At 48.6% G+C, this 72089-nt stretch overlaps 1 long non-coding RNA gene across 1 annotated transcript; it reads left to right on the plus strand.

Moving 5' to 3' along the window:
* Window positions 1–13667: 13667 nt before the first annotated feature.
* Window positions 13668–16831, plus strand: LOC309657771. Its single transcript, XR_014261888.1, has 2 exons — window positions 13668–13719; window positions 13769–16831. It is a non-coding gene; the product is annotated as an uncharacterized lncRNA (long non-coding RNA).
* Window positions 16832–72089: the final 55258 nt, after the last annotated feature.

Here is a 72089-nt window from a genome sequence, read left to right on the forward strand (position 1 = left end):
CCCCACCGCCATCTCCTGCAGCTACACATTTTACAGCACTCACAGAACCCAGCACGACACTGAGCAACCCCATCCAGAGGAAAGTTTGGTTAAGAACTCAACAACAGGGGCTTCCCTGGTGGCGCAGTGGTTGAGAATCTGCCTGCTAATGCAGGGGACACGGGTTCGAGCCCTGGTCTGGGAGGATCCCACATGCCGCGGAGCAACTGGGCCCGTGAGCCACAATTACTGAGCCTGCGCGTCTGGAGCCTGTGCTCCGCAACAAGAGAGGCCGCGATGGTGAGAGGCCCGCGCACCGCGATGAAGAGTGGTCCCCACTTGCCGCAACTAGAGAAAGCCCTCGCACAGAAACGAAAACTCAACACAGTCATAAATAAATAAATAATAAATAAAAGAACATGAATTTCTTTAAAAAAAAAAAAAAAAAAGAACTCAACAACAGAATAGAATTTGTTTTCAACATGAAAAAAAGTTTTTTTGAAAAATAATTTATGGTTAAATATTATTTGATTAAAAACAGAGGGCACCATGCAACTATGGCAACAGAGTTTGACACTTGTGCACATTGGTACTTAAGATGGTGTTCTTTGAGGACTTGGCACCTGAGGCCTCCATCCAAGAGCCACTGATATCTGAGTCCCATCAACAACCAGGAGAGGGACCTCAGAAGGGCATCTGGCCCCAGCTGACAGTGAGGGTGAGATGACCCAGCCCCAGGTGACACTGTAATCACAGCCTGTGACAAACCTCAAGCTGGGGCCCAGATAAGCTGCATGTGGACGGCTGCCTTACAGAAACTTTGAGAAAATAGATGTTCATTGTTTTCAGTTACTAAACTTGGGGGTCACCTATTAACAGTCATCTAATGATGACTAAGACAAAAACTTTCCCAGAATGGAGTTCAAAAATAAAATGTAAGTATATATTTTTAAATCTTTATTTTCCCTTTCACTAAATAAACTTCCAACTTTCCCTGACCATAATAATTTGAGAGACATTATCCAGTTCTGCATAAAATCTGGTCCCTCTACAACATCATCCCTAAACGGGATTATTAATGCAACTCTAGTCTTTGAATGAAAAAAAAAAAACGCTCAAATTGATTATAAAGTAGCAAAAGCACCTGAAGAAGTATGTTCCTAGGTGGCTTTGTCAAAAATCACTGGGGTGGATTTGATTTGTTGGGCAGATTCCAGTTTGGCTAATAGTGGATATGTGATGTTTAAGTATTTTATGTACACCCAGAGGCCGTTTTCTGATTTACAGAGCTTTTGCAAACACTGAAATAAATACACAGAAATGCTGAAAAAAATTAAAGAAAACATTTCCACCCCCTGCAGTTCACTTGCAACTTGCTGCTGGGCTGAGCTTGACAAGTATGCAAATATCCATCCAATTGCCACCACACCGCCAATTTCACAGGGTTTAGAGTTTCTTATCAAAAAGTGTGCAAAGGATTCTGTGCAGCAGATGAAGTGATGGGCGCTGACAATCTGACTTTGCTCGTTTGATCTATCATGAATTAGATGGAAATAAACAGGCCTATGGGAGAGAAAGTGGCTTGGTTTTTATGGCTGAGCCTCTGGGGAGCAGTGACCACTTTCTACACCCCCAGGCAATACATGGACTCACCAGGAAAGAGAGAGCATGGTGGTACTCGGGTATGGCCTGGGGCATCAGCTGGGAGCCAGCAAGTGTGTCTTCAGGATTTAAAGCAAGAGGGAACCTTATTCACACTGCTGCTGGGAAACATGTGCCTGGTTCCCCCTTGCTGGTGAAGGGGCCACGGTGGGGAGAAAGCATATTATATGGTAGAAAAGCAGTAAGGAAACCACATCACCACGGAGGAGGGGGATCCAGGAATGCAAACCTGTGAGCATGGTGGGATCCCAGTGTGAGCTCCCCAGAAGCAGAGCTGGAGACAAAGGTTTGAGTACAAGCAGGTGCTTTGGGGAGAAGAAAAGAGGAGTGAGGAAGTGATACAGGGAGGGGCGGACACCAGTAGAGGATGCACCAACAGACAGGTGAGCCCTGCAGACCCCGAGGGCCTGGGATACCATGTGTATCATTCCAGGAAGTGGGGTTGTTTTCCATCAACTCCCATCCATCTCCAAGGGCTGCCCTAGGGAGTTCATTCTCGGGCACCTCTAGCCCCCTTCACACGTGGACCAAGCATGCCCCCAGCCAGAGAAAGACCTCAGGCAGAGTCACTTTTGCAGTACAAAGCCCTCAACGCTTATAGAAATGGTGAGCGCGGAGGTGAAATCCATGGGGCTCTAATGACATCAGTGGCCATTGCTCATGGCAAAGTTTAACCAAGGTTCTTTCTTCATTCTGCTCTACAGTGCAATCCTGAAGAGGCAGAGGGCAGCTAAAGTATTCCTATTGCTCAGGGCAGCCCAAGGATGGAAGCTTCCAAATAGAAGGGATGTTTGGGATTGGTGGAGCAAAACAGAAGCCACGTGAGCAGACTCCAGAAGGCCCAGGGTTGGCCTGTTTGTTTACCCACCCCATGTCTCCCCCACCAGCATGATACCTACCATATGGTAGGGGCTCACTGCATATTTAGTGGATAAAAATGCATTACTAAATAAATGGAAGAGCGGAGACGATATCCCATGGGTGGTGATGTATAGGAGCCCAGTGAGGACTGTGAACATCGTGCGTGGGGACACAGTCAGTGATTCCGCTGGAAGAATGGATGGGGGCTTGGGAGCAAGAGTTCCAGTCACGGGGGCCGTCCTGAGGCTCCGAATCATTACTATGAAGCATCTTCTTCCACTTGACCCCACCGCGGGAAAACCCGTGTGAAGCGGGGCTCGTATGTGGTGGTCAGGAAAGCTCTGATATAAGCAATACTTCTATTTGTTGAATGAGTTTTGAAAGTGACAGTTGTTTATATTCAAACTGAAAAATTAGAGCATTAGGCTAGATGATCTTTACTGCCCTCTTTTTAGAGCTAAAAATAACCTGTGGTTTTGTTTAGAATGGATAAGCATAATGAAAAGCAATTTCAAAAACATCCAAAATCTTTTACACTGGAAAATTTAAGTTACTCACATCATTATTTTTCACTTGCCTGTTTGGTTGCCATTCTTCATGCTCTTTATTTTTCTCCTTTACAAGGAAGTTACCATATGGAACTTTCCTTCAACCTAAGGAATATCTTTTAGCATGTCTTGTAATGCAGGTGTTCTGGCAACTCAGCTTTCACTCTGCTTTCTCTCAGTTTTTGCTTATCTGACAATGGCTTCATTTTATTCTAATTTTTGAAGAATATTTTGCTTATAGAATTCTTCATTAGCAGATTTTTTTTTTTCTTTATCAGTTTAAAGATGTCATTTAGTCTCCTGGCCTACAGTGTTTCTGATGAGAATATAGGCATCCTTTGTATCATTGTTTTCCTATATATAATGTTTCTTTTTCTTTGGCTGCTTTCAAAATTCCTTTCTATATATTTCGTTTCAGTCATTTGACCTTGATGTTCCTAGATGTGGCTTATTCTGTGTTTATTCTACTTGAGTTTAGTTGATGTTCTTGGGTCTGTATATTGATGTGCTTTCAACAAATTTGGAGAGTTTGTGGTCATTATATTTAAAATACATTTTCTGCCCCATCCTTGAAGTTCTTTTGGGGATACCAGCTTCACGTATTTAAGCACATTTACTGTTGCCTGAGAAATCAGTAAGACTCTATCCAATAATTTCTTTATTTCTGTTCTTCACACTGGATAAATATTTATTGCTCTATCTCAGGGGCACTGACCATTATTCTGTCATATTTAATCTGTTAAGGTAATCTAGTGACTGTTTTCATTTCAGATATTGTAATTTTCAGTTCTAGGTTTTTTATTTATTTAACAATTGCTGTTTCTCAGCTGAGATTCCCTCTCTGTTCACTCATTAAGACCATATTTTCTTTCACATCCTTGAACATATTTATATCTGCTTTAAATATCTGTGACTGCTAAATCCAACATTCGGACCATCTCAAGGTGTGTTTCTGTAGTTTGATATTTTTCTTGACTATGGGTCACATTTTTGTGTTTCTTTCCATGACAAGTCAATTTTGATTGAAGATGATATACTATAAAATCTCTGAATTTTGTTATATTCCTCTGGAGAGTGTTGAATGGTAAAGACTTCATTTATATAACATAAAGTTCAATTGTTGACTGATTATTGTGGACATTTTAGACTTGGTCTGATGCTTTTTTTGATTAGAAATGTGGAAAGGCTGAGTGTTTGCCAAATCTATCTAACTTGACATGACTAAATCTCCAAATTCTGTCTTTTCTGTGGATTGTGTTTTGCTTGACTTTCTACCTTGTTAATCTGGGCCTAGAGAATGCCTTAATCTACGTTATAGTCCTTACACCTATGCTTCAGTCTTTCTCATGTCTCAGATAGAGGCTGGAATGTCCTTGAGTTCTCTTCACTCTGACTGGTCTGGAAACCAATGTCTCTCAGCATTGCTTAATGTCATACTTTCAACCCTGTAATTGACTCTTGAACATAAACTTCACCTTGTGTGTAACCAGACCAATCCTCAGCTAAGGGTTCCCACACAGAGATTTTTAGACTGTGGCCTTGCTCTGCCTGCTGTTCAATGCCTCAGAACTGTTCAGTTTTATAATTTTATAGCAGGAGGGCTCATCTGATACCAGTTATTCTGTCATGGCTAGGAGAAAAAAAAATATTGTCATTATTTTGTAAAAATAATAAACTTGTGAATTTGTAGTCAACATTTAGATTTCTATATCTAAAAAGTTTTTAAAAAGTGAATATATTTGTTAGTTTTTTTCAGTTAAGTATCCTTTTGTTCATTAGTAACACTCAGGGAGTGAAAAGATTTGGGGACAGTAGAATGTGTTAGGAAATTTGGGGAGAAGAACAGAAGTGTGAACCCTTTCTTCAGGGTGTCATCTTGCTAAACATAGTTCAGCCTGAGTTAATGAGAAATTTGAGTCAGAAAGAAGGTTAAAGTTTATCTCAATATAGACAAAGGAACAAAGGCCTGACGAGGTTAAATATTCTCATCTCATCAGAATCACACAACTACTTGATGGCCTGACATGGAAAACAGAACAAAAGAATACACATGTCTTTATTCAACAAATATGTGTGTCTTCTAAATGTGATGTTCCGGGTGGTATTTGAGTTACAAGGGTAGGTGAGATACCAAGGATTTCTTACCTCATGGTGTTCCCTGCTTGCCCTTCTCACCTCACTGCTCCCTCTCAGAGCTGCCCTTCTTTGTGGTCAACTGCCCTCTGTCTTGGAAGAATTTTTTAACACCAAAATTCTACTCTCTGGTCCATTTTTCAGCCGCTAAACACTGCCATCTGCCCCCAACCGTCTGGCTCACCCTTTCACTGTTCTGGAGACATGTAATTTTGGGACACAGGTTCTCAAACTAACCACACATCGGGACTGCCCTGGACGGCTTGTTACAACGGACCACTTATCCTCACCCCAGACCTTCTCCTCCACCAGGTCTGCATGGACCCTGGGGATTTGCATTTCTAGCAAGTTCCCAGGTAACTGATGCAGCTTGTCGGGGGCTCTGCTCAGAGAACCACTGTTCTAAAAGTCTCATTAAGGACAGGATGCAGAGATCTTTCTGCAGGCTTCAAGGCTAGTGGTCAGTCTCCCCGAAACACGCCCCAAAGGGCATTTTCTGAGACCTCACTCTGCCTGCCACCTCCTCCCCCCACACCGGCCCTCACTTCACCCCACCCTCTAAGCCTGGATATGGTCTCACAATTTCTATGGTCACCCTTGGATCTCTCTCGCCCCTTCCCTTTGGAGAAAGAAATTCTCTCCTATGATTGTTCATTTAGCAAATATTTTCAGCCTTGTCTCAGTCCTCTCTAACTCCAGCTTGAAAATATTGGTAGTTTTCATTAATTCTAATGGAGGTATTATAACAATATCTGTCTTTTTTTGGCCTACCTCCCATTCTCCGGTATTAGTTGCTCTATGTGTAAAAAAGCATATTTATTCTGTGCTTATCCATAGATTCTTTCCATGGAGAGAATATTCTAGGAGCTCTCCATATCCACACCCCCCGCCGCAATAATTGTGTCTGAGCAGCCGAGTGTGCTGGGTGCGATGGCAAGGCTAAGTGTTTGACAAATTTCCCCCCATCTTCCAATAAGGCCCTAGCCCATTTTCCAATAAAGCTGATGAAACCTGATAAAAAATGTCAGAGGAATCAAAAGGCCCCCAGGCTAAGTGGAATCATATCTCGTGAAATCCCACATTCAGCATCATCTATATTGGAAATATTAAAAAAAATCATATATAGTGAAATGATAGATACTTTTGTCACTATTTTAAAAAGTTATGCTGATAGAGCTGTCCCTGGGTCCTCACGAAGGACACGTCTTCTTGAATATATGAAGATGGCATTACTGACCCGCAGACCCTCTAAGGCAGGCTCTGCTCTGAGTGCTCATGAGTCTGCACTGAACCATCACACCCCTCATCTGCCCACCGGCCATGGCTGGGTTCGCAGGGAATGTGATCGAGCACCACTAGGGCAGCGAGGGACCCCGGAGGTGATGGGGTGAGGGCACAGAAGTGTCACTGTGAAAGGACATGTCCTGGAGTCTGGGTGGCAGATGCTGGAGCAGGATTCCCTGCCTTGTGTCATTGACACACTTGTTAGTCGGTTCAGCCTGCCTCTTGCCACCCGTGGACAGGGCAGGTGGCAGAGCTTGGGTCTGGACACCGCAAACATCGGTCTGAGTCCCTCCTCGACCCCACCAGGGACAGAAGATCTCCACTGGCCAGGGAGACCCGGTTGGGCCATTCCCCAAGCGCTGGCCGTGGTTCTCTGTTCTCTGCTCACCTGTGAGTACAGAGACATGGTGATGCCCTCATATACTCCAGTGAGCTGGGCTGCATGTGTGTGTGTGTGGTGGGGACCCCTGGAAGAGAAGAAAGGGTCCCGCTGGATCACCCCTTTTACTTCCCTGCAGTGGGAAGTGAGCTGCAAAGTCGGCCAATGACGATGGGGGCGGGGGCTCCTCCCTCCCCCTCGATGTCCCCCAACCCCTGCACAGGCTGCTGTGAGGGTTACAGCCTGGCTGAAGGGCTGGGATATTAGGGTACTGTCACGACAAGGAGGCCACATCTAGATGAGCATCCATCACCCCTGTTGGGAGAGTTCCTTGGCCACCTTGTCGGTTACTATAAGGGCCCCTATCCCCTCCACCCCTCCAGACCACCCACTACACACTCCTCTGTCCACCTCCACTGCTGGTACCTTAGTGCCATCCACCAGTGTCCCTCTCCTGGAGCCCCCAACCCGGAGCAGTGGACGCCCGGGCTCACCTCGGCCCTGCAGCTTCTCCTCCTCCCAGCAGCCAGGACCGTCTCTGAAGGTGCCCACCTCATGGCCTCCTCTGGTCCTGGCTCTCCGACTGGTGGCACCTTCCAGTTAAGCTGGCCTTGCTGAGCTTCCTGCCAAGAGCGCCCAGAACACCCTCCTGCCCAGCCCAGTGTGCTCGCCATCCTCTCATTCTTCAGGCCTCTGCTTAAGCATCACCTCCTCCGAGAGGGTCTCCCTGACAACCTCCCTCTCTCTAATGATAAATTCTTTGTGTAGTTTATTTACTAGCAGTGTTGTCTCTTAGCTCGCATGCTTAAGGAGAACAGGGGCTGACTCTGAACCTAGCGTAAGAGTATATATGCCTCACTCTTGAGGGGGCATGAAGCATTGTCTTAGCACGTGATAGGAGATGTTAAATGTTTGGTGACAGAGTGAGTGAAGACAATTGAGCACAAGACTCAGAACTGCACACGGATGCATCCAGGGATGAGATGGGGGTAGGGTCTTGCCTGGAAAGAGGTCTTGGAGGACCCCCAGCTGTTTTCTCCTTCGGCCGTGGGCTCCGAATCGTTCTTGGTATTACAAGACGGTAGACACAAGCCCTGCAAGTAGGTACCATAAGAAGGCCAAGCTCAGTGGAAAATGATGAACATTTCTCCAAAAATCACAGCAACTGTCAATGGAATGGAACTTTCGGGAAAGGAAGAGGTTTCTGTTCCCCCAGGCCCCACCTGCTCCTTAGCACTGGTCATAGGGTGTTTGCACAAGTGGTAATGGGGGGGAGGGAAGAGGTTCTGCCCCCAACTCTCACACGCCCTGAGAGTTAGCCTGACAGCACTGATTTTCGTTCTTTTGCTCAAATTTAGCCGTTATCAATTAATACAAGATGTTTTCAATCTCATTTGCATTTGAAAATATTAATCAGAAGAATAATGTGCATCTCCTACAATAGACTTTTTTCTGGGGAAGCTGTGAAGCCCCAAATAAGTTAAATTTATTCAAAATTTCCCAGGTCATTTGGGGGAGTTTGTATGTAACAACTTAACTGATCAAAAACATAGCTGGATCCTGTGAAGGAGCAAGGCACAGCGCCCTTCCAGGAGCCTCCAGAAAAGTTCACATGGTGTCAGATTCAAACAGAAAAGGAGACATTTCAAAATTTAAAGCTGAAAACTGATTTAAGTAAAGATCTCCAGCGTGTTTTTGGTTCGTTTGCTTGTTTGTTGGATGAGGTGACTGGGGCGTTCATCGTGGATTCTGGCCCAGAAGGGGGATTGTGAGGGAGACCTGAGTGATGGAGCCTGGGCTTCTGCCTCTGTCCGTGTGTGGGACAGATGGGGTTCTCATGAGAGCTTCCTGATAATCAGAACCCAAAGCCCAGGATGCTCCGGCTTCCCAGCAAATGTGGAGAGATTTCTAGATGACAAAAGACATGTCTTTGATAAGAGCCTACAGCTAAAACCTCACCCAGAAGTCACCAGCTTCAAATCAAAAGCCATGGAGGATGAAAAAAGAGAATAAGAGTCAGGAGATGCAGTGCAGCCTTGCAACTGGGGTTCCACTTATGGGAACTCTGCCATTTGCCTGGGGGGTAAAAGCTTTCCCTAAAGATGTGGAGAGAGCAGCCCTCACAGGGTGGGCGCCCTGCAGGCAGACCCTCCGCGTTCTGTATCCAAGCCCACTTGAGAATGCTAAGAGGTAGAAGAGGGATTGGCCATGAAATCACACAAGTGTGACAGATCTGAATCCTCATCACACGGGACAGCTGAAGCCAGAGCCCCTGACGAGTAAATGATTCAGCCAAAGATTCCATTATGGGGACCAGAAAAAAACACTTCACTCTGAAGGTCACCTGGCAATATAGCCCAGAATGTGAGGTACAACCAAGAGGATGAACAAAATAATAATAATAAAAATAAAGAGTATATACCATAAAATGCAGGGAAAAAAGTATGGAAGGGTGTGCCTGACAATTAATAAAAATGTTACTTATAAATTTTGCATTATTTGTAATATTTTTCAACATTTAAAAATGTCTAATATTGTGATTTCTTCATCTAAATACTCACTTTTGTATTTAAAAAAAAAAAAAAAGGATAATCTATTCATCTCATTCTCCAAACACTTTTCTTTACAAATGCAGTGGTTGAATGGTGGCCGCCTCCAAAATACGTTCCCCAGAAGCTGTGAAAGTGACCTTGTTTGGAAAGAGTCTTTGCAGATCTCATTCAGAACCTGGGGATGAGATCATCCTGGTTTAGGGTGGGACCTAAAGCCAATGACAAGTGTTGATGTCTTAACTCGGGTGGCCAAAATAAATACCACAGACTGGGCAGCTTAAACACGAGAAGTGTATTTCTCATAGTTCTCGAGGCCACAGGTCCAGTGTCAAGGTGCTGGCCAGTTTGGTTCCTGGCTTACAGACGGCTGCCTTCTCGCTCTGTACTCAAGTGGGCTTTCCTTGGTACATCCAAGCAGAGAGAGAGCTCTCATCCTCTTCTTATCAGGACACAAGTCCTATTGGATTAAGGCCCCACCGTTATGACCTCATAAAGCCTTAATAACCTACTAAAGGACCCTCTCCAAATACAGTCACCTTGGGAGTGAGAGTGTCAACATATGACTTTGGTGAGGGCACAGTTCAGCCCGTGACAGTCCACAAAAGAATCAGAGAGGAGGGCAGGATACACGCGGGGCTGGGGCACGAGGAGACCGCGGCAGAGGCTGGAATCACGTTGCCCCTGGACGAGGAGCTCCGGGGTCCCCAGAAGCTGCCAGAGCTGAGGCAGAACCTTTCTCTGGAGACTCGGCGGGAGCGAGGCCCTCCCAACACCTTGATGTCAGACTTCCGGCTCAGAAGGACAAGAGGTACATTTCTATGGCTTCAGCTACCAAGTTTAAGGTCATTTGTTACGGAAGTCACAGGAAACGAACATAACAGCTAAATGGCAAATACTTCAGACGGACTATTTTTAACAGAACAAATGTGTTCATGATTTAAACCGAGTAAATCCACAGATTATACAACATCATTGGGAGTCACTGTCATGAATCTGCTCCAAACAATTAGAGTCAGTGCAAGAGGGTCACATTGACATAAATGCCTGGAAATGGAAGCCAGAACATGTCCACAGCAGAGAGAGCCTCGGGCTGGGATCTGGAAAAAGAACCCACCCTCAGTTGCTCTGCAGATGGGTGTCCACTTCATTCAATCAGGGAGGAGGGTGGATCTCAAAAAGCTGCAACCGACTGAAGTTTTCCATCCGAAGTGTCTGAAATGCCTGTTTCCAGGTCAAAAGCGGGAGCTGGGCTAGTGGATTTGGACCAGAGACGCCCTGATGAACAGAGTTTGTGCTGATCCAAACCACCCCACCCCGGTCTCCTGCAGGATGTCCTTCGGCTCTGTGCTGACCACCACTCACTCGAGCATCCCTCCTCCTTCTCTGGCTGTTCTCCCCGTGCTATCTCCTTGGAAACATTCCCACAGGGAGAACACGTGCTGATGAGTGGCCGTGGTCAGTGGCCACTGATCATTTCAGTGTGGATAGTGGAGGGGAAAACGGAAATTACTGTCATTGCCATGTTGAGGGAGACCCCACCTCAGAGCCAGATTGTCTTTTTGGTGGCTTCTGGGCTGTAATCCTAAAGAAAATTAGACAAACAACAGACAAATAACAATAACAGCAAAACCTCTCAGCTCATTATTTTTACAAGGCATTTATTAAGTCCCTAATTGTACCTGGCATTATGCTACAGATCTACAACAATAATTCTTATCCTTTGGCCATAGACTTTTTTTTTTTTTTTTTTTTTAAGATTTGATGTGAGTTCTGGACCCTCTCCAAAGAGAAATGCACTTGCACGCAGAAATTGGCCTAAAATATCAGGGAGTTTATGAAACCTCTGAAGCTGATCTGTGATAAGAATCAAGATTTGGGTTTCTGATATGACCACAACATATCAGTAGAGAGATCGTGACATCAGAGTCTACATATTCCAGCCTGGCCCGGGGTCTGCTGAAATACTTTACATTTAAGTGAAATTCGAGAAGCCTTCAGGTCACCTCCGAAGGGAGGGAGAATGCCACAGCTAAGCCAGAGTGAGACAGAGCAAATGGATTCAAGGCTTCCAGGCTGAAGCTGATAGGTGGAGAGTGAGCTCTCAGTAAGGAAACGTGGGGGGGGGGCCGGGGGGGGTGGCAGAGGGGGTGACAGGTGACACCGGGCATCTTTGGAGAAGCCCTTGACTCTCAGTGTGAAGTGATAGATGTTGTCCCTGGGGAAAGAGGAGACCCCAAAAGCCACTGAGATGGGTGTGGGGCTGCCAGCCTACGGCCTGCAGTGCATGCAAGAGAGGATGGTGGGACGGGGGTGGATTGAAATGTGCACCGTTTAGAAAGGTGTGGAGAAGCCTCTCTAGGAGAACGTTATGGCCACTTCACAGGCAAGCAGAGGGGGAGGAAATAATAAAGTCAAAGGGCAACAGCGTTTATGCACCAGCTCAGTTGACAGCTTGGAGATTTAGTGCAGCAGGTACACGCCAGCCCCAAGAATGCTCTGATGGGTGATGCCCGTCTACAGGAGGGGAAGGCCCACCCGTTCAGAGAGGCGGCCAACAGGCACAGGACCTACAGGAAAGGGCAGCAGTGGGGCTGGAAGCCCATCCTTCCACCACAGGCAAGATCACAGCAGAAGGATGCCTGTCAACACCACCAAGCCTGCAGCAGCGCTGGTGCCTCCACTGCATAGACGGGTCAGGGTCCATGTGAAGGCCCTCGAGCTTACGTAACCAGCAAGAACGAGACTATTCCTAGAAAATGAGCTTTTAAAATTCCCTTTTGAGGTGCCTCGAGGCTTGGCATCAGGACAGGATGGACCTGATTGATTCAGCACCCCGAGTTCTGCATCCTTCTCTCTGCACCCCCAAAACCGTTTCAAGGCGAGAGAGCAGACACAAAGGAAAGACGAAGGGCCTCCGGGGATTCTCTGTGGTATCCTGCAACTTTTCCGTAAATCTAAAATCATTCCAAAATAAATTTTTGTTTAAAAGAATGAGGTAGAAGATGGAGAAAAGTGAAAGACAACCTGACTGCCCCTGATGGTTGGGTGCTGTGCCTAGGTCCCCTTACTGGTTAGTCCCCCTCTCCTCAAGACCTCCTTTTGCTGATACCAAGGTTGATCTCTCCTGGGGGTGACGCCTCTGTCTCGGGCAGACCTCAGCCCGAGACTGCCTGGCATGGGGTACAAAAGGCCAACTCCCTTTCCTTCAAGGGCTCCCTTGGGCTGTGATGTGGGCCTCGGAGCTTCCCTAGGACCAGGCAGAAGCGAGTGTCCAGCTGAAAGCACGTCCCCTGCCTATACTGCCTCCCTCTTGCCTCTTCCTCCTGAGAGCCCTCTCGGAATAAATCTCTCAAACAAGAATCCCCATTGCAGGCTTGGCTTGGAGGGATCCCTGGTAAGGCCCATCTTTTTATCATTTCCACCCTTTAAGCACCAAAGTTTGAGACTGTGTGCAGACTCTGCTTTAGGCTGGAAGCGGCGTCTCAGGCTGGTTTCCCTCTGCGCTTGGTGTGTGTTTCAGGTGGGCACTCACATTTGCTTTCAGGTCTCCACGTGAAGGATGCACAATCAGGTTGGAGCCAAGAAGCCTCCGTGGGCAGAGTGACTGCCCTGTGCTCTCAGATCTCACACTTTTTCAGCATGGGTGGACTTCAAGTTTCCCAGCCTTGATGTGTTGAGTTATTTTGACACTTTCTCACTAATATAATCCGTGGGTATCTCCAAATTAAAGCCAGAGCTCTGAACTCTGCAGATAATGTGTTTTGAAATCATAAAAACACATACATTAGTTTTTTGGTCATCTGGTCTATTTTCTGCCAATACAAGATTGCTTTCAACTGCATCGTCTCCTGGGTTGTGTCAAACTCATTTTTGAAAGATTCAGGAACTGGGTCCTGCTTCCTTGGGAGATTCTTCTTTGGATAAATAAGCCTCACATTAGGCCAGTTCTTCTTCCCACAAAACCTTTCTGTCCAGAGGTCACTGATCACCCTCAGCTTGTACCTCAGTGGTGCTGTGAGCTCTGAGTTAGTGCAAAGGAAGGAGAGAAGGATTCAAACAGGATGTGTGAGAGGTGAGGTAGAGATGTCCTCACCCAGGTGAGATAGAGGTGCCCTCACCCAGGTGAGATGGGGTGCCCTCACCCAGGTGAGATAGAGGTGCCCTCACCCAGGTGAGATAGAGGCGCCCTCAGTCAGCTGAGATAGTGATGCACTCACCCAGGTGAGGTAGAGGTGCCCTCACCCAGGTGAGATAGAGGTGCCCTCATCCAGGTGAGATAGTGATGCACTCACCCAGGTGAGGTAGAGGTGCCCTCACCCAGGTGAGATAGAGGTGCCCTCACCCAGGTGAGATGGGGTGCCCTCATCCAGGTGAGATAGAGGTGCCCTCACCAGGGTGGGCTGCAGGCTACAGGTCACATCCACAGCATGTCTATTCCTCAGGTCCGGGAGAATGAGTCTCAGTTATTTGAATGCATTTCTCCTGATTCTCCCATGTCTAAAATCCCACTGTTTTTTGTTGGCCAGGCTCTCTAGAGATGTGGGGTTCACACTCCCTGTGTTGCATGGCACGCCCACTGCTCCTGGGCTTCTGAATTTCCCAGTGTCATCATCACAGAGGTTGCTCTTGAAGCCTTTGTTGCTTCTGTGATGGGTGGTACCTTCCTGGCGGTGCCATTCTGGAACAAGCAGACCCATCAAGAGGCATCTGAGGAGCTCTATGCCCCCTCACGTCTGGTCATTTCAGTGCACTCCGCCACGTTAGGGTTGTGAAGGTGAGTTTCAGAGAGGGCCTCCTGTCCCCAAAGAGCCGTTCAGCTCATCTAAAATTTCACTCCTTTAAAGCTACCTCTACTCTGAAGACATTTATGTCAGAGTCTCAGCGAGAAAGCGAATCTGCTCCCTGGAGTAGCAAGGCTTTACCCTACATGGTCCTGCTGAGCTGGGACCCAGGGATCTGGGGAAGGTGTATTTGTTTCCTATGGCTGCTGTAACAAATGACCACAGGCTTAGTGGCTTAAACCACACAGATATATAGATATTACTTATAGTTCTGGAGTTCAGATGTCAGCAATGGGTCTCACTGGGCTACAGTCAAGGTGTCAAACAGGCTGCTATTTACAGTTGCAAATGGGCGTGACAGTCGTGTCAGACCCATCAAACCCCCTCTCAGCAACACTCTCCACTGTGCCTCTGGTCTCCTCCAGCTCCTCCATCCAGCCTAGCGCGGGGAGAGGTGGGGGTCCACGGAGGAGCTGGTCCCCTAGGAAATCAGCCTGGTGGCACTGTTCCCAAATAACCCAGTGGGTCCAAGTTCTGCGATGACACCCAAGTGCGTTATCTCACCAGAGAACTGGAGGTGAAGATCGAGTTCGGCCTGTATCAGGCATCAGGCCCCCATATCTGGCTACTTTAAAGGCTGAGTCCCCGAAGCCCCATGGGTTGGTGACTGTCTATTTCCAAGACGCAGCTGCTGCTTCCCCACAAGGATGGGCGGCATTTCCATTCAGGGTAAACTGAATCCAAGAGTTGTGAGCCTCATAATTACCAGCAAAAGCAATTTCATGGGAGACTTTATGAGATACTTTAGATAAATATGATCTATCCTCTGCTCATTGGCTTTGAATCTGGGAAAGTACATTTCTTACAGATGCTTGAACAATGGACTCTGAACATGGACTTTCTAAAAGTCGGAATCATCTCAGACGTTTTTGTGCTTGTTCTATAGTTTGACATAATGCACAAATAAATTATTATTAAAGTGGTGCCAGGTATTTATCTTTCAACCAGTAAATGTGAAAGAAAGACATAAGCCCCTGGTTACAAATATATCTGAAAACACTAGCAATAGAAAATGAGATACAGTGAATGCTTTGGAAAAGTATTTTCATTTTTTTTCAAAGTTGCAAAATAATTCCTGGGTTAATTTTTAACAAGTTTATATTTAATTAAACTCAACAAATTATTATTTATAGTACATTTTAATATCTTAAATTATATTATATATTACTATATGTAATGTATGTTATTTAATTATATTAATATTATACAGGCAGACCTTGGAGATACTGTGGATTTGGTTCCAGGCTACCACAACAAAGCAAATATCACAATAAAGTGAATCACACGAAAGTTTGGTTTCCCAGTGCCCATGAAAGTTAAGTCTATGTAGGCTTTGTTATATTGTAGTCTATTAAGTGTGCAAAAGCATTCTGTCTAAAAAAACAATATACGTACCTTAATTTTAAAAATACTTTATTGGTAAAAAATGCTAACCATCACTTGAGTCTTCAGCAAGTCACAGTAACATCAAAGATCACTGATCACATATCACCATGACAAACATAATACTAATGAAAATGTTTGAAATGTTATGAGAATTACCAAAACGTGACACAAAGACATGAAGTGAGCAAACACTGTTGAAAAATGGCGCTGATAGACTTGCTCGAAGTAGGGCTGCCCACAAACCTTCCATTTGTGAAAAACGCAGTATTTTTGAAGTGCAATACAATTAGGTATGCCTGTACAATTATATTTAAAATTATACTAGATTAAGTTTTTAAATTATGAAGTGCCTGTATATCTGTGTATCTGACCTGAGGGTCTGCCTATAAGGAGCTGTGCTACACGGTAGAGGTCACTCTACAGACACAATACATAGACAGACGCCCGCAGCTGTGCATCACATCTGTGTATAGAGAGAGGTTGTAGGAAGCATGTGGATGGGAGCCACTTGGTTGGGTAGAAACGACACAGCCACTTGTCCTGGGAGTGTGGGGTCCCGTAGGGGAGCCGAAGCAGGACAAAAGCGAAGGTAGCGCCAGGGAGAATGGGGTCTCCTGATCCTGGGGGTGCAAACCACGTGGGGAGCAGGTTGTCTGCCGGAGGTGGAATTTGAGCTGGGCCCTCAGGCTGACATGGCCTCAGGGAGCAACGATGGGTAGGGAGGATGTTTCCAGGTGGGAGAAACACGAGGCAGAAAGACTTGCACAAAAGCCCATGGATGTGCAGGAGCGCAGCAAGGAAGCTGCCTCATCCTTCAGAAGTCATGGCTGGTTTAAAGAACCCTTTTCCATCTGGGGTTGAAATGCTTACTGTGGCTAGTACAGCAATTTAACTCTTTATCCCTGTTAGCTGTCACATTGACGATGATGCCTATTTATTTAGGGTTGACCTGTGCCAGCAAACGTATCCTGCCACAACGTAAAGCAAACATATCCTGCTTTCTGCACCCACGAAGTATTCTTTCTGGCTTTTGTAAAGTCCGATTGACCTCTGGCCTCCTATTTTCCCAGTATGTACTTCTGTGTGCCTGATGCTGGTGTCAGTGAGCTTGTACTTCGCTGAAGTTGAACGAAGCTGTGTTGGTCACCTCCCCAGATGGCATCATTCAGGTCATGTGAGCATCTGAGGGGAGGACCTCAGTGATAAGATCATAGCCTCAACCACAGATGGCAGGGATGCCTCCGAAAAGGCCTACCATTTTATCTCTGCAGATCTACCCTTGAGCTACTTAAGGCTACCAAGACATGTCCTGGCAAACCTTTGTCGTTTTCTCCTATAAACTAAGCATAAATTCCGTGGGAGATGACAGATGACTTCATATACCATGCAAGCAAGCCCAGACAATAGCTTTAGCCATGACTGATCGCCTCGCTGTAACCCACTTTATGTTAAATGCATTCTTGCTGTTCAATTCCACCCCTGTAATTCTGTTCTTCTGCATTCCCCGGCCCTCTGCAGACTAACCAGGTTCCTTCAGTAATGATTTCTTTTCTATTGTATTGTTTTCTGCATAATCAAGTCGGTAGGTGGGGGTCTGGGTGACACGGCCATCTGTCAAGTTCATTTGCTCTGAAAATGCAAGAAATAATGGTCTCTACAACTTGGGGCTATCCGTTATCGGGGAAGAATATCAGCTTCTACCCCGTACTATCTCCTCATCTCTCCAAATTGTGTTTCTCCTTTCAATAAGATGCACGTACACTTCCTCCTACATGACGGGCTGTTGACGTGTTTTGGTTCCTTTTGTGGGAGGAGACGTAGTGTTTTGCCGACCACTTGTCCACCCTATCTTGCAATTTATTCAGGAATCCAATTAAGAGAAACACCACTGTCCAGCCTAATGGGCCTGTCGTTAAAGACTCTGCCACTGCCTGGACCCTCTGAGTTCCTTCCTCTTGGCTTCCCTGATGGGACACCCGCTCCCTCAAATGTGCCGATGCACAAGCGTTAGGGAGATGGTGCCACTGAGGGAGGGAAGCCAGTATTCACGTCCCTTCTCAAAACATTAGAAGCTGGTAAACTCACTTTATCAAATTTACTGAAGTCGAACACTGGTACCTACCCAGACTGAGAAGGGTGAGCCATGTGAAGCAGAAGGGGGCTTTGGGGGAAATCTAGTGCTATTTTTTCCCCTTTAAAGGAACAAGAGTCATTCATGAAAAAAATTATAAATTTCTTCTCTAAAAAGGCATGGAGACGTGGAGAAGGTTAAAAGCTGATAATGGGAGAGAAAACTTAGAGCCAATGAATGCTCCTCAATTAAAATATCATGCTCAAAGGTTATTGTCAATAATGGGGACACACTTAATATGTTTTGTAACATTTTTGATGTCTCTGAATTCTGTCCAGAGAGAAGTAGGACAAACTGTATTCAGAAGCTCCTTCCAAATGGCTCCCTTGCCTTGAATTGAGGTACAAAGTCTATGTTCCCACCCCAATGATGTGGTATGTGGTCTCTTCCTCAGTGTTGATGGGGGACGGCTAGCATGCCCTCCACAGCTGGAGGACCTGGATCAGCACCTCCCCTGTGCTGCAGGGCAGGGGTCCGTGCTCAAGGAGGGGTCTTGTGAGGGAGCTCAGGGTGGCACTTGAGTCCAGGTTCTCCAGAGAAAGAACCAGTAGGAGAATGTCTGTCTGTCTGTCTGCCTGTCTATCTATCATCTATCTATTGAGAGAAAGACACTATAAGGAATTGGCTCACATGCTTCTGGAGGCTGGGAGGTCCCCAGATCTGCCATCTGCAAGCTGAAGACCTAGGAGAGTTGGTGGTGTGACTCCAGTCCGAGGTCAAAGGCAGGAAAAGACCATGACTCAGCTCCAAGACAGTCGAGCAGAGAGAGAATTCTTTCTTGCTCTTCCTTTTGTTCTATTCAAGCTTCCAACAGATTGGCTGAGGCCCACCCACTTTGGGGGAGGACTATTTGTTTTACTCAGTCCAGCAAATCAAACGTTAATCTCACTGGAAGCAGCCTCACGGACACACGTGGAATAGTGCGTAAATTGAATATCTGGGTGCTCTGGGCCCCGGCGAGTTGACAGAGAAGAGTGACCATCACGGATGACACTGCCCTGGTTTATCTCCATACAGAATTCCCAGGAGAACTCTCAGAATAGGAGCACTTTAGGGACCCCCACCGTGATGCAGGGAGTTTGTTTTAGCCCCTTCTTAGCTGAATAACTGCTATGGAGAGCAGGGAAGTGGTGGAGAGCTTGTGCACATCAGGGCTGCAGGCACCTTCTTGGGGAGGAGGATTGGTGGTCTGGAGAAAGGCCGTCCCTCCCTCTGAGTTGAACCCGTGGTAACTCGGCCCTTTGTGGGGAGGCCAGGCTGTCCTGCTCTCTTCAGGGCTTAAACAAGGCACCCTGGCCAAGGCGTCCCTTTATACAGACAAGTGACAAGCCGGTCTTGCTATAAGAATCCATCCTCCTTAAAAATCCAAGCTTCAGCTCAAAGCAATGTAACTCAGAAGACATCTTTGGCTAGTAGTCAATCCTTCAAGGGAACATGAAATAGTTTTTCCATGAAGTGCCTTTTGTGAAGTGTTTTATACACACTTGAAGTCATTCTTTCTGAATTTTAATAGTCCTAATCCAATAACAATTGAGTTAACTAATTTCAATTATTTTTTCCAAAATTGAAAGTCACTCAGAAAGACTGGCTACTTTCAGCATTGACTTTAGGAAGAGCAGTGGGGAAAACAGCTCACAGGAGAGGGGCAACTCCTGACAACAGACCCACGTTGGAAGCTTTGCATTGAAGTCACAGTGCGTGTTACACATTAGCTGCATTAACTTGATATATGTGTTATTCTGGGGTTCTTATAATTTGGCCTTAAATGAGCTGCTCAGCTCATTTATTAGCCAGGCTCTTTTAGATGTTTTATTGCCCTTAATTTGTACTAATGATAAATATTATCCCAGGAATTTTAAACTATTTAAAGATGAGGTCAAGGTCATGAATAGACATGAATCTCTTGCTCAGTTGAGTTGGGACCTGAAGAGAGATATAGCTGTAAAATCCTCTAAAGTAACAGCTGCGTGTCAGATGGGTCTTGCCAAAACATCTCCCCCTGTGAGCGGAGGAGCCCTTTGGAAAGACATGTGTTGTTCATCTAGAATATTCCTCTGCTCTCTCATGGCTTCCAAAAGACCCTCCTTTGGATTTCAACATATTCCTTTAGTTCGGAAAGTGCACTTGTTAATGGGAAAATATTTACATAAAAAGTACAAAAGGGAACACAAACACTGATGATTTCCAAATGCATTTCAAGCTGAAGACACACCTCATGTCTTGCAAAAGAAAATACAAGATCCGAAATTGTATGCCTCCAGAACTCTGGGGGAAAAAGTGGCTGGCACCAAAAAAGTTGTGACGTTTAAGATTCCTCAAACCTTCCCTCCAAGCCTGACAGAAGGAATCAACCAGATCATTTATCAGCGTGGATGATTAACCCGCCCCCGTTTTCCTCAGCGCTGTGTGATCTTGCCTTTTGGTCTCCTTGCGTCTGCACATGATTGACAGATACGGACATATGTTTAGGCAACTTACCTTGATGGACTTCACTTCCTCTTTATCATTCGGGAAATGCTCAACTCAGACGGCAATAAATTGTGGAAAAATAACATCAGTTAAATATCTTGTTAGTAAACCTCTCTCCCTTCTCAGCCCCTGCTTGTCCTCTCTCACCTACTTCTCCTTTTCCTCCTTTGTGTCCTTCTCTTTGGTGTGGTGGACCCTGTGCAGACCCCCTGTGGACTCGAGGTATTTGTTAATTACCCAGTACCACTCTCTGCCAACTCCAATCACTAATTGCTCCAAGTTTCCTCCAGCCTCTGTTGGTCTCCTGCTCCCAGGAGCTTTCCAGCTCTCCTTTCATCCTTTCTCTTTTCTTATTCTTTCCCAAAGGACTTGGAATTGCCTTTGCAAAGAGATGTGGGCCCAGCCCCTGTGTCCTTCCCCGAGGGTAGGCAGGAGATACGGCGTGTCTATAACTCAATACTCTGCAGTCCACGCAGCCAGACCACAGACCCTCGGACGCACAGCACATCTGCTTATCCTCTGCAAGGGTCCAGAGACTTCCGCTGAGACCCCCTGAATCCTCACCATGGGTGGTTCTGGGGCTTCCTGTAGAAAGAGCCGAGGATGGGAAATGCCTGGAGGGGTAGCGTGTTGCTTGGTGCCAGCCTAACACCAATGCAAAGTCGAGAGACGGGCTCAACGGGCAGTGTGAGGATAATCGCCCCAGAGTCACCAGAACCCACCTCGTAAATCTACTTTCCATCTATAAGAATATCCATCCTCCCTGTCACACCCCAGGTCCTCTTTCTGTTCTAGCCATTCTCTGTTTATCTGACACTTAGGGGTAGATATTCATCGGCTGACTACAGGAATTTTTAACCTGAACTTTATAAATAGTTGAAAATAGGAGAAAACCTCAGTGGACATTTCTTTCAGGGTTCCCAATAGGCCTGAGTGCCGCCTCTGCCTTTCTCCACTCCCCCCACAGAGGACACCGCCTCTCCAGAGCGAACATTGAAAAGATAATAGAAACATGGCCCCTCTTCCCGGCATGCACTGTACACATTGTATGGGTGGACTTTTCATGTAGGGAGGTTAGTGGACTGAATAGTGACCCTCCCCCAAAGATATGCCCAACAGGAACCTCGAAGGTGACCTTATTTGGAAAAAGAGTCTTTCCAGCTATAATTAAGGATCCTGAGCTGAGATCATTGAAAAGGAAGCTGGGTTTAGATCCCCAGTCTGTAGTATTCACACTTGGGCTTTGAAGGTCACGGTGGAGAAGGTTCCATGGAACACCATTCCTGGAGATGGGCATGGGTGGACACCATTCCCAAGGGACAGGCAATGGCCTCTGTTGACATCAGTTCATCAAAAGGGAGATTTGAGACACAGACACACAGAGAAGAAAACCACGTGGAAGACAGAGGCAAACATGGAGTGATGCAGCCACCAATGCAGGAGCACCTGGAGAGCCCAGAGACTGGGAGAGGCAAAGAAGGATCTTCCTCTAGAAACTTCGGAGGGAGGGCAGCCCTGCTGATACCTTGGTTTCAGACCTCTGGCCCCAAGATCTGTGAAAGAATAAATTCCCGCTGATTTAAATCACTTGGTATGGGGTGATGTGTTATGGCAGCCACAGGAGGCTAGTACAGCATAGCTATCCACAGTCAGCTGGCAGTCAACGGTTATCTCTTAGACTCATCTTTGTCATTATAAATATGGAAAATCTGTAAAGACTAAAGTCTCACATACTAGGAACAGCGCAGCCTTACTGATAGGATTACAATTTGCAGAACAGTGTCTAGGTCTCCCCTGTAAACCTGATTCGGTAGATGCCCAGGTGGTGGCTCAGCGTCCTGCTCCTGAGGGTCTCCTGACTTCTGCATCTGAGTCTTTCAAGAGTGGCTGGTGGGGATCACCATGAGACAGCAGCTGTCCTCATGAGTTACTGGGTCCTTGTTCTGTGCCGCAGCCCTTGTGACTCCCCCACATACACAGACACACCCTCCCACTGCCCGTACCTGCTTAACCCCCTCATGCTATGTTTCTGAGTCTGTCCACGTTGGGAGTCTGGGCCAGGTGACCATCCTAGCTGCATGGAGACCTCTGCACCGGGTCGGGGAACTCTCTAGAAGAATGGAATTGTACCCTAACAAGAAAAGTAGGCTCTGGAGACACACCAACTGAAAGACACAAACCCTGGACACCTGCACTTTGTGAGGGATGCCCCCCACCCCTGCCCTAGCCAGCAGCGCTGTTTCCTGAATCCAGGCCAGCACCAGCCCGGGCTGTGCACCCCCAGCCTGGCCCGTAGAAACTCCAGTTTCTCCTGCTTTCTGGAAACCTTTACCTCTGAAGGAAACAAAGATAATTGTGCATCTGTTTCCTGCCGCACAAAGCTATCATTTATTTATGATGCTCGACCAGGTTGGCAGAGATGCAGTCTCCATGGCCAAGTCAGAGCGGAGGCCTTCGTCTGACACATTAACAGGCTGATGCCCTTCGGTGCAAGTGACACGTGGCCACCCTGCTTTTCACACTTCGACCTCATTCCGGGAAGGGGAACCTGCAGCAAGAAGACGGCAAAGGGTGCAAAAATCAAAGTTACTGGGAGGACTTTCCGAATCCCATGGGTGGCAGGTTGTACTTAGATCTGAAGGAAAGTAACTGAAACAGAGACTTTCCCTTTCACAGCAAAGGCACGGATTTTCCCTGAGCTGCTCTTAATCGGGAAGGCCAGAGCAATAGTTTTGAGCAGGAGGCTTTCAAGCTGGGTCAACTTGATCTGTAAACCCGAGATCCACATCGTTGACCTTGAACTTTATGTGGTGTATTTCATGGACCCTCACTGCACCAGCTTCCTTTCACCTGCTTCTGGAGCTAAAACTGACCAAGACCAGATTCACTGACCAAACGGAGCTGAAGCCTGAATGTAGACACCCCTGGGAGGGCCCCTAGACAAGGGGACCCTGAATGCAAAGAGTCCCTCCAGATTTCCTTGGAAGGGATGAGGAGCCCAGGCTGGGAGGGGTAACAGTGGTTAGAATCAGGGAAGACTAGACAGAAAGTAGATGCTGTGGGTTTCGGGGAACTCTATTTCCCAGTTCCGTCAAGGACTAGCCTTGCTTACTTTCCTCCCCTGACCCTGTACGCTGTCAAACTACAGGGAGATGCACCACCCATGAGAAGGTCCTGGCATCTGGCCTCCACTGTCCACAAGGGGAACTTTGAGAGGCCTACCAGAAGTGATCATTGGTCTTACTGTGCTTAGCGGAGTTACAAAATTTAAATACTTGAGTGGTTTAATGTATCCTATTTAAATATATACTCAGAATTCTTGAGATTTTGATAGTGTTGGGTAGATTTCTTACCTTATAACTCTAAAAGTCCTTTGCTCGTAATTTTATAAAACATATATAGAAGATTTTCATCCGTACAGCTGTGGGCATCTCAGCTTGGTCCTCACCTATATCAGAAGACTCACAGTTTCCATGTGAACAGCGGCCGCTCTGTGCTACTGAGACTTCACATCACGCTGTGATGTCACTATTGCATTCGGACTATGCAAAGCTGTTTAACTCCAGAGGCGACCAAGGGTCAGGGCCACATGGCCTGAGGGTCTCCTGCAAGGAGTCAGGCGAGGCACACTTTGGAGGGTTCTCACCAGTCTGCATGTTTGATGGGAAACCTTAATCCCAAGCCCCATCTGTGTGTGACCTCCAGGGGAACTGTCCCCGTCATCATGCACTAGTCCAGAGCCAGCTCAGCAAATGGACTGGAACACAGAGATTTTACCAACAGCGTAAGGTCTGTTTAAAGCAGATTTTAATAGTAAACACAGACCGACATCCCCAGTCTTGACAGAAGGAAGCTTTGTTTATCCACATATTTATTGAATGGTAGACAACTGTTCTTCGCTGCCCCGTTTCAGGCACCATTGGAACCGACTTCCGGATGATGGGCGAGACTATCTCCTCTAAGACAAGGGCCAGAGATGAATCCAAAGGATGGAGATGGTCTTACACTGAGCTGCAGCATCTGCCATCGGAGGGTCACTGATGCAGCTCCTGGTACCTGGGCTTCCCAGGGGCTGGGGCTGTCCTGCTGCTCAGAATCTGTCCAACCCAGTAGGATCCGCCCCACATAGCAGGAAGGAGATGCAAAGTCGCGAAAGACAGCGCACTTTGAACCATGAAGATGCCCCTTCCAGCAAGGTGGGTGCAGGACAGCTGGAAGGAGGGCAGCCAACCGCGTCTCCTACCTGGGAATCATGCCGTTCTGCACACTTGCCTGGATCTGAGATTAGCCTCCCATATTTGGGCTGCAGGAGGAAGGCGGATGGTTGTCAGACACCCCCCGGTGCACATGGGTCTGAACCACTGTCACTGACTCTCCTGGGCAGCCACGGTGGACAATAAGGTCTCGGATTGGGCCGAACAGTGACGGCAAAACTAGGGACATCGATCTGGGTGAGAACACCAGACACCGGTTGGCGGTGTGAGTTCTGCTGTCCGTCCTGCGCACCAGGGGAGGGAGCTTCACACACTGACCGCACGCCAGCCCCCGAAGGACAAGGAGCAGCTGCCATTGGAGGTGTCCCTGTGGGCGGCTGCGGCGTCCCTGGACAGCTGTTCATCCACAGCAGGACCATTGCTTGGGCCTGGCCTCACCTCTTCTTGGTGGTATGTTGTGATTGTTGCAGCCACCGGGAAAGTCCACCAGGAAGCTGAGCGTGGGCCTCGGCTCAAGAGGCCTTCAGAGCTGGGATTGTGATGGTGGAGTGTGGTGTCTTGTGTCAGATCTCTAGAGTATGGGAGATGGAAAACATGCTGCTTTTAATCCATCCATTTTGAAACCAACGGTTTCTCGTGTGGAATTGCTAATGACTTGGGGATCCTATCCTTTGGGAGGCGAAGGATTATCATCTGAGCATCTGCTAAAACAGGCTGGGTGGAAACAGCGGGCCTGGGGGGAGGGCTGGCCTGCTTGTTTAACACACCAGGCTTTTGTCTGCTTATCACTGATTTTATTTTGTGCTTCCAGAGACTTTCTTCACTCTGAGTTTATCAATAAAAAGATCATCAGTCAAATCCGAAGTGGCACCAACATCCACGGTGAGTAATGGGCACCGAGGAGACCATGGGGAACCCCAGCCCCAGCACCTGGGGACTCAGGAGCCATTGATCTTGCCAGGTTAAATCACGTCAAGTCAGCAACTTCACGGGCTCCACTCTAGGGGTGCTTTCTAAGAATAATACGGCCATTTATAAACCAAGACACCTTCCACTGTTTTCTTTTTTCACCTTCTTTATAAAAGGCTGAGCCTCGTGGGGACCGTCCGTGGAAGCTGGAAAGAGGTCCCTCAGAAAACCACACACTCATCCATTTGGCATCCAGCGCGGCAGCACTTCTAGCCATTTAGGGCAGGCAAAGCTTTGCTTTGTATTTGTACAGTGTCTTCCTCCAAATATTTTGCTGAAGCCTCATTTATCCTCAGACATCTCTCGACGCATAAGAAGGAAGGGAAGCTGTGCAGGTGGTGGAGGTGGTAAGGTGTTTTCTCGGGGAGGACGGGGGCGCCGGAAGAGGTCAAGGGCCTTCCCGACATCAGGATACTGCACAGCTCGGGATACAATCTACCTTCCGCACTGCAGCTTAGTGGTTAGGATATGTCCATGTACCATTTCTAATAGGTCAGCAATTGTTACCCTGTGCAGGGAACCTGTTCCAGGCACTATTGAAAGCACAGCTTAAGCGTTGAGATGTGTGTGCCCCTCTGATGAGGAATGACTCTGTCCCCATGCTTGGCCCGTGATGGGTACCTAATGAGTATTTGTTGAATTCAACTCAACTTTACTTTGGAAACCCATGGTGTGTAGTACACAGAGAATACCCCATATCTCCTTTCTGCTCTTCTCTTATATTATAGTTGGAAGAACAGATCAAAACATCGAAATAGAAATGCCAGAACTCTACATAAGTGATGCAGACCAAGAGCGTAGGAAGGCCCAGATGAAACGTGGTCACTGGGGGTTGGATGGGGCAGACGCTGCAGGGAGCCAGGATCCAGCTTGACTACAGATAAAAGAAAGAGGATGCAGGTGATTGGAGGAAGTACAGGCAGCTAGGCAAGGGTGATGTTCCCCAGGGCAAGCTGGTTTTGGAGAAACGGTGGATTTATTTAATGACTTGAAGTTTGAGAAAGACATCTAAGTGGAGAAACCCAATCGGAAATTGGAACCACAGGATGCCTGATCTGGGCATCTGGGGAGAGGCCTGAGTTGGAGCTGCATCCCCAGAGGAGACAGTTGTGTTCCTGTAAGTAGGTGACCTCTGAATCAGAAGCACCAGGAAGAAATGGGCAGGTAGGACCCTGAGTCTTGAGCATCACATCAGAAAAAAGGACTAGCAAGTATACTGTTTGCATGTGCTATGTTTGATGTTAGCACAACTTGAGACACTGCAAAGTCATAATCAATAACAAATCAGCAAGAAAACCAATTCTTAAATAACGTCTCAGAATTAATGTTTTCCCATATAAGAACAACCACCAGTCATGGTGGAATGAATGATTCTTTTTATGACAGCAACAAAAACGATAAAATACCTAAGAATGGTTTCAGTACAACCAAAACTGGTAACAGATTTACTGAAGCGTGTTTAAAATGTTTGAACACATGGGAAACGTGCTGTATATCCTTGCGGGTGGACGGCTCTGCCCCTGGAGATCACGCAGGGCCCCAGGGCCTTCTTCCCCGGGCTGGGTGTGTGACTCCACCATCCTGCAGGGCGTGGTGGAGGCCAGCCCTCCAGTCTCCCAGGCCGTCTCTGGGAAGGGGAGATGGGGGCAGAGCAGCAGTTTTGACGGTGGGGGTACCACCTGGAAATCACCTTTCTCACGTCTGCTCAGATCCCATCACCCCACATCGAGTCAGCTGCAAAGGCCCCCGGAAGTGTGGTGGCCACCTCCAACCCAGGGGGCGGGAGCTTCTCTCGTTAGAGGAAGAAGGAGAAATTGATAATGGGGAACACAAGCTCCCTCCAATTGTCTGTATGTTTAATGCAATTCTACCTCCAATGCAAGCTAAGAACCTGGCATCATATTGATACTTCTAACGGGGACCTGGAAGAATAAACATGTAAGAATGGCCAAGGAACTGCTTCAAGAAGCAATGACTTAGACTTATATATACTACCAAATGTGAAATAGATAGCTAGTGGGAAGCAGCTGCATAGCACAGGGAGAACGCCTTGATGCTTTGTGACCACATAGAGGGGTGGGATAGGGAGGGTGGGAGGGAGACACAAGGGGGAGGGGATATGGGGATATATGTATATGTATAGCTGATTCACTTTGCTATAAAGCAGAAACTAACACACAATTGTAAAGCAATTATATTCCAATAAAGATGTTAAAAAAAATAAAAATAAAAAGAAGCAATGACTGAAGATCTACCTTACCGAACATACTTGGTACCAAACATACCAAAGCCTATGATACTGGTAAAGATTAGACAGAAAGATAAATGGAACAAATTAGGAAGTCAAGACATGGATACACATCAAATGAAAAATATATATAATACCTAGTGATGCAGTGACACACACACAGAGACCCACGGAGAGATGGAGAGAAGAGGAAGACAGAGATGCAGAGACAGAGAGAGTGAAAGAGAGGGAGGGGAGGAGACTGGTTCATGTCCCCAGTTTATCATATGTGACACCCCCAAAATACAGTGGGATTTACGGCAAGAAAAGTATGTACATATATATATATATATATATATATATATATATATATATATATATATATATATCTCCCTATAGCTTATATATATCCTTCTACATAATCTTACATATCCTTCTATATAATCTTATGTATCCGTCTATATAATCAGTCTTTCTCCATTGATTTGAAATGCCTTTTGTCTTATACTTATTTCATATATATTTCACACATATGTGTATATGTTCCCTATTTCTTATATATGTATTATATATATTGAAATATATATATATTTCATATCAGTGGAGAAAGACTGATTACACAGAAGGATAATGATTTGAAAAATATTAAATTCTTACCCAAGAGCACAATCCAAAACAAATGCTAAATATAATCAATAAAGATGTGCAAGTTAACAAATACAACTGTAACAGCATGGCGGAAAGGAAGGGCACTGGTGTGAGTACTGCCCACCTGACAGGGGCCTCGGGGGCATCAAAGGCAGTGAACCAGGGCTGGTGGCACAGTGGGCAGCGTGCACTCTGGGCCAGGACACCGAGGCCTTGGGGCTCCGAACGCAGCAACTATGCTGGTGTAGATTTATCACAAAGAAACAACCCCACTGGAACCTTAAGAGATAAAGGTGACCATGGCGAAACTGTGACTAATAGTAATAATAAGAGCAGTGCCCTGGGCCAGTCAGAGGGAGCAGGCCCCCGGGGTGCTGCTTTCCCTGTGTTTGGGGTGCACTGACTTTGCAGGGCAGAGCTGTAGCACATGTGACCAATGTTGGGTTCAGCGGGGACAAGACAGGTGGTCTGGGTTGACAGGGAAGGCCTTTAGCTGCTGACCTTCAGGAACACCAGCCCCAGGAGGTGTCCCAGGGGAGCCGGGCTGTCAGGCCTACCTCAGGAGTCCCCTTGGGGCGCTGCAGTCAGAAGGAGCGTGTGAGAGGTGATGCCTGAGGCCCAAGGCTGCGGCTCCACGGGGGTGTCCCCTTCTCTCCCGGCTGACCTGGCAGCCCCTCCCTCCTGCTCTCTCTCTCCTGACTCCCCACCCCACCCCAGTTCCAGCACCTCCCTCCTCGGAACATCTTTTGTTGTATCATTTGTGTAGTAAAATGATCGTGTGGCCTGGAAGGCCTCCTGAGAGCAGCATTTCGTGAAGTGGTTACTCCGAGCCCCATGAGGCCAGATGCTTTGAGATCATCTGGTGTCACATAATTTTATCTAAAAGATAAATACATGTAACAGCTTTTTTTTGAGATATTATTGGTGCATCACCACCTTCTCTCATTACTATCCACCTAAAGAGCCTTTTTAGATTTTTTTTAACCTGACTGCTCCCCATTCGTGAAATGTTAACAACACATAATACGGTCCAGCTGTCTTTGTATTGTATGTATATATGTGCTTGATGCCTGAAAAGATTAAGACTTTTGCTCCCTAAGAACCAATGCTCACTCCCTTGGGGCGAGATTGGTAGTATTGGGCTGACATAATTTAGATCCAAGTTTTCCAACTTGCATGCGCACTAGAGCTGCCTTTAAAAATCACCACCCCATCAGGATGCACCAAAAGCATCACGTTCTCCCTGCTTTGGCCGGGCTGGTGCTCCTGGGAGCCCCTCAGGTCTCCCACCTGCAGCCAGAACTGAGAATCCCGCTTCAGTTGTAAGATGGGGCTGGAGCATCCTGGGGTCCAGAAACAGGTTTGGGGTATGTCCGAGGTTGATGGGTTGGCTAGAGTCCCACCTGCTGGGACTCCTTCAAGTTGAGATGGATGAGACCAAAGAAAACCAAGGAGGAGGAGAAAGAGTGGGGACTCTGTTGTTTGTGTCAATATCAAGAAGATACAAAAGTAACTCTTCAGCGACTCAGGGATATTTTTCTTTGCCATAAGCAAAACCCCTTTATCTATGTCACAGAAAGAAGAGGACGTGGGGACAAGAGGCTGGTGCCCTCCTGCTATGCATCTTCCCCGTCCGTGCCTCCCTCCCCATAAGTCGAGCGCCCGTCACAAGAAGGCTGCAGGCAAAGGGGTGTCGGGCCCTGGAAACCTCGTTCATTCTCACCAAACCAAAGCCCTCTTTCAAGGAAACTGCTTTCCTTTATTTCTGTTTCAAGAGAAAGAAAGGAAAAAAAAAAAAGTGCTTATAAAAGAGATGGTGGGGGGAGAGGGGGAAGGGGAGGAGGAGGGGAGGGGAGGGGGAGGGGAGGGGAGGGGAGGGGAGGGGAGGGGAGGGGGAGGGTCCACAGGCAGATCACAGTGCTTTGTCAGTCACTGAAGATGGAAGAAGCGACAGCAGTGTGCTGGCATATTTAGAAGGTTAACTGGAAACATCCAGGAAGTACTCTTCAGGCCCGTCTTTGGTGATGGAGGATCTGACATTTAAGAACGGAAAGGTCTAGAAGGCACCCGTGCAGTTCTGCCCCAGGTGAGGGACCGGGTCCCCACGAGGAGGCGATTTGCTCAGCGTCACACGGCGGCCTCGTGCCGCACTTGGAGAGGGTGTCAGGAAATGAATACCCGGCATGCTGAGGACGCTGGGGATGGCGATGCCTGAGGTGCCCGGAGTGTGGGCCCTCGGAAGAGATGCTCACAGAGGCGGGGCTCCGCCCCAGCCCACCTGAAGGGCTGCAGGAGGAAGGGGAGGAAGGGGAGGTAGGGGAGTTTGGAACGGGCCCAAAGAGGTGAGCAGGGCTAGCAGGTGCTGCTCCCAAGGGATCCCATTTCTACAGCCGGTGCTGCTCAAGGAGGGAGGCGGATCAGCCAAGGTGCGCGGTGCCCACCGCGGCACGCCATCCCCATCGCGGCACGCGGCACCGCGTTACGTGGATGGGCACAGGCGAGGATGCTGCGGGTGGACCTCGTCTCACAGAATCGGGGTCCTGGTCTTTCTCTGTCTGCCTCTGAGTAAGAAGGGAAGCCTGACCCCTGTAGGCGCTTCATCCAGGCTCCCTGGCCCCTGACTTGGTTTTGGCCATTGGGAGGTAGAGGCAGGAGAGCAGAGCGTGGGAGGGAAGGTGGGTGGAGGTGCCTTCCTTCCCCGATGTTCTAGGACACGGGATGTTCGCACCATGGCCGCCTGGAGCAGATTCATTCCACCACTCACCCCACCCAACCCCGAGTCGATCAGCTCACAGAACTGTTGGGGGTGCCAGGGCATCGTGGATGTGAAAGGGCTTTGGAAAAAAAAAATGTTCTGGTCCCTAGAACATGTTGGTGGAGAATGCAGTGATGGATGATGTGAGTTTGAATTCCAGGGCAGTCTAAGTACAGAGAGAAAGATGTCCATCATTGCTATGATGAGAATCATCCCCCAGAGGTGAATTTGGATGCAGTACAGGTGAGCTCACTCGAGGGGATACAAATTATATGGAAGTTAAAAAGCAGGGCTAACCCAGACAGCACAGATGTTCCGGCAAGCAGGAGTTTAGTACTGATTTTCGACAGTTCTTCTGCAAACTCTGCTTTAAGACAGAAGCGGGGCTGCGAGGCACTCTGCCCATCCTCTGGTGAGCCTCTCTCTGCAACACCAAACTCGGGAACACGGGATTCAGACGCCCTGCCTCTCTGCCTCTTCAGCAGGCCCGTCCCTGGGGCTTATGGGCTCAGGACAAGAATACAACTGGAGGCCATGTACCAAATGTCTAAATATCTAACCGTTGGAAACAAAGCTAGAATATTGATAGATATGTTCTGTTTTTCTGCTTTACAAATATACCTTCAGAATAACAGCATTAAAATCTAGCCCTAGAGCTAAAGTATTTCAAAACTACAAGTTGGCAAGATAGCAAAGACATTTTAATTATTATCATTATACACGTCTGGGTGATCTGTTAATGGGCTGGCAGTGTCATCCTAGTAAAAAATAACCTCCATAATTCATAAATTACATGTTTATTTCATAAGATTATTTTTTCTTGCCTTTATGTTAGCAAAATCATTAGTTACACTGGTGTAATCGGGATGGCCGCGTATTTTCTGTTTTGTTAACAGTAAAGATTTAAAGTGTTTAGAAATAAAATGTTGTCAATTACAAAAACAGGAAATTTGAAGATATTCAAATACAGTGAATTTGAAAATTAAAAACTTATGCATCTATGTTCTCAAAGTGTTTTTCTCCTAAAAATATTTAAATCCTATTAAAATGAAAGTACATATTGTAATTCAAGAAGATCAACAAAGTAAAACAAAATGACTCTAAAATTAATTTCCATTTGTTTTAACTTAAGTATTTTTTAAGAAAATAAATGTATTTTATTTCATAAATCTAGCATTCCACATCCATCTAGTTGTCAATATCAGGAGTCAGTGTCACATTTAATACCTGTTACTGACCCTCTGTTCTGGGTCCCCCCAAAAGATGTGTTGCAGTCCTGACCCCTGGTACCTGTGGATGTGACCTCATTTGGAAACAGAGTCTTTGCAGACATCATCAAGTTACGAAGAGGTCATACTGGATTAAGGTTCACCCTAAATCCAGTGACTGATGTCCTTACAAGGAGGTCGTGTGAAGACAGAGGCAGAGATTGGAAAGATGTATTTGCAAGTCAAAGAGCACCCAGGACTCCTGTAGCCCCAGCAGCCTGAAGAGGCTGGAAGTCCCTCCCCTGGAGCCTGCAGAGGGAGTACAACCCTGCGGACACTTTGATTTCAGACTTGTGGCCTCCAGAAATGCGAGAGAATACATTTCTGTTGTTTTCAGCCTGCCAGTTTGTGGTCATTTGTGTCAGCAGCCCCAGGAAACTGCTATATCCTCTTATACATCAACTGGAAAAAAATTGTAAATGATTTAATACTGTAAAATGTTCCTCGATCATCACGGGCAGCTGCTGGTAATACCGGGGTGATTCGTACCTCTAGAACCACACACAGAAACACGAAAGAAAAGGAAAAAGTAAAAGGACGTAGGCCCTACGGGGGAACGAGGTCGGTTAGTCCAGACCTGCTGCATTGAAGCGCCTGATAGAGACGTGGTGGGTCCTCTCTCCTCTCCGCACGCGCCCACCGCTCCAGGCCCGTCCAGGGGCGCAGTGTCCGTCTCTGGCTGTGGCACTGGAACAGCCACGGCCTTCACGGTACCTTTCCTTGAGGCCGTTGGGCAGGAGGTCTCCCCCTAGGACCTGACTGACATGTTCAGGAGAGTGATGTTCCTTGCTACCATGTATGTGAGTCAGGGAAGCATTGCCCAGGGTGGTGACAATGGCCAGTGGAACCCTGACCTCACTGAGCAGCGAGAAAGAACAGGTGACGTGATGCGTTGACAACACAGATCAAGGCCTCCTGAAGCGGATTTCCTGGCCTGACTTAGAAGAATTAGTTGGCATAGGGGTCCCCAGCCTACGGGGCGTCCGGGAGCTCAGAATGCGTGTGGGGTGAGACTCCGTTGGAGTGACAGAGGGAACGAGGTCAGAGGCCTTGGTCAGGGACCACCTGTGCCCCCTGCGACTTCACCTTCCAGTCTGTGAGGTGGGACCGCTCTGCCCACGCTTGTTGAGCATCCTGCGTGAACCAGGAGACGGTGCTCTGGTGAGGGTGGAAGTGGCGAGCCTGGCACGGCAGCTGCCCTTGCGGAGGGCGTGCTCTCTCCCTCCCACACGCCACCCCCCGTCTTTCTTTCTCTCTCTCCCTCTCTCATCTCGTGAGAAATAAACACAGAGCGTAAAGCAAACTGGGGTCCTGTCATTTCTTGAGAACTCTGTAAAGCTGTAGGACACGTGGCCCACTATGTGTCCCAGCTTCCGAAGGATGCGAGGGAGTCTGCTGGTCCTGCATCACCCGGCAAGGATGGCCTGGCCCCCTGCACGAGGACCCCGAGTGATTGAGCAGGACTGGGGGTTGGGCTCCGGGAATGAGAGTCCAGTAGGACCTCACGGGCTGCACACTCCCGGGAAGACTTGGCAGTGGAGGCGGGGGGAGGCCGCAAAGGAGGGCGTGCCCAGCCCGGCCTGGCGGTCTGGGAAGATGCTGGGGCTGAGGAACCAGTGGGCCTTGGCCCTGGGGCAGAAAAGTTCCCCAGCTGAGAAGGGCAGGGGCCAGGAGACGGGAGGGAAGTTCAGCCTCCGGAGTCCTGTGTGGCCGAGATCTGGGCCTTGAGGGCATCCCGACGCTAGGAGAGAAGTGAGGTGAGGAGGGATGAGCGTCAGGGAGAAAATAGCACCTTGCCGAGGGTGGGAGGCAGGCAAAGAAAGAGGAGGTCGTGGGGGGTTGCCAGTGGCGGCCTGCCCCGGGCTGCTTTCCCCTGTGCCCAGAGGTGTCAGGAAGGTCTGGGCAGGGAGGTGCAGAGGCAGAGGGGCCCATGCCTGTCCTGCCGTGGGCTGGCCAGAGCCACAAGGGCACTCCCACCCACAGGCCCATCTCAGTCTGAGGAAGCATCCTTCTGTGCCCGGCGCCTGAGTGGGAGAGGATAGAACCCCACCCAAGACACAGACAGAACCCAAAGCCCAAGCTCCCTTCACCCAGGCAGCACTCTCAGGGGTGCCCACATCCCTCCGGCTGCCCCTCCCCAGCTCCATCTGGCTCCTGGATTCTGGGGCTCCAAGTAAGTCCAGTTCTTGTTGGGAAGAGACACATATTCCTCCAGCCTGGGTGCTGAGCCAGAGGGCACAGGAGCCTCAGGGTGAGCCTGGGGCCAGGGCAGGTCCTGCCAGAGCTGGACCACCCGCCCCCAGGTCCCGCACCCTCCCCGCAGAGGGGAGGGTCCCTGATCTGCCCAACCTCACACATGTCCTTTCTCAGCCCGACTCTGGGTAACAAGGGTGCAAAGGTTACCTTACCTTAAGATCATACTTTCATTGAAAGGGACTCGGGTAAGATGGCATTTGCCTGAAGATGCGTCATGTTTAGGGAGATGAATTAAAGGGCCATTAAGCCAGTTTGTAAGAGTCTCTTCTGTTCATCTGCAGGGGATGAGACCCTCTGAGGAGATCCATCCTTTGCTTGACGATACTCTTGTCTCTGTTATTGTGAGCATCTTTGCAAGCCTGATGCATTCCTCCTGGAGTCTGGTGCCATCAAGGAGGAGCTTTCTCAGTCAGAGGAGGGCAGGGGAGGAAATACTTGACCACTGTCTCCACACCCCGCCCTGGGGGCAGGGCTCCTCCTGGCTTGAGCAGTTCAGCACAGACATTTACTCCTTGGTCTCGTGGCTCGGATGAGTAAGGAATGCAATGTTCAAGCTTTTGTGACTTCTCACATTCCTTTTTCATACTTTGAGGCAAGAAAAAAATCCTAAATGTGTTTTGCCGGAGACTTCTACTCATTTGTCAAATCACATGTGATTTTGGGGAAATGTGATCCATGTGTTTCTCATTCATCTGTGCTCGAATCATCAGCTACGAAGCCAGTGCTGGGCAGCGGGTACCACGGGCCACGGGGGCGGATGTGACGACTGGGTGGCAGCCAGGTGGGGTGGCCCAGGCCAGGGTGGGAGCTGCAGTGCAAGACACCAAGTGGCCTGGGGGACGGGGCCCGTAACCTTCACGCCCTGGGCACCCACCGGCCTCATCCTGGCCGTGGGCACCATCGTGACCGCAGAGAAAGCGAAGTGTAGACGTGGCGGTTCCCGGTGGGGTCGGCGGGAGGGAGCTGAGGAAGACCAGTAACTGTGGGGCTCAGGGACCAAAGCTGCAGGAGGAAGGGAGACCTCCCCCATCATGGGCCGGGCGGGCAGTGACGGGCAGTGGGCACTGCTGTCAGAGCTGGGAGCATCCAGCCGGCGTCCTGAGCCTCGGTTTGCTCCTCTGTGCAATGGGACTGTGCTGTCCCTGCAGGTGAGTCTCCCGCACTCTCCTGCACGGACTGGTTCATGCTCACGGCTCCGTCTCCCTCCCTGGGCTCCGGAGGTGCGGGGGTGCGGGGGGACGGGTCAGCTTCCAAGGCAGTCTACCTGGTAACAGCGTGAGGGAGGCCTGCCTTCCCCAGAGTTGACAGGAGGCCTTGTTGCTGGACTTTAAATCCATGGGAAATCTTTCAACAGAAGTTTATATTTTGACGTTACTTTGAACTTAAAACTTGGAGGATTTATGATGAATAACTACAAATTCACGACTCTAGAAAGAATCAAAATTAGACCTGATGTTCTGTCATCCATGAAGAATTATTATTTTTTCTTTTCTTTTTATCATCATCAATTTGATGAAGCAGATTTCCCAGAGTAATTATTTCCAAGTTAAAATTATTTTTTGTAATTCATCCATCTCGCAATTGCATGTAATAATCACGTCTATTTATTTTTTCTTAAGTAATCATGGTATTTTCATCAAAATTCATTAGAAGCTGCTTCTAGAAGGACATGCTTTTAAAATATTCAAATTTATAGTCAATGTTTTATTAACCATATTTAGCCTATAATTATTTTTCTAATGAAAATTATCCTGACTGCACCATCTGATGTTTTGAGGCTAGTAGTTCAAACAAAATTCAGAGAAACATTTATACACAAAGGACTGTGTATTAGTCATTTGGAAGGAAGGATTTATGTGCTATATAATTAATTGTTGCCTGAGTTTAACAGTCCATATTTTATTCCAATGTATTATTTACACGGAGGAGGCTTAGGGGGTCACCCTTCAAAAGGTTAGGAAAATACAAATACACATATTATCTGAATGGTGAAAGGCTGCATTACAATGGATGGAGGTGTGTGCGTGTGTGTGTGGTTTGTGTATAGAATATATATATATGTATATATATATATATATATATATATATACACACACACATATATAGTCCGTATATATACATAAACAGACTACATGTACTCTCTCCATATATTATATAGAATACAGTATACAATATACATTGTATATTACAGAATACTACAATGATGAATATATGAGTATATGTGTGATGTGGTTTGCATACAAAAGAAATATGTCCCATATATTTTATAACACTACAGTGACTACCAAGAGTGCATGCATGTGTGTGAGGGGGGGTTGTATGTAGAATACATGCATGCATGTATTCTCTCTATATAGAATAATATCTATTCTTTATATATAGCAAATATATATTCTATATATTATAGAATACTACAACAATGAATATGTGAGCCTATGTGTGCATGTGGTTTGTGTATAGAATATATATAGTCTGTATATATATGTATACAGAATATATCTATGTTCTCTCCATACATTATATAGAATATATACATTATATATTATAGAATATTGCAACGATCAATATCTGAGTTGTGTTTTGTGGTTTGCATGTAAAAGACATGTCCTATGTATTATAGAACTACAGTGATTACTGAGAGAGAGAGAGAGAGAGTGTGTGTGTGTATGTGTGTGTGTGTGTGTGTGCACACGTGCACTATTGTATCCATCACTCTGGTATTGAACTGGCTGGTGTCTTTCAAAGATCAGCACAATAAAAATTCACAGACTGTGAAAGCTTTGGAACTCTCTTTCTCAACAACAAATTTTAACCAAATGGATGTTGTCACTGTTTGAAGCTGTGAGGAAAGAGAAATATTTGCAGCTGAGAACGTATCATTTCTGCGAGCATGGAGATTTGGTTTTCAAGAGCAAGAGAAAACGATACTCTTTTGCTATGGTGTGTGTGCGCCTGCGCTAATTTGAAAAATCACGTCTCAGGTCAGTTTAGAAAATCAGCGATGGAGCTGGGAGCAGCACTGTCCTGGCAGGTGCAGATTCTCACCTGGTGCCGGGCTGGAGACGGACAGCAGACACGCAGGGGGAGCCCCGCCCCCAGCTCACCTGGCGCGTGCGGACCACCCAGGGGCCCCCGATGACTGCAGCATGAGAGGTATGTCCTTGATCTCTGTGCCCGATTGAAGCCAGTGGCTTTACTGATACTGACGGGTGATTCCTTTAGAAAGAAGTTTTAATGTCTATGGAACGCACAACCCTGCAGCAGAAATTAACCAACCCCAATCTCATTACCTCACAGAATTTACAGAGCACCTGACCAGGGCTCTACAAACGTCAGGCCATGTGACAGCACAGACTTACAGATATTACCCCTGAGAATGCTTAGTCAGAGATGTTTGTGAAAAGTAACTGGGAAGCACTGATGTAATAAAGTGAACTTTTAAATGAGTTGTTTCTAAGGAGAAAAAGGGACACAAGGGTGTCTGGCCTTGAGCAAAGCCTTTGACTGCCGCGTCCTCAGAGGGGCCAGACCCCACACGAGCCTCCTTCTTGGGGTCAGCAGGTGAGACCGAGGGACAGAGGGGAGGCCGGCACAGCTCTTGCCTCGGGGAACTGGGGTCTGTTCTCAGAAGCAGGGCACCTGTGGCAGGTACCCACCGTCATTCTGAGACCGTGGTGCGGCTGATCCGATGGCTTTGGTGATGAAACGCTGGATCCCAGAGGCTCATTGTAAGAAGCAAGATGGCAGCAGTGTATCCCCCCGGGGGCCACCTCGTGAATGATGCTGGCCCATCCCCATCGACGCCCCAGTGCCCAAATCCATCACCTCAGAAGCCTCATTTAACCTTCGTCAGGTTGGTAGAAATCCAGATACCAACCTCATGCCACTCCTCATTCTTAATAGTATAAACCAAAGCATCTTTAATATCTCATTTAAGCATCATTCAATATGGCCTTGTCTTCTATTTTTCCAAGGACAGAAAAATTCCAGCAAAATGCTTTAGAGAATATTTTAAAATTCTGTATCATGAAAAGCAGGGGGGAGGCTGCTTTATTTTACCTTGTTTGACTTAACCCCCCCGGTAAGATAATCATAAATGGAATTTTAAGAAATGCCCCATGCATGGAGGAGGTGGTTAAACTAAGTCATCTCCCCAGGCCCTGTTTGTCTGACACTAAGTGCTGAAATATGCTTTAACAGAACAACCTTGACTCCAGGGTGCAGGTTGTGGTTAGGTGTGACAGAGGGTCACAGAGTGAAAATCAGAAACACTGAGAAGGGACTTGGAAATACCATGGGAGGGTTCCAGGCTGGGGCTCGGTATTTGGGAGAATTTGCCAAGGGTGGCCAGTGGGGCTGGACGCCCTGCTCCCCCCGTGGACTTTTCAGGGACCTTCTCACCAAACGCCCTGACACTGCCTTCTGCCCACGGTCCCAGAAACCGCCCCCCTGACCCCATCACCACCATCCTGCCTTGTCCCGGGAACCTCTCGTTCCATCCTGGGGAAGATCCCACCGCCTGTTCCCGCTGGGGGGTTGGAAGCTCCTCTGTATGCCCCCACTGCCAAGGATGTTTGTCTTTTTAGGAGGGCAGCAATGCCTTGGTCCGAGGGAACGGATTTCGGGCCAAGAGACCAATGGGCCTGAGACTCTCTGGGCCCCAGTGTTCCTGGGTGCCCCACAAATCGGGCCTTATGAGGACAAACACACTAGGCGGAGGGCGACAAAAGGACATCTAAGGGGGCGGCCGGCTTGGGGCAACACACGTGTAAAGGGAAGCAGGCTCCAGGGATGAATTTGGAAGATGCGGTCGGGGAGGCGGGACTTGGGGACTGAGCCACACAGCGGGAGAGAAGCTTCTGTTCTGCGGAGGTTTGTGAAACGTTGCTGATCCTCAGGGCGTTACCTTAACAGCAGCGGCAAATGCACTAAACTCCCCATCATCATTAACCAATGGGCATCGGTTCCCACCTCGCAGGGGATTGCTTGGGGATTCCCGCACAGGGGCAGCTCAGAGGGAAGATTGAGTGGCTCTGGCAAAGGAAAAATACGTTCCTTCCTGATTCTCCTCCCCAAGCCCGACCTCTCCCCAGTGAACCTGATTAAGCAAAGTCAGGAGAGGTCAGTGGTCAGTGTCCATTGTCCGAAGTCCTGGGCAGAGAGTGTACAGTGTCGGCACCAAGGGTTCACGCCAGGCACTCAGAGTGTGGCTGGTAAGGAGAGGTGGCCTGGACGACGTTGCACCCCGTCTACTATGCCAAAGCTCGCTGTAAACCTGAAGCTGTCGGGCGGCTTCTGTCAGAGTCTGGTGGGTGACCCACAGAGGCAATCTCGGTAGGTTGCAGAACCCAGGGGATGGAGCGGAGAGCGGGGACGTGAACGTGACCCCGGAGGAGCAGTGACCCCACGTGCACTAAGGGGCCCAGAGGGCCGTGGAGAGCGTGTAGGAGCCTGGAGGGCAAGGTGAAGGTTACGGTCCTGGCAAGAGCCCCCCGCGGAGCTGGGAGCTGCGCCCTGCACACCCGTGGCTGGTCCACACACAGGGAAAGTGCCTGGCGCCTGGTGCACACCCAGAGCCCATGCTCGACGCCCTGAACTGCTGTGTCCTCACACCGGCTGGCGCCAGGGCCACCGGGAGTCTGAAGGCCCAACTGGGTCTGCTCCCACCTGGCCCTTGACCCAGAGAGCTTTGGGGGTAAAGGGACAAGAGTCAGAAACGGAAGAGAGCCTGTGAGGTTCCTAGCAGGGATAGCGCGGGAACTGGGGGCTACTTACAGGTACCTCTGTGGGACTAGGTGGCCGGAGACACCATTTCCCCACGTGCCTCGGCCACTTAGAGACCCGCCTTCAGGAGCCCCCGAGCTGAAGCCCTGGTGTGGACGTGGGCATTCAGTGGCACCACTGTTGCCCCGCCCTGGGCAGTGGGCATAGACAGAGACCTGGGGAGGAGAGGGCCACCCTGGTGACCCTGCCGACAGGTGACCAAGCACACTGAGAGCCATGGACGGTTCCTCCTGGGGTTGCCCAGAAGCAATGCAGGTGGAGATACTTTGGGAGGGGAAGGGGCTTCCCTCCTGGGTAAGGGGTGGCCCGGGTGGTGCAAAGGGGCCAGGCTCAGGAGTTAACCCTAATGCAGTGCATCCCCGTGGTGCAGGCTCCAGCTGACGGAATCACGAGGGCTTTGTCCAGGCCCTTGTGACCCTAGACAAATAGGCTGCCATCATTAGGGCTTTCCTGTCCCTCCCTGGGAGGTGTGACCTGCAAGATGTCTGCAGGATGTTTCTGGCCCCATGTGGAGGTCAGAAGCAGGGTTCTCCTTTAGCAGGTGCATGGACAGCCATGATCAAGGGCCACATGCAGCCTTTCTGGGGAGCTGAGGAAGTTCTGACAAGAAGGAAGCCAGCAGAAAGGAAGCCGGAGAGAGAAGGATTGAAAGGAAGGATTGGGAACAGGTTAACTCTGGAAGCCCCTACTCTTGGGTGAGAAGGTGTCGGAGCCAACCCAAGCCAGCCTTGTCCTTCCTCACTGCTCCAGAGAGGATGGAGGCTTCTCATTCTTTCAGGGATGCAGGGCATCCTGCATCCCTGGAAGAATGAGATTTAAAGGGAAAATCATTTTTGGAATGGTGTACTTTTTCTCACAATCCCTGAATGTCCCCACATATCTGCATTCAATTACTTCTGTGTGTGGAATGGAGAACTGGGCTAAAGTACAATTAGGTAATTAAGCAGCCTTCGGTGGGAGGCACTCCCAGCTTCATAATTCTCAAATATCACCAGCGTGGGTGCCTGCTATGGACTGAAAGTGTCCCCCCAAAATTCATGTGCAGCAGCCCTAGCCCCCAGTACGGTGGTATCCGGAGATGGGCCTCCGGGGTGATTAGGTCATGAGGGTGGAGCCCTCATGGATGGGATTAGTGTCCTTATAAGAAAGGACATGAGAGACTTGAGCTCTCTCTGCATCACGTGAGGACACAGCTAGAAGGTGGCTGTCTGCAAACCAGGAGGCGGGTCCCCACTGGGAACCGTAATCTTGGATTTCCTGGCCTTCAGAGCTATGAGGAATAAATGTCTGTTGTTTATGCCACTCAGTCTATAGTATTTTTGTTATAGAAGCCCAAGCTGGCAAAGACTGCACCCCAGAGAACCAGGACTATCTTGGGGTCCTGTTCCACCATCCTCTGTGTAGGTATTATCTCTGACAGGGTGATACCAGTGGTGACCCAGAAAAAGGACCCTGTGTTGTTTACTGATGTGACATTAGTAAACTTAGAAAAGTGAGGATTTTCTTAGTGGCAGTGGTACCAGGTGCTGTGTGGGTAAGAGGACAAATTCCTCAACATGCTTTTTTCCACTCCCCTCTCATCATAACTATTCCTAAATTCAATTTGTGTTGTTTGTCTTTCCCTGTTGAATGTTTACATGTCAGTGCAGTTTTTTAAAACAGTATAAAAAATACACAAAGAAACCAGTTCCAGGAGGACTTCTTGAAATACATGTAGGTCGTGAAATTACAGAGTTGTTGCACATCAGAAAAAGTTCCAAACACCAATCAGCTTGTGCAACAGGCACAGGTCTCGTTCAGGACGGTGACCCTCCCTGGCTGGGAACGTGCACATGCGTGATCCAGTGGGCAGGGTGCCTGTGTTCTTGTAATTGTTTAAATGTTGCCCTGAACAAGCAACAACAATCATGTTTACCACATTTTGTAAAAAAAAGGAAAATGCTAAGTTTGATCTAATGGATCCCTGTAAATACACACTGGAAGAAAATTACTTTCTCAATTTTCACAGGAACCACCATGAAGCCTGGGGTGGGATGGCCATGTGTAGTGTGAGACCTCCCTTGATACAGGGGGATTTTCTCCTCTGGAAGGGGAAGAGCAGCATGGGATTAGAAGGCATTGAGGGCTTCCCTGGTGGCGCAGTGGTTGAGAATCTGCCTGCCAATGCAGGGGACACAGGTTCGAGCCCTGGTCTGGGAGGATCCCACATGCCGCGGAGCAACTAGGTCCGTGAGCCACAACTACTGAGCCTGCGCGTCTGGAGCCTGTGCTCCGCAACAAGAGAGGCTGCGATAGTGAGAGGCCCGCGCACTGCGATGAAGAGTGGCCCCCACTTGCCGCAACTGGAGAAAGCCCTTGCACAGAAACAAAGACCCAGCACAGCCATAAATAAATAAATTAAAAAAAAAAAAAAAGAAGGCATTGAGTTGTCCTCTTTGCCATGTCAGGCACAACATTGCTTTTGATAAGAACAGTAGAAACATAAACTAGTTTACACAACCAAGGGTATTTTTTGGTGCTGGTAAGTGAGAAGTCCTGGGGTACATGGGCTTCAGGAACAGCTGGATCCAGGAACTCCAACTGTGAACCAAGAAGCACTGTCTCTTTCTCACTGTCTCCCAGCTCTGTCTTCTTCTGCAATGCTTCATCCTCAGGTAAGATCTCCCACCTGTTGGAAAACATTGCCCCCGACCCCTCCCAGATTGTATTTCTATCATCTGCAGTGATTCTAAGAAAAGAGTGTTCAGATCAGCCTGGGTCAGGTCGTGTGCATCCTGAACCAGTCGCTCTGGTCAGGGAAATACAAATGGCCGTGTGGAGTCATGCAGGAGTCAGACCCACTAGGAGTAGTGTGGCAATGGGTAGCAGGGGTAGCAGTTGTGGTGAGCTGAGTGATGGGCCTCCCAAGATGCCAGCCCTAGTTCCCGGAGCCTGTGGGTATGTGGCCTCCCATGGCAAAAGGACTCTGCAGATGTGGGTAAGTTAGGGACCTTGAGATTATACTAGGTTTTCCGGGTGGGTCCAATGTCATCTTAGGGCTCCCATAAGAGGGAGGCGGGGGTGTCAGAGTGAGAGAGAGAAGACGTGAGGACAGAAGCAGAGGTCACAAAGGAGAGAAGAGGCCGGGCTGCTGGCTTTGGAGATGGAGGAGGGGCTGCAGACCAAGGAGTGTGGGCGCCCCTAGAACCTGGACAGGGCAGGAGATGAATTCTGCCCTCGAAGCCTCCAGGGCAGGCGGGCCCTGCCAACAACTTGACTTTACCTTTTGAAACTGATTTGGGAATTCTAACCTCCGAACTGTAAGCTAACAAATGTGTGCCATTCTAAGCCACGGGTCTGTGGTAACCTGTCACAGGAGGCGCTGGAAATTAACACAGTAACAACATTAATGACCACACTGGCTAAGACGCTTGGAGAACTCACTCCATGCCGAATACGCTTGTCTAGACCGGGTTACTTCTCAGGTGACCCCACGGAGTAGGGCTCCACTTCACAGGTGAGGAAACAGGCACAGAGGGAAGGGGTGACATGCCCAGGGTCACACATTAATGTCCAGAGGCCACCCCCTCTGGAGGGGGGGCTCACAGGATCAAGCTGTCTTACGAGAGCAGGTGGCAGGGAGGTGGCCACACAGACCAGAGCGGACTTGCCTGACCTCCGCAGAGCAGCCTGGGCCGAGGCACACGTCCACTGCCACCCATCCCGGGCCCCGGGGGTTAGGAGCAGAGGCTCCGGGAGCTGGACATGCACCTCAGGAGGGGCCAGAACGAAGGTGGCCAGCCGCCGCTCAGCTCAGCAGGATCACCCCATCTCTCAGGCACTGCGTTCAGAGCACGGTGCCCACGAGCTCCGCGCGCGAAGGGCGCTCTAACTCTGCTGTGATGTGTGGGACCTTAAAATTCACTGGCTAAGCTATTGTAAGAGAACCATAAAAGCATACAGCAGGCTCTTTGAGAAACTCAGTAGCTTGACAATGCGTGTTTCCCCCAAATAAATGGACACCATGTATGGGCGCCAGAACTTGCACAAGAGTCAACTCTCTTAAGAAAATCTAAACTTTTTTCTTGAATCAGTGTTGCCTAGAAGTGTTCTAGAAGAGCTTTTAGGTCATTTTAGTCAATCTTGCACTCACCTAAATGAGAATTTCGCGAAATCCAAGTGCACACTGCTGGGAGAGGTAAGGAAATAAAGGGAAGCTGAGCCTGTGTGACCCTTAATTGTTCCATTTTCTTCTTTGCTACAGTGGCATCTCGGCTTTCCAGCTGGAGGCCCCACCTCGTCTTCTGAAGTTCTGGAAGTCAACTTCATTCGATAAGTTGTCACTGCTCTGCAAGCCTGGTCAGCGAGGGTGAGGGACCGGGCTCTCCCTGTGCGTCCATCACCTTAACATCCAGAATCCGCACCCTGAGCCATGTGCCTCCTTAATGCAGAGTCTGTGCTTCTTAGAGGCAATCTCCCCATCAGCGCTGCCCATGCTGCAGGGTTAGGGAAGCCCTGGTTGCCGAGCACATGAACAGAAGGAAAACACCGTGCTGCTGGCGGCTGTGTGCCACCGAGCCGTGCTAATGCTGAAGCCGAAGGTCACAAAGAACACCCCTACCGACGCCCAGGATCACCTTCGCAGTACCTGGGGGAGAGGCCTTCGAGAGTGCCACCTGAGATCGCAGGTGAGCTGTGGGTCTGGGGACACCTGTGCCACGTCCCAGCACAAAGCGCCTCCCAGGCTCCCAGGTGATGGATTTTCTCATGTGCCTACCCTGATTTCTAGAAGGAAGCATGGGACAAGGAGAGGTATCAGTCATCGTGACATGAGGGACCCGGTATTTTGATCTCCATGTAAACACTGAACAAAAGCTACATCAGCTTCTAGCCTACCGAGCAGAAGGGCCTCTTCTTGAGTTTTCACCAGACACGTGAACAGACACATAGACACGCATCGTAGCCTGGGTTCCCACGTGACACAGGCCACGGAGCCACGCTGGGTGCCGAGCCACACATGGGCCCACGTGAGGCGGCGGGTCTGTGCTGGGCTCACGAGTACGGGGCACCCTCACCTGCCCGCGCTCAGAACCAGCCCCCCTACCTCCGCATCTGCCAGCCGTGGCCACGGTCCTGGCAGTCCTTCCAAGGGTTGTGTTTTTATTCTCTAACAAATGCTCCAATTTACAGAAAATCATAACTCAAGTCCATGCAGACGTCGTCCCATCCCTCACAAGGAAAATTTATGGCAAACAGGCCTGGTGACACGGCTTGCACAACACTTGAGTGATGATTTCAGAGGAAACACGGCTGAGCTCTGGGTCTGCAGCGCGGGAGAGGAATTCATTTACAAGTCCTGCCATAAATGCTCTTTAAAATAATGTCAAGTGGCTTAAGTGCTCATTCAAAATGAATTTACTCCAACGAGAAAAGTGCCAGTGGGTTGAAACCACACACACGCACACACACGCACACACGTGTATATAAAAGCTTGGGGAAAGAGAGCCTCACAGCCTGAATATTGGCAGGATCTGGTGCTGTGTGTGTGTCTTTTTCAAAAAGCACAAAAAATAATATTCTAACCACAAGACCCATGAGGAAACCGCCTTTAGTTCGCTGAGATAAGTCAATAACTCTGGGGAAGGATTAGCCGTCTCTGCAGCCTTGGTGTGCCTGTGGTTGGAATGGGAAAGTGAGTCAGGACTAGCCGGGTCTGGGCAAGCAGGCGGAATCTATGAAGAAATCCACCCCTTTCTCCGGGGAACTGGCAGTACCTCCTTCACAAAGATGTGGGATTGCCACCTCATTTTGTTCTCCTTGCAGATTTGCAGCAAGTGGGTTCTGGCCCAAGAGGCCGGCCTGAGACCCGTCCCCCCAGGGCATTACAGGGTGAGGAGACAGGTCCCCAGAGGCATTGGGGTGGGCTTGTTCTTTTTTTCTGGAAGGTCTCTGCATGCGGTGAAGTGATGCATTGTTGCAGCCTAGCAGACTTGTTAGCCATTTTCCTTTCCTGAATTAAAAAATTGAATTATACACTCAGCCTCGTTACGGAACCTGTAAAGTTTATTAAAGTTTATCGACCATGTGTACACACATCAGGATCTAGCTTCTGTGGCTGCTCTCAAGCTGGAACAGTGAATTAAGAGGCCGCGGCTCGGGTGGACTCCAGCCGAGCTACAGGTAGCAAAAGTCTCCTTCAATTAGACATAATCATCACTCACAGTCAATAATTGTGCTAAAGGCTGCTTTCAAATCTGTGAGGGATTCGCATTTAATGTACTGATTCAGCTTGTCTGAGCCAAATTCACTGTGTACTGAAACCAAAGCAATTTAGTTCTTGCCTACGGCCCTTCTGGCAGTTCATCTAGAGCTCGCACTGTAAGACTGTGAGATACAATTTAATCTGAGCCATCTGTGCAAAGACGGCCCCTCTCCTAAATGGAGAGAGACGCGGGGATGGCTAAGCTCTGGTTTTATGGGAAGAACCAGGCCTTATCTCGCCCCTGAAAAATAAAGCATTTAAGATAGAGTAAAAAGCCAAATCAAAAAAAATTTTTTTTTCCTTGGGTTTATGAAATGCACACAGCAGCTCCTAACAGCTTTCCTGCTCTGACCGGCAGAAGACACTTGAGCTGTGATCCCGGGATGAACCATTTAAGGATATTATGCTTATCACTGGCTGCAGCTGACGGAGGAGATCTTTATTAAATATGAAAGGGAAATGGTTGGTTCTTTGTGAGTTTGCAGAAATATTGAAATGCCTTTATGCACGTTTCTCGCCTTGTGGTCCTGGAAAACGGCTGTAATATTTATCGTCCATCTCGGGCCTCTTCCGGTGGGTCACGCCCTGGATGGCATCTGAAAGACAAGGCTGGCCTCTGTTTATCTTACAGCACCGTCCATGGTATTTTGAGGCTCTCCTGACAGTTGTTAAAATAGTCAGCCAGTCGGTTCCTGGGCCGTGTGACTAAACGTGCCATTGCTCCAAGCAGGCTCTGTTGTTGAGTTACAACTCTTGTTAATGCATGAAGACTGTTTTGTTGTTTTTCAAGCAGGATGTGATCACAGAAATACTTAAAATGACACATACACAGAGGCAGAGTTGGTATGGCTTGGGAACTTGGTCTACTAGGGTCATAAAGAGAAATTTGGACGGATTTTGGAAGTGCATCTAGGTCCTCCTAGAACAGCGGAGTCTGTGGGACAAATCAAATCGCACGGGGACTCGGAGGACAAGCCAGCGTCCCTTGGACACGGCCTGGTGAGGTTGTCTGCAGCGGGAAGAGCTCTGGGCAGTGTGGGGACGGCAGGGACAACAGGGCAGGACAGACGCTAGGTGGACACAACCCAGAGTCGGAGGAAGGCGTAGCCGTGTTCTGGTTCACGGGATCCAGGGCAAGGTCCCGACGGACGAAGCACGTTTGCCATGTTTAAGCTTAAACTCCCCACTTCCCCCAGTGAGGCGTCACGTGGATGAGCAGACGGTAATGAAGCCAGAGACAAGTTCCCCCATTGATGCAGAGGGAGGGACCCTCTGTGTGGAGAACTCGGGCAGGGTCCCGGGCGCAGCAGTGCAGTGCCCCAAGGTGCCTGGGCAGAGCGGGGACACTTGGGGCACTCGGGTACAAAGGAGGTGGCGGGATGGGTCCAGCACCCACTGACACCACCCCTACTGTGGTCAGGAGTAGACATCACTAGGCTGGTGACATCCTGTCGTGTTCCAGCTGACATTCCAGAGCAACGTCTGTGCATCGTCTCACTGATGGACCTGACAGCCTGTAGATTGGGACAGTTCACAGACTGGGAAACAGGTTGAGGCTGAGACAGGCCAGGGGATGTCTTCCAGGTGATCGGTGGACACAGGACTAGATTCAGATCAGGAGAGCTCAGGATTCAGTGCAGTGGGACAGAAGGGACTGGCTTCCAGGGACCCCAAGCCCTCTCATCAATGCTCTGGGTGCAAACGCTAAGGGAAACAATGGTCCTCGGCTCAGGGCTGGGGTCCAGCCCCTGGTACAGCCATAGCCAGGATCCAAATGTGGGGATACTTCCATCCCGGTTAAGAAGCTCTCATCGCTCAGCACAGAACACACACCCACAGGCACACACAGACACACACATAAACGTACAGGCACATGTGCATATCACACACATGCACACATACATAAACATACTGGCACACATACACACATATATGCATACACACATATGTATCACATACACACATAAACAAACACACATGCATATCACACATGTGCACACATATACAGGCACACATATATAAACATACATACACATGCATAAACACACACATGCACGGACACACAGGCACACACATAAACATACAGATGCACATGCATACCACACACATGCACACATATACAGGCACACATACACATATATAAACATGCATACACATACATAAACACACATGCACCATACACACACATGCAAAGACACACAGACACATGCATAAACATACAGGCACACGTGCATATCACACACATGCACACATAGACACACATACACATATATAAACATACATACACACACGTAAACACACTTGCATAAACATACAGGCACACATATATAAACATACATACATGTGCATAAACACACACATGCACGGACACACACACCCGCCAATCACTTCTCCAGCCCCACACCCCGCACAAGCCCTGGGTCCCATCCTCCAGAGGATGCTGCTTTGAGCCCATTCCCTCCAGCGCTGGAGCCTCACTGTCTGTCCAGCCCCCCTCCACAGCTGTGTCCCTGCCCCTACTGTCCCTTCCGCCGCATCCGCATGGGTGGACACCCCCCTCGCTGCTCATGTATGAGTCCTTCCTCCCAGAGATGGACAGTCCTGCTGCCTCGCGTGCTGGGCCATGGTTCTCCCAGCAGCTCCGTGCAAGGCGAGAACCAGAAGTGCAAACCGGCTGATCCAAAGTTCCCCGAAAATCCGATTTACACTCAGCAAATCATTGTCCATCATGACGGGTTTTCTGGCTTACTAATCTTTATTGCAGGGTCCATTTTGGTCTTTAGTTGCTCATTTTAAGAGCCAGTGACAGTGGTTGAAAGGCAGCGCATGGAAAGGATCACTCCAACTTCTTTATTAACTTCATTTTTCTTTATATGGGTTTTATGAATCCGGCAATAACATGCAATCTTCAGACAATTTCCTGGGCAGTTAATGAGCAGATGGGGAACTTCGTTCTCAAAACTAAAACTAGCAGCCCTGAATACTTGATCCAATCCAAGACTTTAAACATTTTGCACAAGATGCATGTAACGTATTTCACAATCCTGTTCTCTTAACATTTTCTACATTTTTGACATCTGAACTCACACTCAGTTAAAAACAAGACAGAAGCAGATTTCTAGAAAAGCCTGAAAACATGTTATTATGTTTGCTACTTACGACCATCCCTCTAAGCCCTGCAACCAAGATACGTTTTTCTAAAAATATTAAAGAGAGAAATGCAGGATCAAAAATATATGCATATATACGTGCACGTACTTATGTAGATACACATAGATACATACAAATTCCCATAGTTTTTAAATGCCTGGCTTAGGTTTGAGACCTGAAGATTAAAACGGATCCGTGTGTTTAGAACCCATGACAGCCGATTCATAGCAACGTCTGAACGGCATGGTGCAGAAGCTTCAGACACCAACGCTGAGGATGATGGGGAGAACTACCTGCAAGTGGATATTTTAAAAAGAGAAACAAAACCATTGGAGCATAAAAGTGATGCTGTCCACGAATTCCACCAAATCATGTTACTCTCGCAAAGGTGCCTGTGATGGAACAAAATATGAGAACAGTCAGAACATGGTGTATCATATTTTAGATCTTGTAAACTTTACCAGCAGGCCGTGTTTCTTATCAGGTGTTCAGCCTTTACAAGGAGCTCTATTTTTTTTGTGCACATTGCAAAGCAGTGAGTTCTCGTTAGAAACATAAAGCTTGGGTGGGGAAGTGCCCAGACTGTAGCTCCCTCAACAGGATAAGTTGCCTGGACCGTGTTGGTCCAAGTGATGCTAAAACAACCAAACCAGTTGTTAGACGTTATGTCACCTGGATTCTGTTCTCACCCAGGCAGACATTGGTGTGTCGATGGAACGAGCTTTGCAGGCAGCCTGCTGAGGCTGAAGGCCACCCCTGCCACCCCAGACTCAGGCTGCTCTAGACGGCACCCACTTGGGAAAGGTGCAGGGTACCCGGGACACTGCTGTCTCTCTGAAGACAGTGAGGGTTTGAATTCCTAGTTACTTCACCTAAGCAGGGCATGTGCAATCAGAATTAAAACAAACATAAAAATGTCTGACGCCAGCTTTCAATTATAAGGTAAAAATGTCTGCTGCTTGCACAGCCCTCACCTCCACAGAAGGCTTGCTTGGCACCTTATTCACTCTGGAAACAAGACCCTCCAGCTCTTGGGGGATCATCGTCTCATGGGGTGCTTACCTTCAAGCCCCAGCCTATGTCTCCCCTTGGCCAGAGAGCAAGCCAGCCTACGTTCCTCAAAATATAGTGGTTATGACTCAGCAATCCCACTACTGGGCATATACCCTGAGGAAACCATAATTCAAAAAGAGTCATGTACCCCAATGTTCACTGCAGCACTATTTATAATAGCCAGGACATGGAAGCAACCTAAATGTCCATCCACAGATAAATGGATAAATATTACTCAGCCATAAAAAGGGATGAAATTGGGTCATTTGTAGAGGTGTGGACGGACCTAGAGACTGTCATACAGAGCGAAGTAAGTCAGAAAGAGAAAAACAAATATTGTATATTAACGCATATATGGTACAGATGAACCTATTTGCAGGGCAGGAATAGAGACGCAGATGTAGAGAACAGACGTGTGGACACAGGGGTAAAGGGGAGGGTGGGACGAGTTGGGAGATTTGGATTGACAAGTATACACTACCATGTGTAAGATAGATAGCTAGTGGGAACCTGCTGTATAGCACAGGAAGCTCAGCTCGGTGCTCTGTGGTGACTTAGAGGGGTCAGGAGGCGGGTGGTGGGAGGGAGGTCCAAGAGGGAGGGGATATACGTATACATATAGCTGATTCACTTCTTTGTACAGCATAAACTAACACAACACTATAAAGCAACTATACCCCAATTGAAAAATATATAGTGGTTCGTCCCCAGGGGAGGCTTCCTGCTCAGGAAGAAAAAGAGAGAGGGCATCCATCTCCCCCAAGAAGAAAAGATTTCCACTCTTCCAAAATCAAGTTCCTAGGAGCTCAGGGTCCAGGTAATCCACAGAGTACGTGTGGGATAAATTTAGGGGAATAAATACATGGATTAATCCATGCGTGGGTGGATGCTTTTTTTAATGCTATTGAGCCACTCATGATTCTCTTTTGTGCTTCAGAAAATTTGAGGAATGGCTCTATGGCACACATTGTGTGCATATAGTTGGGTGGGCGATGGTTTCCCTAACTGCAGGGGTAAATCACCCATGAGTTTTGGGGGCGTCAGGATGTTAAAAGATGGTTTGATTGACTGTTTCTCAGAGTTATTTGGGGTTCCTACTCACCAATTTGCAGGTATTTGTTTGACCAAAACAATCCATGTCACATGAGCTCTATTTCCATGCGTTTTGTTTCAATTATATTTTTATGATTAATTTCTTTATTAATGGTTTACTTCACTTTTTATATGGGAGCCCTCCTGTGGCGAAAACAATCCCTGTAAGGTGGCAGGCCCGTGGGCCACACACTGGAGGCCACCTTGCTACTTCAGAGGTGGATGTTGAAATGATTTTGTCATATAAATTCTTTGAGAGATTTTTTGTTGTTGTTTCTGCCAGCATCACAACATAATTAATATTTAGCTGCAATGTCTGACGATGGTTGTGTGCTGACCCTCCAGAAATATTTTAAATACAGTGGTACAGAGGCCGTGCCCTGCGTCCCAGGAAGCGTGTCATGGTAGTGATTTTTGCTGCTCTGTTTAGCTTCCTAGGAAGGGAAAATTTACTTCACTTTTACAGGCATAAAAGAATTACACCACCCACTGGGTAAATCTAAGCTTTAGGGGCCAAGATTATTTGCTTAGCTGGGAATGTGCATGGGAATAAAACTCATTTGATAAGTGCATTTCTAAAACTGAGCTATATCTGCTGCACCCATGTTTGCTTGTTTTGAAAGCACCATTGTTTGACCGTGACCATTGCATACATATGTAAAAAGATTCTTTTTTTTTCATTTTTTCATTTTTCATTTTTACTTTGGGACAGTTGTCTTATTGAAAACAATAGTGTCAAGAGTAAAATACCACTGCTGTTTTTTGTTTTAATGGAAAAAACTGCATACTTTAAAAAAGTTATTCTAATATTTCTCACTTTAGTTTTATGGTTATTTAACTTGTTTTGTGAATAAAAGATAATCACATGCAGGCAAGAATGTCATCCAGAATGAGACTGCTAATTTTGAGGGTTAAGGTACTTTTTTTCCGTAATACGTAGCATCTCTGGTCTGGCTTGTAGAAGAGGCTTTGACAATAAGGGTTTGAATAGGTTAATGGAAAAAGGAAATGAAAAGATAATGAGGTAGGTGTGGACGCTCCCACCTCGTCGGCCAAAAGCCCAGCTCACCAACATACTTTAAGAAAAAGTTTTTCATTAAGAAAATGCATACAAATATTTTATTTAAATGCTCTAATTGCTACAAAACATTGGAAAGTACCATCCAAATGAATCATTCGTTAAAAATAGTGACATCCATTCATATTTATGAAGCGATTAAGTGTAGCTTTTCTGATCCAGAAAAAAGAAGGAATGGCTGGAGGAATACTGAGGAAGAAAGAGAGAAAAGGTGAGCGTTCACTCACGGCCCGGGTGGCGAGCTGGACGCGGAATGCACATCGGGTCAGGAATATCCGTGTGCGGGTGTGAAGTCTGGTCCTGCCTGTGTCATCAGCTGCAGCATCTTTGCCCGGCTTATTTCCGTGCTACCCCACAATAGCACCAACGGCATCAGGCAGCCCTGAGAGCGGGAAGCACCGACCTTTGGGTTGACTATAATTGGAGCCTTCTCTAATTAGGGAAAATATCAGCTGACTCTAATATGCAGCAAGATCATTATCATTAGGTCAGCAGCTAACTAATTGATGTTTGTGTAGCATAGGATTTTGGATTACAATACCTTCAGTCTAGAAAAACAAACCACGGGGACCTGGGAAGCCAAATTGCATCATTTGGGGCGTTGCTGCCTGTGCTATTAAGGCTTATCTACAGGGTTTTCATGGTTTAAGAACCAGCTTATAATGAGAGCGGGGATTTTGTCAATTCAACATTCTCGCCTCGGCCATTAGGTAATCTTAGAGGTGGAACCAGATCTGAGGTATCCTACCAGCTCATCCAACGTAAAACTTGGGTTTTTGGAAAGTTCTCAGGGATGACAAGGCAATTAAGCTTGTGCTTTGCTGTGTTTCTTCAGCACGCTTTTTCGTGGCAGACAGCTATGTAATCACTATTTCAAACCTGAAATAGTCAGATAAAAATTACTAGCTGTATTTTCTCAGTTTAGGTCAAATTTCCAGCTTGTCATTTACCAATGTTTGGATGCAAGGTGAGTCTCTTTTATTGACATTTGATGTGGAAAACTGTTGAGTTTGTGAAAAGGAGAAAAAGAGACTTAGATTATGACTACCCGGCCCCCTCCTGCTCAGAAGAGAACAATTGTGAGGCGGGGGGCGGCGGGGTGGTATTGTTAGTGGGCATGGGAATTGAGGATATTAATTGATTTGGGTGTGACAACCATTGGGGCAGCTACAAAAAATAACTCCTATTTGGTTGTATAATTTTAAGGAGACAGTTTGACCTGGTAGTCATCATGTACTGTTGGATTTCTCCCTCTGCTTATCCATGTATGGTTCATTCCAGACCCCAAACACTCAGAAACGTGTTATATTGTGTTGTTTTTTTTTAATTAATTCATTTATTTTATTTATTTTTGGTGTGTTGGATCTTCGTTGCTGCGCGCAGGCTTTCTCTACTCTTCACTGCTGTTTGCGGGCTTCTCCCTGCGGTGGCTTCTCTTGTTGCGGAGCACGGGCTCCAGGCGTGTGGGCTTCAGTAGTTGTGGTGCATGGGCTCAGTAGTTGTGGCGCACGGGCTTAGTTGCTCCGCGGCATGTGGGATCTTCCCAGACCAGGGATCAAACCCGTGTCCCCTGCATTGGCAGGCGGATTCTTAACCACTGTGCCACCAGGGAAGTCCCTATATTGTGTTTTAATAAGTTGTTTATTCAATAAATATCTACTGGAAGCATACTACACAATGGATGGCAGAAACACAGGGGTGAAAGAGACAGACACTCAAGTATCCTCACAGACCCCTGAGCCTAAAGGAGATGAGAGATACTACACGAGTCACCCAACAGCTGGGTATTAGGGTCCAGGACATCTGGGATTCAGTGGGCCAGGAAATGAGTCTCTACTCTCATGGAGAGAGCAGGATATTCTGCCTGGGGAAGGGATATTTGAACTAAGATCTGAAAAAGTAGTAAATAGTGAGCCAGAGGAAAGAGAGTGAATGGTCAGCATGAGATGGGGGTGCTCTGGGTTGAACCCCAATTCATCTGCCCAACGCTGATTTCTCCTCCAAGCTTCAGATTAAAAACCTTACTCTCCCTTGATACCTACACTGAGTTCCTGAAGGAAACCCAAAGCTTAGTATGTGTAAAATAGATCACTGAGTTCTGTTTGGTGAGAGCCTCACAATCCTGCTGACGGCTGAAGCACTGACACCTAGGATTCTCCTTTCCATCTTCTCCCCAACCCAACCATCAGCAAGTCCTGTAGGGTCTTCCTCCGCCATGTGTCCCACACTGTCTCTTTCCTTCTCTGCACTTCCATCCTTGCCCACACCGGCCACGTCTCACCTGGGATGCTATAAGTGCATCTCCATCATTCCATCTCAGAGCAGCCAGAAGCATCTTTTTAAAATGTACATCCGTTCATGTGACTCTTCTGAGTATAATGTCTCCTGGACCACTAAACACCTATGAGGATGGCTAATCCTCATATTTCTCCAAAATACTGACAGCACCAAATGCTGACAAGGATATGGAGCAAACAGGAGCTCTTACTCATTGCTGGTAAGAATGCAAAATGGTACAGCCACTTTGGAAGACACTTTGGTGGCTTCCAGCAAAACTAAACATACTCTTACCATATAATCAAGTGATCACACTGCTTGGTATTCACCCAAATGAGTTAAAAACGTATGATCACACTAAAACCTGTACATGAATAGGTACAGCACCTTAGTCTGTAATTGCCAAAACTGTGGAAGGATGAGATGTCTTTCAATAGGTGAATGGACACATGAACTGTGGTCCATCCAGAAAATGGAATATTACTCAGCGATAAATAGAAATGAGCTACAAAGTTATGAAAAGAACCATAAATGCATATTGATAAGTGAAAGAAACCAACCTGAAGAGGCTCCATATTGCATGGTTCCAGCTCTGTGACATTCTGGAAAAGGCAAAGCAGTAGAAAGATCAGTGGTTGCCAGGGATTGGGGAAAAGGAGGGAGGGGTGAGTAGGGGGAGCACTGGAGGGTTGTAGGGCAGCAAAGCTAGTCTGTGTGGCACTGGAATCCTGGATACATGTCATTATACATTTGTCCAAACCCAGAGAATGTAGAACACAGAACGAGCCCTTACATAATCTATGGACTTCAGTTAATAACATTGTATCGATATTGGATCATCAACTGTAATAAATGTACCACACTAAGACAAGATGTTAATAACGGGGAAAAAATATTTGTGTGTGTGTGCACGTGTGTGTATGGGTATACATGAGTGCATGTGTCTATGTGTGCATGTTTGTATGTGTGTGCATGTGTGCATATTTGTGTGCATGCATACATGTGTGTGCATGTGTATATGTGTGTGCATGTGTGTGTCTATGTGTGCATGTATGAGTTTGTGTGGGTACATGTGCATGTGTGGTTTTTGTGTATGTGTGTGTGCGGCGGTGGGTAAGGGAGTATATGAGAGCTTACTGTGCTTCTCACTCACTTTTTCTGTAAACCCAAACTGCACTAAAAGAGTCTATTAAGGAAAACATGCCTACCAGATTTCCTGTCCTGCACAGGACGTACTCTGAAGGCATCACTCACCGTGGCCACAAGGCCTTGTGTCATCTGTTCCCTCAGTGACCAACTGTCCCCCCAGGGTGTTGCTCCAGGTACAATGACTGACCTTACTCCTCACCCAAGACTTCGGCCGGGCCTTCCCTCTCCCACACCTTTTGTGGCTGACACTGCTATGGACTCAATGTTTGTGTCTCCCCCAAATTCATGTGTTAGAACCCAATCCCCAGTATGACGGTTTGTGGAGATGGGGCCTTTGGGGGGTGACCAGGTGGTGACCGTGGAACCCTCGTGAATGGAATCATTGCCCTCTGAGGAGAGACATGAGACAGCTTGCTTCTCTCTCTCTCTGCCACGGGAAGATGCAGCAAGAAGGCAGCAATCTGTAAACCAGGAAGAGAGTCCTCAGCAGAACCCAACCCCACCAGCACCCTGACCCAGATTGCAGCCTCCAGAACTGTGAGTAATAAAGGTCAGTTGTTTAAGCTGCCCCGTCTGTGGCATTTTTGTTATAGCAGCCTGATCTGGCCAAGGCTGACTTTTTCTAATTCTCCAGGTCTAACTCTAGCATCTTCTCCAAGAAGACTCTCTGCCCCAGCTGGAGTGTCTGCACCCCTGACCACATCACACAGCACCCACCGGTCTGGAGCGGTCCTGTCAATGTTGCATCTCATCGCTCTTCCCTTCCTGCACTAGGAAATGAGACCCAGGAGGGTGGGACTTTTCCATCTCCTTCTAGAACAGAACCTGACGTGGAGGAGACCTTGCAGAGCTCCCCAGGAAGCAGATGGAGAAGTGAGTGTATGGTGGGCGTGTTCTGAAAATTCTGCCCTGTGGATGCAAGAGCTGTGAGTGTGAGGACGAAAGCAAGGAGAAAATGAAGCCTTTGTGTGAAGTCATCTAGAGAAACAGGGACAAACATGGTTCTTCTCTATCTTCTAATTAATAATGGGAAATATATATATATCAAGGGTGGATAAAAGTTAATATCTGATATTCAAGTTGGAAAGAAAGTACAATTAATTGAATGAAAGAAACCAAATATTATTAACTTTGGAAAATAAAAAAGAAACACAACTATTCTTCAAATAAAATGCAAATTCAAGCTCATTGTGTGTTTCCCTTACTCAAGAAATAACTATTGTCAGGCACCAGGTGTTCTAGGATAGAACCTGCTTTTGTGGAGTTTATAATCTCTTGGAAAAAATAAATGGCCATCATGAAGTGATGAGCTCTGGCTGGTAGAGTCTCTCACAAGAAACCTGTAGAGTTCATATTGTCCTGTGATTCTGACCACAGGCAAACATTTAGCATGCAGAACCTGGCCATGGTGACCACCCCCGCTCAGGCTACCTGCCTCTACATCACGGTGCTCTAGCCAAAAAATTCGGGGCCCTGGCACAGCTCCAGATGAACAGGAGCACACGTGAGGGGCCAGATGTCGATTCCGATCCTGCTGCTTGCTTTGTGAGTGGGTGTGCTCACGTTTCCTCGGGCATCGTGTACCTAGTCGTCCTCATGCTGGCAGTTCCTGCCTAAGTGGTACCTCCACCCAAGATGCAGAGAGAGAGGGTGGCTGTAGCATCACTGGAACCAAGGAGCAGCACCAGATCCCCGCCTGCACTTCACTCTGCACTCACCTTCTGAAGCCATCGCTATGTCGTAGACTTTGGGTCAACAGCCGTGTGGCCGTTGTCATCCCGCCCTCCTTGGGGGATGCACATAAAGGGGGCTTGCTCATGCCATCCCCATCCCTCTAATGAGTGGTCAAGAGCTGGACATCAAAATGACCCTGGAGCCTCCGTGTGATAACATGGCTCTCACTGGTTCTCGCCAGCAAGATGCTGTTGACACTGGGGTTGGCGCTGGTTCTCTAGGAACCCGTCTGAGTCCAGGGTTGACTCCCTTGTGAGGAGGGTCTCACAGGGTTGATGCCTGGAGGCTGAGGCTCCAGAGGTGGGGGCAGCTGCTGAGGGCAGCTCCCTCTGTGGCCACACGCTCTGCCCCACGGTTTTTCTAAACCTCTGCGGGTGTAGACAACCCATCTTCACAGAGAGGGAAGTTGCAGACCATGGGATCCAGAGCTCATGGGGTTCACACAGCAAGGAAGGGACCTTCAGGCATGTCAGCCAGCTTGGATGGGCCCTCCAACTCAGTTATTAGATTTTAGTTATTTTTTTATAAAAGGAAAATAAAGAGGTATCTCAGGGCCAGCAGATCTGCTTAGAGGGGAAGTGATTGTTTCCACCCAGGTGGACACAAAGCGGGCCTGGTCACTCGTGCCCACGTGTCCTTCTTTGTGGAGGGAGAAAAGGACCAAGGAAAGGTGAGATGTGGATGGGAACAGAGACACACAGGCCACAGGGGCTGGTGACATGTCCTCAAGTGACGTTTCAAAAGTCGATTTGAAGGTTATGTGTTGGGAGGCGGTATAGAGAGAGGGAGAAAGAGAGAGATTGTGGAGGGAGATTGGCAGGGACAGAGAGAGGAGGGGGAGGGGGAGAGACTGAGGGGGCAGGAGGAGGGATGGGACACCTGAGCCATTCTGGACATTCTTCCTAACATTGACACTGGTCAAGGGAAAGCCTGACTTCTTGGGATGTCCAGCAAATTGTGTGCTTTGCTTTGTGTTCAGATGACCCATTCCCGACACAAAGCGGCCCAGACTGAAACAGTCCTCACCGCAGAGGCGGGAGAGGGGATGCTCATCTCAAGGTACGTGTCACTGCATCTCCAGCTGGTAGGTGCCGGGAAGCGGGTGGGGTGCGGGTACCGCGGGTCCTGGGCACGAGATGCATGCTGGCTCCGGACACGTCCCCCGTACGACACACCGCACCGGAAAGCAGCCGTGGGTGCAAACACTCTCGCTGGCTGCCTGTCGGTGCTTGCCCTTCGTAAGTGAAAACATTGCTAAATCCGTGCTAAGGTGCAGGACACAAAGGGATTTATTGTTCCCAGGCCCACTGACAACGCTCACGTTGTCTCCTGAGTGTGGGCCTGGGCCGTGCAGGCAGCCTGGCTGGTTAACCATTGACCAAGTACTCATCAGGTGACTCACCAAAGCCGCAAGGCCTCCCCAGCAGCCTTTTCTGTGCAGAACCGCCCTGGGCACACCTCCTTGTTAAAATCCAACTCCTTTATTCCAGGTGATAATTGCTACATATACTCACAAATGATTTATTGTTGTTGATGGGACGTGCACTGGGAAAGTTTGCCAGAGGGCATCAACGGATGTTGGTGTGCACACAAGGATGATGACAGACAGGGTCTTGCCACCAGGGATGGTCAGCTGCCCTTGTTCGTCCTGCGGAGGTGAGGAGGGCACCCCTGCATTCTTGTTTGGTGAGCGCAGGGCACGAGGTGATCTCAGACATGCATGGTGATGCCAGGCAGTCATCTGGGGGCGACTGACAAAGACCGAGGCTCGGATTTCAAAGAGCGAGGCAGACACCCACGCTTTGGCATACTTGGCACTGTTGAGTTGGTGGAGCAGAAAATTCCACATTTTCTCCTCTGAATGAGTGTCTCTCCTTTGAAACTTTCTGTTCAGGCAAACGAAGCCCTGCCTGCCATCTTGTGGGAGGAACACATCTCTCTCCTTTAGTCATGGGCTCCCCACCCCATGTACAGAGCTGGGATCCACTGGCCAAACATACAGACAGGCTGGTTGGAGACACATGTATGGGTCACAGACAGTGAGAACAGAGAGGGTGCGGCCACCCTACAGGCACAAGGCCGAAACCCCAAAATGGAAGCCAGCGCCCTTTGGCAGAATTTCCCAACGTCTTTGTTTCAAAAGGACTTTCAATGCAACGTGAGTCGCTGAGTAAAACAAGCTGAACATGAGCTGATGACACCTGCAAGGTTTATTTAATGATGTTTATAAAGTCACTCTGTTCTATTCACTCCAGGAACGACTGCTTGAGTCTTTCCTGCCTGCCCTTTGGGTGATTCAAGACAGACTGAACCCTTTAAACCCAGGACAGGTTGTAGCAGAGACTGAGATTTCATATTTGGAAGTCAGTGTAGACATTTCCTCCCAACCCACTGGTTCTCTGTGGAAGGACGCTGAGGCCCAGAGACCTTCAGCCTCTTTTCTGGGGTCAGCCAGGGAGCAAAGGACAGAACCAGGAAGTGGGGACTCGAGGTCCTGCCCCCTCCCCCCGAACAAAGTTGGTTCCCCTTCAACATGGTGGGCGGAGGTGAATTCTCTTTTTTATGACCCACGTGAAAATCACCATTTTGCATAAGGATAAATCCACTTACATCTAAAAACTAAATAGGATTCTAAAAAGAGGATTTCTATATCAAGTGAGAATGAATTATCCGGGCTAGTTCCCAGTATTTTAAAAGTCACTCCTAGCTGAGGAGAGCCCTTCAGATCATGGCAGTCTGGGCCTGGACCGGTGCTAAGCAGTTACCATGACAACTCGCTGCTGGGTTGCTGGTGTCATCCTCCTTAGGTGTGGGGGGGTGACGACATATATTTCTAAACTTGTACGTCCTTTCCATCCTCATCCCTCTGCCTCCTGAAGACAGGTAGGATTCTTTTCCTGCATCTCCCTGTGGGGAGGCTGAGGCTTGGAGCAGCAATGGCACCTTGAGGTCCATCATCCAAGGAGAAGGAGAGCCGGCCCCCAGACTGGGGCCCCTGGACTCACTTAAGGATGTCACCTTGCTTCTAACTAAAGTATGACTTCTGTTTTCACAGGGTGTCTGAGATTCTGTTTGAGTCAGGAAAGGAAGGACACACGGACACAGCATGACTGTCATGGGTGAGGAGGAAGGGCTTATACTCACAGGTCCCTAGAAACAGGAGGTCCAGCTTGCCACAGCGACCACACGTGGAAGCAGCGGGCTGGTCAGGAGTCAGAGGGTGAGGGAGAAACATGGCAAGACCGCTTACTGGGGTTCCGTGGGAAGGACTGGAGGTGGCAGGGTGAGCAGTTCCCGCAGGCCCCAGGGCACAGGGCCTGTTCTGTCCAGAGTCGTCTGGGGCCTGCCCTGGGCTGAGGAGGGCAGCGGGATGGCGGCGGTGTGCCTCTGCGTTGGCTGGTTTGCACGTGGATGGCGGGCTGACAGCACTGCTTGCTGACCCCCGGGAGTGAGCCAGCCTGGGAGCGGCCTTCCCTGCAGGGCCAGCGAGACCCAACATGTCAAAACATTAAACACAGAAACGAGAAAATGCGGTCACTGCAGTTTCCATTTCCCAAGAGGCTCCTGACACTCCAGCTGGACATGTCCGTCTCAGGTGGGGAGCCTGGGGTCCCTGCTCCAGGATGGCAGGCAGTAGCTCTATCCCCGGCCCCCCGGGCCACGGAGGTGGCCCAGGCACTGTGGGTTCTCGTTCGGATCTGGGGTTTCCCAGGAGGCGTCAGCTCTTTGGAAGCTGACGTGTGGTAAAGCCAAATAGAGGCCTTCAGACCTGGAGCAGTTTAATAAGATTCCAACCATATTCAGGCACTGACCAAGGGAGGAAAAATAAGGGACGAGTCCTGTGAAAGCCAGATGGGGAGAAAGGAGGGTTTAAGGAAGGGCACGTCTAGGTGGTGACATCATGTCTTCTCTACATAAAATCCTGTTCACCCACCTGCGTTCTTCACAAAGCAGCAGCAAAGTGCCCCAGACCTGGACCAGAGGGGCTAGGATGTGCACGCGGGTTTCTGACCTCACTGCAACCAGGAGAGGACCAGCGATTGTGGGGGTGATACAGTGGAGACTCAGCTCTGAGTGGGCAGCTGGCTCAGTTGGACCAACGAGGCCAAGCCGACCAACCCCACCCCCAGGAAAGGTCAGGACCTTTCCTCCCCGCTTCTCTCTTCCAGAATAAGGAAGGCCTCCCTTTTCCTAGAAATCACAACAGACAAGCAATGACCCAAGACTCATTTTCATCATCTCTGAACTTGTAAAGGAGTAGAAGAGAGTGTCCTCCCAACGCAGAAGTCTGGGCACCCTCCCTCTGGATTCCTTTCCTTGCTGGATAACAAGAACCACAGCTTCAGTGACATGAAACAACACCCCTCAATTATCCCACAGCCTCCACGGGCCAGAAATCCGGGCACAGCCGACCCAGGCCCTCTGCCTGTGGCCTCATGAGGCTGAAATCTAGGCGTCAGTGGGCTGTGTTCTCAGCAGGAGGCTCAGCCAGGCAAACGCCTGCTTCCAAGAGGCTCGGGTTGTCGGCTGAACTCAAGAGCTTGCGTTTGTAGGAGTGAAGCCCTCGGCCCCAGAGGCCACCTCCCCTGCCAGCAGCTCAGGACGTGGCTGGGTGCTTCCTCCAGGCCAGTAGGACAGTGTCCCTCTGTCTCCAGAAGGACCCAGTCCCCTTTCTAAGGTTTTTACCTGATTGGGACAAGCCCACCAAGGAGAGTTCCCCTCTTCCCTAACTCAAACATCAATTAATTTGAGACCTTAATTATAGGTGCAAACCCCCTTCACTTTTGCCATAGGTTCTGGGCTGATTTGTGCCCCCTCAAAATTCAGATGGTGGAGTCCTAACCCCCAGTTCTCAGGTTGTGACTGTATTTAGAGTTTAGGGCTTTAAAGAGGTGATTCAGGTAAAATGAGGTCATATGGGTGGGCCCTGGTCCCATTAGGTGACTGGTGTCATTATGAGAAGAGATTAGGACACAGATATACAGAGAGGGACGGCCTTGTGAGGACACAGCGAAGGTGTCCATCTGCAAGCTGAGGAGAGACACCTCACAGGAGACCAACTGGCCGACACCTTGGTTGCAGAATTCCCGCCTCCAGGGCTGTGGGAAGATACATGTCTGTTGTTTAAGCCCCTGCAGCCCAAGCCGACTGATATGCCGTGTAAGGTCACTTAATCATGGGCCGAATCCCATCCTCTCAGGTTCTGACTACCCCCCAGGAGAGGGGATCACACGGGGCATACACGGCACCGGCTGTAAACCTGGGCTCCCCCGCCAGACCAGCCGTGCACTGGCAAGTGCCCTCAGGCTGCGTCGTCTGGCTATACCCAGCCTGATCCTTGAAGACATCTGCTCCCGCCGACCAAAGATCTCTTCTCTCCCCTCCCTCTTCCCGCTCTGTAGAAACTCGGCCACCAGCTGTCCCCTGCAGATGTATGCCAGGGCCACCACTGGAGACAAAGATGCCAAGAAAATTCTGAAAAGAAAGATGTGATGTATATATTTATACAATAGACTCTTACTCAGCGGTAAGAAAGAACGAAATAATGCCGTCTGCAGCATCACGGATGGACCTAGAGATGATCGTACCTAGTGCAGGAAGTCAGACAGAGAAAGACCAATATCATAAGGTATCACTCATATGTGGAATCTAATTTTTTAAAAATGATACAAATGAACTTGTTTACAAAACAGAAACAGACGCACAGACATAGAAAACAAACTTATGGTTACCAAAGGGGAAACACGGGTTGGGGGATAAATTAGGAGCTTGGGATTAACATACACACACTACTAGACATAAAACAGATAACCAGCAAGGTGCTGCTGTATAGCACAGGGAACTAGACTCAATATCTTGTAATAATCTATAAGGGGAAAGAATCTGAAAAAGGAATGAATATATATATATGTATAACTGAATCGCTTTGCTGTACACCTGAAACTAACACAACACTGTAAATCAACTATACTCTAATAATTTGTTTAAAAAAACTGTATATTACTTTTATAATCTGAAAAAATGAATAAACTTTATTTTCAAATTAAAAAAAAAAGAAAACTCTAAAAAGAATCCAGACACTGGACACCTCTCTGATAAGTACAGGGTGCAGCCATGGTGTGTGCTGATTGGTGGGAAAGCAGGGTGCCCGTGGGCTTTTATAGTTTTTGCAAAGTTAAGGTGTCCAAGGGCTAAGCAACATTTTGCAAGGCCCTGTGGCCAGGTGGGAAGGCCGGAAGAGAGAAGACAAAACTCCCGCAGCAGTGTGGCTCCCACAAGAGCTGCTTAGCAACCACATAAATGCCAGTTCCTGTGCCTGTGGACCTGTGGGTTATTGAGTCAGTGATGGGAAGAAAGCCTCTCCCTGAAGACATGACACAGGCAGCACCTCTGCTGCCCTTCCTGGCACCAAAGGGACCCTTGGATGTCCAGGGGTCACAAGGATGCCGTGAGCTGCACGGTGGGGTATCAGGTGATGTGTGTCCAGGAAAAGTGCTCTTGATCAATAGCTGTTCTAACCACAAACACCAGTGTCCCTGCCGTCACTTGCCTTCTGGCATCTAGTTCAAGACCCCTAGGTGTCATCCAGTGGAAGCTGAGGCCCAGGACCAAGGTCTTCTCGTGTATCTTCCTTTCTAGTCCCTGGGGTAAGGGCTTTGGTGCGTCAATATCTAAATAACAGCAGAGTCAGGGTGGTCCGTAGATGAACCGGGGTGGGTAGGAAGCAGGCACGGTCTACACGGGGCGGGGGCACCCTGCCAGAGGGGAGGCTTGGGATGGCCAGCTGTGCTCCCGGGCCCTGCGGCTGCAGCAGGCTGTGCCAGGCCCCTCCCCCTGGAAGAGCTCGTGTGATTCAGGATGCCCTTCTGCCCGGGCCTCAGAACCTGGGGCTGCAGGGTCACCTAAGGCCCGGCCCCCTCTATGGACATCCAAAGCTCATGCAAATGCAGGGGGGACGAGGTCTCGCTGCCCCGGGGGCCTCCCTCGCGCACCCTGATCGCCGTGTTTAAGAAGCCCCGTGGTCCAAGGATGCGTGGAGACATGGCACCGGCTGGAGGGGGTGATAAGCAGGAAGATTCCTCTCTCGTGTGGGTAGAAGCCCGTGCAATGGTCTATTGTTCAGCGCACTCAGATACCAGGGAGATAGCGGTTCTGGAAACAGATAGATGAATATCTTCTCTCCGCCTGCTCGGAGAGCCTGGTCCTTCCGGGCCGTGTTGCCTGGAGCAGGGCAGGGGCTTCAGCACCTCGGGCTCAGAGGGCAGGTGTGGGTACTAAAGTCGAGGGTGACCCCCTCTGTTCACCTACCAGACAGCTCCTCCTCGAGCACCGTCTCTGTGGTCCCCAAAAGGCCTTCGGTGACTCCCAGGGAATATCTATGCACCCCCTTCCTAAGCTGTCACTCTGCTGCCTGACCCCCGCCTGCCCTGCATCTAGAGTCTCCTCTGGGGAGACTCTCCGCCCGACTCCGGCCACACCCTGTGCTTCCCTGTGCCCTGTGCAAGAACCCACCTCACTCTCCCCTCTCTCATCCCAGTCACCCCCAGTCCTGGCTCAGTTCCACTTCCCAGGAGGCATGTTTCCTGAGGCGTCTGTGCAGGTCGTGGGAGAGGTGTGCCTGGCACGGCAGACCCACCAGGACATCACGGTGCTCAGACCCCACTTTCCTCCAGGGAAATGTCTTGTGCCCGTCTTCTCCGGGCACTGGGGAGGCCCACACAACTCCCAGTTTACTCTGGACTCCAAAAGCTTGCTGTGAGGGAGAGGGGTCAAAGGGCGTTTGGGCAGACCCAGGTTGGAAATTCTACTTTGCCATTAGTTAGCTGTGATAACCAGGACAAGTTACTGAACCTCTCCGGGCCTCAGCCTCTTCCCTACACAGTGGATATATTCATGCCAGCCAGAGTTGTTGGCAGGAGAAATAAGACAAGGTATGTAAGACAATCAGCCCTGTGCCTGGCACGTAAGGCATTGACTCGATGAAACAATGTTAGCTCACTCTCTTCTCTGCTCCCCCAGCTTCAAAAAGTTAACCAGTTTTTTCTCCTCTTCAACACTGCTCACCTAGTGCAAGCTGTCAGCTGATAGTTGAGAGTGTAATAATTCAGTTTATAGTGAAAATGACTGCTAGCTAATTTCTGACTGTGCAGGTCCACTTGGTCTAAATCCTGTCTCTCTATGTGATCTTGCCATTTGGGTGCATCCCACATAGACCAAAGTCCCCCTGAGGTGACAAGGGTCTCTGCCCTCTGATCCTGGGGTCAGCTGGGATCCTCAAGTTGAGATCATAAGTTCCTGAGGTCTCGCTAAACCTCATCCTTGAAGTATCCTCACTACACGTCATCAAATGCTGAAAAATGTTTCAGCTGATGGAGTGCAGTTTTTCATCCCCAAAGGCAGCCCTGAGTCTTCATCCAAAAAGACACCTCGCCCTCCTAGTTTCATACTTGCCGGATAGGTCTGTCTGTTGCCACCCTTTCCTAGGAGGTTTTGATAGATTCATCCATCCTGTGTTTGAGACAGACAAACCATAACATGTTTATTTTGTCCAAACCACTCCTAGCAAGATAGGGGAATGCCTGCAAGGAGACTTCTGCCCGTGATGGGCTCAGAGACAACCTCAGAATGGCGGTCGCTCTGTGCAACCCAGCATCCCTCCCAAGCAGCAACCCTTCCAAGTGGACCCACTCACTGTGCCCACCAGAAGAGGCTGGGGGGTCTTGGTGACTTGTCCTTCCTCCACCCCGGGAGGCAAGGCGGAGAACATGCACCCATCACAGTGCAGCCCCAGAGGGAGCCAGCTGCGTCCAGGGGCTGCTTCCCCAGAGCCCACACTCCTCCCCTCTGGAGACAACACCTCTCCATTCTGTGTTCTCCTCCAGAGATCACACTTCTCACGGCAGAGGCTCAACCGCACAGGAGGACATGGCCACGCCCTGGAGGTATTTATGGATTTTGCATTGGACACAGAGATTCAGAGACGGCCACCCCTCGTGTGCCATTTTCTGTTATCTCATGACATTTTAAAAATGAAGTTGAATGAATCCGCTGTCTCCCATCTGTTTTGATGATCTGGTTATAGAAACATCGCCCGTTATAATCATCACCATCTCCCTTCGGCACTTCCTCTAACACAGCCAAGAGGAAGCTGCCATTACTTCTCCTGGCTGAACGATCTAGACGGGAAAGCAGCCTGACAGTAAGGAGGAGAAGGGACAAGTATGGTGGTCCAGGATGGCGTCACGGCCCCTCCAGCCTGGGGGTCCTCCCCCAAGCCCCACACCAGGGGAAGGAAGCCCGGGTACAGTCCGTGAGCCTGGGCTGCTTGGGCCACTTCTCCAGACAGAATAACTCAGGTTTCCCACCCACAGTTCACGCACGCATCAGGTGATATGTTAACACTTTCCCTCGGAGAACAAAAACATCAAAACAACCTAGACCAAAAGGCTTTGTAAAAGAGTTAAAATAAAATAAAAGCTTAAAAAGTTCTCAGCTGTCTAAATTAGGGTAAGAATTAGCTCAATCTTTTGTGACCCGGAGCCTGCACTGAGGCCAGGATGGGAGATGAAAAGAAAGAAAACGTTATTGGGCTAAATATACGATAGACCATGTGGTCTGTTGCTGAGGAATTAGACCACAGAATATTAACATGCATTCTTCCTTTCCTGTACATTCATTCCCAGATAGTTTGAATAACTTTCTTTCTACAGGAGAGATTGCAAAATATGACAACTGCCCTGAATTAAGGCATAGATTTCCCTTGGCAAGCAACATTGAAGGAAGTCAGCAATTTCTTTCTCTGGATTGGAATTGGAATGAAATCACAGTTTTGCTGGTTTTTTTGAATAATTTGATTTCTTTCAGGGTTCAAAATATTTCTTAGGGTAAAGAGCACTGAAGATTTTATTATTATAACTCTAGCATCAAAACGTGAAGAAATATCATGTTTCTAAAGGGCTAAGTTTATCGCATACAGTGATAATTAGGATGGAATCTGGGCTTAACGAGCTCCAACTGTGACCAGGCTACTTTTTACTTTATTTCTCAAGAGAAAAGATGCCATCAATACCATCTACCCTCATAAGGGCCGTACCTTTTATGATTTTCCATATCCTTCAGGCAGGAGGGGACACCGTTATCTTAGTATGTACATTTAAGCTGTAAGTGGGAAATCAGAGGAAGAAGGAAGTAGTTTTGCTAACAGCCTTTATTATGTGGTTGTCATAATTTTAACCTTAAGGTTTCCTTTTATAAAGAAAACATCCATGGATACAGCAGTGTTTCTCTGAATCGATGCTTCACAAGGATGAAGAGTGATGTTGAAGGCTGGTCTCTGCAGACACATCGAAGTCCTCACTCTTATGTGTAAGGCGTCCTGGAGGCTCCGAGGCGCCACTGGGTAGAGAGGGCTCTTTGCGGCGGTGGGGGGAGCAGGAGGGAGGAAAGGCAGAGCTCACATTACAGACCTGAGAACGACGGCATGGCTGGTTCTTGGTGGAACCCGGGAAGGAGACTCCTAGGAGGGTAGTCCCAAGGCTTTTTCTCCACTACTGCCCTCTTTTTAGCATCATAGTCAGAACTTGCTGTGGTCGGATCATGTCCCCACAAAAGATAGGTTCGGGTCCTAAACCCCAGGGCCTTATTCGGAATTGGGTCTTTGCAGATGCAGTTGATTAAGATGACATCATGGTAGCCGTGGACCCTAATCCAGTGACCGGTATCCTTATAAAAAGAAAGCAGAAACACAGACAGGAGAAGCAGAGGAAGAAAGGAGCAGAGATGGAGGGATGTTCTGTAAGCCAAGGGATGCTGCTGACCGCTGGAGGAGGGACCCTCCCCCGGAGCCTAGGAGAGAGCGCCGTCCTGCCGACACGTCGCTTTCATGCTTTTGGCTCCAGGACTGTGCTAGTAGCCTCTGCTGTCTTTGGCCGCTGTGGTCCTCTGTGTCAGCAGGCCACCAGGGCACCAACATGGGCCAGTGCAAGAATGACAGCCATGCTAGGGCAGTCTGACAGCTGTGCCCTTGTGGGCTCCTCTCCTGGAAGCCCTGTTCCTGAGGAAGGGATCTGACAGGTGCTGAGGGGTGGAAAGCCCTGGTCATCGGCTCGCCTGATGACATTCATACAGCGGGGAAAGCGGCAGATCTGATATCCGAGTTGGCGGTTCCTCGCAGTGGATAAAGGAACAAGAAACAGTGTAGTTGTATCAAAATCATGTTTTTCCAATAAGTGGTGTTTGTCAATTTTTTGTCTGCCAGAATCGGCCTCTTTACTTTGGAAATTATATTTCAGTTTTCCTCTAATTTACACACGTTATTTTCCTCACAATTTGAAAGGGAGTGAACGGCCTCAGAGCACTTCCCCCAGACACAAACTCAGGCCAAGAAGACAGGAAGGGCTCTGGTTCACCTGCAATCCTGTCACACACGTCCCCACGGCACCGTCGTCCATGGATCAGAGCCAGGCCCTCAGCCCCGTCTCAGGATTTTCTTTCTGGCCCCCAGAGTCGCCACATCTCCCCCGCCTCCTCCCTCTGCAGGGACTTGAAAGGTCCCGAGGAACAGGCTGCATGCTTTCAGCATCCCTGGGTCAGGTGGGCACTCGGGGCAGCCGGGGGTCAGGATCCAGTGGGATGAGGGGCAGGGGGCCAGCGTACAGTCCCCAGGGTGAGCCTTTCCCAGGCCCCAATCCATCTTCATCCTGTAATTAGGCTCCCCCGACCCGCAAAGGGAGTGTTGCTATGACACACATTGGCAAATCAAGGCAAATTTGAGGCCAGGTCATGAAAGCGGTAGGTCCATTGTTCCTGCCTGTGTAATTGCTGATTGAAGAGGCAATAAGACGGCGGGCACTGAAGGCCGGGGGCGAGAAGGGCCAGCAGCTCTGAGGCTCTCCATTTCACCCTCCCGTGAACCAGAGCTTCTGGAAAGGCTGATGACATGCCTCTTGTTTAACCTCCAGGACGAGGCGAGCAAAAAAGAGAAGGAGGAAATCAAAACTAAAGAGAATTAATGAGCCTTCACACATTGTCCTGTTTCTTTTGTGGTTAAAAAAAAACCTGGTGGAAAACGAAGAAGTCGGGGGAGAGTGTCTGGCGAAGAAACTATTAAAACCAGGCTGTAAATTCCACAAAACATTAACTTCATTACACGGCCAGGCAATCCCACCGTCACTGGCGGAGAGGAGATTTCACCTTCTCCCCACTTGCCGGCTCTGCAGGAATCAGCACTTTTTGCTCCTAGCAGAGGTCACGTCGGCAGCGGCTCTGAGTGACTGTGAGGTGGAGAGGGTGTGGGGTCTTCACCGCCAGCATCTCTGGGTTTTCCCGCTTATTGGACATCACTTCAGTTAACGCACAGGAGCAGCGAGTCAAGGGTGTGTGTGCGTCCGTGCGCCACTCTCTGGTGGAACTTTACTCCCCTTGGTGTCTTTTCCTCTGTATCAGCACCACACAGACCACACCTGGAACTTCACCACGTGGAAACCACAGGCCGATGGAATTGTCGTGATTTCTTTTTCACTAAGATACTGCTTAGGGAAAGGTCTCAACTATCGCTCTTAGATTTTGTTCCATCTCTTCTATGTTGGCAGGAGTTCAAAGTCATCACATTTGAAGAGAAAAAAGTCAACAAATAAACTTAATGCCTCTGTAGATGCCTCAGAAGCTCTGTTCAAGGCCAAAGCAAGACGTCCCCATGCGGCCTGGTCCTGAGAGCCCAGAGCCCCCGGCAAGGTCCCTGCATGTTGCCCTTCCACAGGGTGGGAGCAGATCCGGCTGTGATGGGAGAGGCCTGTGGAGTGGGGAACCTGAGGGCACAGCTGCCTTGTGGTACCTATCAGGGCCGGGTCTGATCTCCCAGACCTGCTGTTTTGACCAAAATCCCACAAATGTCGGGTTTCCTAGGCACTCGCTTAAAGACTCTGAGATTTAAAAAGTATAAGCCAAGTGGTGATTGGGCACGGCCCGTCTGTCTGCACACGGCTAAAGTGAGAGGTCCTCTTCTTTCCAAAACGTTATGAGCAAGCCCGTCCCACCCCTGAGCTCTCTTCCCCACCCACTCGCTCGCAGGAGACCAAGGAGCCAAACCCCTTCTCACGTCCATATGAATGCCAGAAGGGGTTTGTTTACTGAGCAGGCCGGGTGCCCCCGACCAGACCCCACTGGGCTTGGCGCCTGAGGGTCAGGGCACCCCAGCAGGTACCTGGGACTGTGTGAGCGTGCACCTTAGCAGGGCAGGTGGAAACACACCACACATATGCACCACACACCACTCACCTGCACACCCCACACACACGTACACACGCACGCACACACCACACTCATATACCACACACCCACACGTACACACACACACACACCTCATGTGTACATGCATACACATAGACACACATGTGCACACACAACCACATGCCACACGTACACTCATGCACACAAACACACACCCACACCACAACACACACATACACACACCCCCCACACACACTCCAGAGTGACTTATTGATGGATAAAAATCTGTAAAGCCAGGCACTATCAGAAAACCTCTTAGGAGAATATAAGCAGGGTGTTCAGCTGGGGCAGGGGCACGCTGAGTGGTGATGGCTAATTCTCCTGCTTCAAACACATACAAAGTTTTAAAAATACATAATTTTTTTAAATTTTATAAGTTATTTCTGAAAAAACCACTGAGGGAAACTAGGTAAAAGGTTGACAGGGCGTCTCTGCATTACATTTACAGTTTTCTGTGAGCTTAAATTTGCTTCAAAATAAAAAAAAAAAATTAAAATATACACATAGCTGACCTCAGATGGAGCATCTCTTAGCAGGAGGGAATTGTTTTAAGTGAGTTTAGGTAAACCCGGGGACCGTCCTCATGGTGACCCGCCACCCTCGTGGTGCTGGGCCTTCGACAGCCCGCAGCCCCTGGGTGTGCTGGCCAACATCGCCCCCCCCCCCATCACCAAGCACTGCC

Source organism: Balaenoptera physalus, assembly GCF_965194825.1.
Source record: "Balaenoptera physalus genome assembly, chromosome: 3".
Lineage (NCBI taxonomy): Eukaryota > Metazoa > Chordata > Mammalia > Artiodactyla > Balaenopteridae > Balaenoptera > Balaenoptera physalus.